The following is a 72,089-nucleotide window of genomic DNA, read 5'->3' as shown; positions in this document are numbered from 1 at the left end:
GGTAATATTTTATGGGGCACTTCACGGACCATATTTTGTAATCCACAATTTGCTACATCCATTGGCTTCCTTGTTATCTAACATGCCAGTTACTTTGTCAAAGAAGTCATCAATTGGTTGAACACAATTTCTCAAAGACGTGGACTGCCCTTACAGCGCGACTTTCCTCCACACTCTCCATCTCATGGAGACTGGAAACCAAAGATCCTATAGCGGAACAAGATAGTCTACTCGAGGAAAAAGCCGTAGTAGGGTCATGGGTAATCTTCAGCACCATTTCCGTAACCGGATTCCGTCTCCGCTGTAGTATCTTTGCCTCAGTCATGGCTTCTTCATGCACAAATTATCTTTTTTTTCCTCAGCTGCAGGTAATCATATTGATATTTCTGCCTAGTTCTCCTTTTCAAATTTGAACATACAAAATATTGGTAGAAGCTCCAGAAAATCCTGCACCCCCTCAAGCCATCCTCCCCCCCACCCCCCCTGTGCGTTATGTGTGTTAGTTGTCTGTGCATTGTGTGTGGGAGGGAAGGAGAGAAGGGAGGGAGGGAGAGAAGGGAGGAAGGAGAGAAGGGAGCGAGGGAAGTAGAGAAAGAAGGGAGGGTGGGAAGGCAAAAGAGAGAGAGGAAGGAGGGAAGGAAGGAGAGAAGGGAGGGAGGGAAGAAGGGAACGGAGGGATAGATGGGGAGGAGAGAAGGGAGGGAGAGGGCTGGCGGCAGGAGTGGATGCCGGGGTCTGGGCGGACGGGTGTGAGGCCGAGGTTTGTAAACATTGTTCCAACCCACGGCCCGGCCCTCCCTGAGTTGTTCACAGCTTCTTCCCGGGGAGCGAGAGGGGTGGAGCCGGGGCTGTGTGCGTGAAGCACGGCGACTGGAGGGGCGAGTGCGCTGCCCCGGGATCGTGAAGGAACGACCCCTCTCCCCTTCTCCATACCCCCTCATACCCCCTCCCCGTCTATCCCTTTTTTCCCCCTCCACCCCTCTACTCTCTCCCCACCCCTCTCTCCCCCCTCACCCGGGGTAGATCTACCTAAGCCAAGAGTAGATTACTCTGGCGCTGGGCCCCCTTAGTCACGGGGCCCAATCGGCTTAAGGCCGGCCCTGCCCCCATTCCCCCCCCCCCCCTTCCCTCCGACACAGACACTGAGCGATCGACGGCCCCCCTTTTTTTGTTAAACATCTATTTCCTTCGGGTGTTTTTTTAAATTACCAACACCTTACCATTCCCGTACTGTTTCAATAGCTGCCATGACCCGTTTGATGTCATCCTTTGCCCTGCTCCTGGTCGCGGCCCGCACCGATCTGCCGGACATGCTGTGTGTGTTTGTGTGTTTTTCTGTGTGTGTTTGTTTGGCGGAGTCTGAGTGGAGAAGCGCCGGCACCAAGAGTGAGCGAACGCGCGGACAGATGGACGAAAGCAACGATCGTAGAGCGGAATAGATGACATTTCGAGTTGAGACCCTTCTTCAGACTGTCAGGGGAAAGTGGAGCAAGAGATATAGACAGTACTGAGGACAAATGAATGGAAGATATGCCTATATCTCCCATTTCCCTTTCCCTTGACTGTCAGTCTGAAGAAGGGTCTCGCCCTTGAATTGAGTAGCGCAGGATAAAGCTGCGAATTCACGCACAGGATGGAAACTGGAAACTGAAAATTAGGGTAACACCGTCCCCCTGCATACCCCCCCCCCCATTTCCATCAGATGGATCGATGGATGGATGGATCAATGGATGGATGGATGGATGGATGGATGGATGGATGGATGGATGGATGGATGGATGGATGGATGGATAGATGGATAAATTGATAGATAGATGTGTGAGGTGATGCATTTTGGAAAGTCAGATAGTGTTAGGACAAGTACAGAAAATGGTAGGGCTCTAAGGAATGAAGAAAAGAAGAAATATAAAGTAATCAATTTATACTACGCAAGTGTACAGAGATCCAAATCAGAATTAAACTATTAAGGCAGAGATAGATAGCTTCATGATTAGTTTGGGTGCCAGGGATTCTGGGGAGAAGGCAGGAGAATGGGATTGGGAGGGAAAGATATATCAGCCATGATTGAATGGGCCGAATGGTGTAAATATTTTCTCTAATATTTTACATGAAAATCTGAGATATCCTACTCATTACCTTAATGCCTTCCCATGTTCTGTAGACATCCTAACTTTAATAAATCAGTAACTGAAATTCATTCCCTGTCATGTCCTTAATTGAGCCTTATCTAATTTATTAAAATATTAGCTTTTTGGTAAACAGAATGTAAAGCAAAATTTTGTAAAATGCAAACATCAGGGAAAATGCACTGTAGACATTTTGGTGTGATTTATTCCTAAAGATAGAGCATACTTATTATTTATTATAACACCACATAGCTCAGTAGATCAAAGCAATAAATTCTAGAGTCAATAATGCAATGCTGAAAATTCATAAACCGAATTAGAAACCACATTTGGTGTATTATGTTCAGTTTTAGTACCCGGCTGTAGGGGAAATGTTGTTAAGCTGGAAAGAGTGCAGAGAAGATTTACAAGGATGTTGACAGGACTTGAGGCCCTGTGCTATGAGAAGTTGGGCAGGCTTGGACTTTATTCCTTGGAGCGCAGGAAGATAAGTATATCGTTTTGAGGTGTATACGATTATGACGGGAATATATAGGGTAGATGCACAATCTTTTACCCAGGGTCGGCAAATCAAAAACTAGAGGACATAGGTTTAAGATGAGAGGGAAAAGAATTAATAGGAACCTGAGGGGCAACTTTCTCACACAGATGGTGATAGGTATATGGAAAAAGCTGCCAGAGGAGGTAATTGAGGCTGGTTTAACAACATTAAAATATATTTGAATAGGTACATAGATAGGAAGGGTTTAGAAGGATATGGGCTAAATGTGGGCAGATGGGACTAATGTACGTGGGGCATCAAGATTGGCATGGCAAGTTGGGCCAAAGGGCCTATTTCCATGCTGTATGACTATGACTCGATGAATGTTACAAGTCTATGAATTTCTGGTGCAATTACACATTTTACTTTCAACATTCCATTTCTGAAAATGAACTATGTAGCATGTTTAGCTACAGGGGTGAATTCCTTTTTAGTAGAGCTGGCTGATCACTTTAAATTCTTGGTCGAAAAATCCAGCTGATCCTATTATGAGCTGTGAAACGCTTATGGTCTATTTATAGTGACATGATGGTATAATTAGTTTGTCACATTGACTTAATTAGTCATTTATATATATGGAAATGTGTAGTAACACATAAAGTAACACATTCAGAATTTGTAAGGCAATCACGACCACAAACAAGGAGGCTGACTATTAATGGGGATTTGTTTGGAGATGTGGAGGTTTCGAGTGAGCATGTGAAACAGAAACTTGGCTGTTTGCAGCACTGCATAGTGAGAGTGCTTTGTAACGAAATGGTCTCTAGCATTTAATGTGAAATAAATCAACTGGTGAAAATGAAAGTAAAATCTGTAATAATCTGGGGAACCAAGATAATCCAGGCAGCAAAGTACTCAGCATCTGTTGCCTCCTCATCTCCTTACTCCTATTCTTCATCTTTTGTCCCCCATCCTACTCCAACAAACCTCTGAAGAACATCTGTGCTCTGAGATATTTTCCTCTCACAAGTCCAGACCCATTATCGATGTTATGCAGATCAGAGCGTGCTACAATCTCCCTTGAGCCTCTGACTGTTGTATGATTAAGGCATCTTGGAACTATCCTGATACTTAAAGCACATTGGCAGCAAACTAAATGCTGGCTCGATGGCTCATGTGGATCCATTGCTGTTCATCATTTCACCGGTGTCAGAGAAGAAGTGGTTATCCAAGCCAATAACTTTGCCTCAAGGTGCACAGACATTTTGAAGGATGAGCTGTTGCAGGTAATCATCATGACCAGAGTTTAAGACTTTTGTTTGCACCTCTCTTCAATTTAATGGGATGTGAGCACACTCGTAACTCCAGTATTTACTGCCCATCCTTTGGGGAGTTAATGATGGTTTTACTTCGGAGTCACGTGAGTGACTACGTGAAGAACCCCGCCAGGATGCATGCGTGTCATATCGCTACACGCATTGCAACGAGTCACAGCAGGGGGAACGACGTTCCCTTAGCGGCAAAATTTGAAAGCCGGGAACAGCAGGTAAGGAGACTCTGCATTCCAGAATTTGAAAGTCGGGAACAGCAGGTAAGAAGACTCTGCGTTCCTTCCACTTACCTTTTAGGTGGAGACATGGACCGGATCCACGAAGGCTGCTGGAAAGCTGGCAGGGGGAACCGCGGAGTTGTGGGCAGCCGGCAGTAACCGCCAAAGGCACGCTAATCTCCCGTAAAGGGAACAGCTGTGCCCGACTTCGCTCCCGACTTCGCTCCCGCGCCAGCCCCGACCGGTCGGGAGAGGTAAGCAACTAACAGAGTCGTTGACTCCTGAGCGACCAGTGCCCGTGTGCATGGGGGTCGGTTTGAGAGGCTTTAGGAGCAGCCGCGAGCGGCTGGTGCCCGTGTGCATGGGGGTCGGTTTGAGCGGCTGGGAGCGGGAAACAAAGCAGCCACGAGCGACCAGTGCCCGTGTGCATGGGGGTCGGTTGGAGCGGCTGCAGGAGGAACAAAGCAGCTGCGAGCGGCCGGTGCCCGTGCGCACGGGAGCCTGTTTGAGTGGCTGGGATCGGGGAGCAAAGCAGCCGCGAGCGACCAGTGCCCGTGTGCATGGGGGTCGGTTTGAGCAGCTTCAGGAGAAACAAAGCAGCCGCGAGCGACCAGTGCCCGTGAGCACGGGAGCCGGTTGGAGCGGCTGCAGGATGGGTCAACAGCAGCCGGGAGTGGCCTATGCCCGATAGCATAAGAGCCAGTTGGAACGGCTGCTGGAGGAAATACCCCAAAGTGGCAGGAGATGGAGGCTAGCCACAGTGGGCAGTTAGTAAGCCCCACAGCAGTACCTCGTGTAGGGCTGCACAGTGTTTCTCCCTCATCAGAGGGGAACACCGAGGGTCAATCCTGGGCTGACTGCAGGAGCTGGAGCAGGAGCGGCTTCAGGAGCAGCCGCGACGGCCAGTGCCCGTGAGCATTGGAGCCGGGTGGAGTGGCTGCAGAAACTGGAGCAGGAGCGGCCTCAGGAGTAGCGGCTTCAGGAGCAGCCGCGACGGCCAGTGACCATGTGCATTGGAGCCGGTTGGGTGCCCGAGAGCATCGGAGCCAGCTGGAGCGGCTGTTGGAGCAGGTAAGTGGCAGGCTCCGGGAGATGGAGACTAGTCACAGGGGGCAGCTAGTAAGTCCTACAGCAGTACCTCTTGTAGGGCTGCACAGTGTTCTCCCTCATCAGAGGGGAGTATAGGGGGTCCATTCTGGGCTGAACCTGAACAGGGGTGCAGAACATACCCCTAGTGCACATGGGGTGCAGAAAACTATTGGAAGACACTTACCATCAGGGAACTGCAAAACACTGAATGTTCCCAGTATCAACCAGTGTATTTGAAAACATGGCAGGGCAGGGACTTGAAACGAAAGAAAGTTCCAAAAGTCCTAACAGCGGGTATTACGGGTTTCACCCGCACAATAAACAAAAAAGACATGACACTAGATCACCAGGATGCACTGGCCTTATTTTGCTAACTACCAATACGAGTAAACAGCATTAGGAAGAAGGTACCATCCAACCGGCTTTAGACCCTAATTTGCAGGCCTCTGTAAACCTGGAACCTCCATACCACCAATATTAAAATTTGGAGGCAACTAATCTAAACAGGTAAAGACCTTGACATAGAGGGAAACCCTGGGGCTCATTAAAGCAACGTCTAAAAACTACTTCCTGGGGAATGCGCTAACCCTCAACACAGACCCAACTACAGATCCAGACATCGGCACCTCAACGTCCACGGAGGATGCCGAAAAAGTAACAAATCTACTAATAGTAACCATGGAGGAAGAAGTATAGGGTTATACCATAGAATTATTCAAAACATAATCCTCCAGTTCAGCATGTACCGAACTGAATGTTCATGCTTACAGGCAAAGAAATAATCAAAAGCGCATACTGAACTACAGTGCCCAAATAAAAAAAGGAGTAATGGAGGACATCCAACATGAATCACAGGAATTCGTGTCCAAAAATCTTTATCATAAAGTAGATGGTGGTTGCCACGTCATCATAGATTTGATTAATTTGAATACTTTCGTACTTTATATTCATTAATAGATGGGAATCTTTGTTACTGCAAAGGTATTGATTCTAGGTTACTACATGGCAAGCATCGTATTAAAAAATGCTTACTATACAGTACCCATTAGAGGTGACCACAGATGTATTTAACACAATGGATCATCTGCGGTTTCACTCTTAACTTAGCTCACATGTCAGTGACTTTGCCGTAAGAAAAGGTTACAGCCTTAATGGAGGCTTGCAGCTAAACTAAACCATCCATCAGACTGGTAGTAGAATAATTGGCATTATAGTGGCTGTGTTCCAGCCACATAAATCGGACCTTTACATTATCAAATTACTGAGCGCAAACATGCGTGCACTCAAAAATTATGAGGGTCATTCTGACAGACCTAAGAAGCTACCAACAGAGGCCACAATGGTACTAAAAATGGTACTAAAAATGGTAGAAACATAACATTAGGCATTGTTCCTATCCAAACATTAACAGCTACCCGTCTATGGAACTACATACTGATGGGCACTTGGATGGGATGCTACCAATTCCATCTCCAGCTGTGGGGGAGATGGAATGCACAGGAGGCATCATTACATACTCTGGGCATAAATACCTGGGAAAGTTGAGTGCATTCCATGGCTTTAAGCCATATTGTTCTGGGTTATATCACCAGTATGTTAGACTACTAATTGACTACACCACGGTGGTAGCATATGTCAACGATATGGGTGGAAACATATCGACATCATGTGACTATCTGGCCAACACAATTTGGCAATAGTGTATCCAGAAAGATATTAGGATATCAGCTACCAACTTACTAGGTAAACTGAATGTAGTGGCAGACAACAGGTCACGCTAAGTCTATGAAAACACTGTATGGATGTTGGATAAAACATGTATTGCTGGAATTACAGCACGGTATGGAACACCAGATAACGACCTATTCACATCGATGCTCTCACCAGTTATCGAATTAGGTTCTTGGGAACCAGAACCTGGGGCAGTGGTTACAGATGCATTTTCGCTGCATTGGAGGGGGGGGGTAATTTATGCATTCCCTCCTTCTGCCTCATCAGTCGGGTATTTAGGAATAAACAGTAGACTCCGCGTCTGGTAATTTGATAGTACCCGATTGGCCTACTCAACCATCGGTCCCGGTGATATCGACATGGTTTTAGAACCATGCATCACCATCCATCATAGACCTAATTTACTGGTTCTTCCCGCAACAAGGGGAGTTATCGATGTCATAATTATATAAACCTATTAATTTATAGAGTTGAAAGCACCTCTACTACACCTGGGACTGACGGACCGAACAGTGGAATTATTTCAGCGGGCCACAGACAGTCCACCAAAAATCAGTACTTGGTGTCATCAAGAAATGGGAAGTACTGTCACACCAATAACATCACCCACAGTTCTATGAACATCCCGTCTGTTCTGGAATTCCTGGCAAGCCTCCATTACGATGATAGGCTCAGTCATAGTGCCATCAACTGCGCCAGAAGTGCTCTGTCAACTTACCTGGCGCAAGGAACAGAGCGGCATTCTGTTGGGACACACCCTGGTAACCAAACTCATGAGGGGCATTTTAATATTAATCCCCCAAGAACCAGGTACTCCCAAATATAGGATGTGAGCATTGTACTGACCATGTTAAGAAACTGGTCTCCAGCTACAGCTCTGTCCCTACAGAAACTGACAATGAAAACAGTCATGCTGATGGCCTTGGTTACAGCACTAAGGGTCCAGTCACTACAGAACAAAGGTTGGACAACATGATTATTTCATCTGGAAATTTAACTTTTCACATCAATGAAATAGTCAAACAGAACAGACTTGGGTCAGCAGGCCTAAAAACTTTAATCAGCTACAAACAGCCTCTCAAAACAGTGACAGTCCAGACTATCTCTAGATGGCTAAAACAGGTCCTAATAAAGGCTGGAGTAGACACTAGCATTTTTAAATCTCACTCCACCAGGGCTGCAGCTACATCGGCAGCTATGAAGTTGGACGCTCCTATGGACCAAATCCTCAAGACAGCAGGATGGTCAACGGAGGAAACTTTCCAACGACTTTATAACAATCCAGTCATTGAACCTGGAACATTTGCAGAAACAAATTTAAGTTCTGTAATATAATTTACCCCATAAATAGGGGCAATAATTGGTGTTAATATTTTTACCGTTGGGTTTCAATATCGTAATGATGTCTAATGATGTTAACTCTATTCTCCCCAAAATCAAGGCAGATGTGATGCATGGACTTGTTCCACAGCATGAAATCACAGAGCTTTAAAATCTTCACGTAGTCACTCACGTGACTCCGAAGTAAAATAGTAAGATTAAACGAGAACTTCCCAGTTTGAAGTTTGATCTTTATTTTATGAGGAGTAACGTTGAGGGAATACGTGCCCTCCGCTCCCACCCTTGATCATATCCTGAACTGGTATCTCTTCTCTACTCTTACTATGTTTAGTCATTACAGTTATCTGTGATTTCACACCGCTGCTTTGAAGAATGACACGCATGCGTCCTGGCGGGGTTCTTCACGTATTCCCTCAACGTTACTCCTCATAAAATAAAGATCAAACTTCAAACTGGTAAGTTCTCGTTTAATCTTACTATTCATCTTCAGACCTTTTGTTCCCACAATGTTGTTGCAAAGGGAATTCCATGATTTAAACCAAGCTGTGAAGAACCACTGTACAATTCTCAATCAGGATGAATGGTTACATTTATAGACGATGCCTCTCCTATCTTTGTCCAGCTTGCTGCCAAGTGTTGTGAGCTTTGGAAGGAGCCAAGACGGAGGCTGGCAATGCATTTCATAGTATGAAAACACTACATTGCATTGCAGCAACTGTGCAGTGATGGTGGACAAATCCCTGAGAATTTACACAGAAAATACTGGAAAATAAGAGACACAAAGTGCTGGTGTAACTCAATGGAGCACGTAGCATTTCTGGAGAACATGGATAGGCGATATCTCAGGTGGGAACCCTTTTCAGACTGATTGTAATAGAGGGTGGAAAGCTGGAAGGGAGATGGGGATGGGATAAAACCTCTGGCGTGATAAGTGGATACAAGGGAAGGGGATTATGATTGGCACATACGTGGAAGCGGAAGGGAGGAAAGGGGAAGATAGGAAATAATGTGCATCCACCTGGGGCACTGGACAGAGTGGAGGGGAGGGGGGTAAAAAAGGACATTATTTGTAGGTCGGCAACCTAAAATTGGAGAATTTAACGGGTTGTAAGCTACCAAAGTGGAATATGAGGCGCTATTCATCCAGTTTCCGTGTGGTTTCACAGAATGGTCAGCATGTAAAAGGAAAGGGAGATTATTAAGGGTTTGGGCACACTAGGGGCAGGAAACATGTTCCCGATGTTGGGGGAGTCCAGAACCAGGGGCCACTGTTTAAGAATAGTAAGCCATTTAGAACAGAGATGAGGAAACACTTTTTTACACAGAGAGTTGTGAGTGTGGAATTCTCTGCCTCAGAGGGTGGTGGAGGATGATTCTCTGGATACTTTCAAGAGAGAGCTAGATAGGGCTCTTAAAGACAGCGGAGTCAGGGTATATGGGCAGAAGGCAGAAGGCGATATGGGGAGAAGACAGAAACGGGCTACTGATTGGGGATGATCAGCCATGATCACATTGAATGGCGGTGCTGGATCGAAGGGCCGAATGGCCTACTCCTGCACCTATTGTCTATTGTCTGTTGTCTATTGTCTAACATAGCACTGTGGAAAATCTGAAATTAAAGAGAGTGTTTCAAATACTCAGCAGGTCTAATGCAACATGTGGAGAGAGAAAAGTGTGTGGTGTCACATCAGACTTGTCAATTCAAATATGACGTTATTCCGGTTGTTCCCTTTATCCTATATCTGGACGGCTTGATTGTAATCATGTACAGTCTTTCCGCTGACTGGATACCATGCAACAAAAAGCTCTTCACTGTTCCTCTGTACACGTGACAACAAACTAAACTAAAGCAAATAAATAGGCAAAGCTGGTTATCTGAAATTGTTGAAATCATTATTTAGCAAAGTGGATGGAAGTTGAGGTATTGTTCCTCAAGCTGTCTTGGTGGGCTGAGTATCAGTTAAAATGTTTGCATTGCCCTGAATGGTGTCGTTTTACAACCCGTTAAATGTTATTGGAATTTCACTCATTCAGGAATGTGGAGATTCCTGTATCTTGTAGAAGATCAGACATTGGGGGGTCAGGAGGTAAGTCACTCCTTGCAAAATCGGTATGAAGATACCTTTGTGCTTACATTCCTAATAGATGTTGATGGAGGGGAACACCTTCGAGTTGATGAACACTTCTGAGGGTATATTCATTGAGCTGTGAGTGCAGCCTCCAGTGAGTTTCAACCTGTGCCTGTGAAGCACCAGCCGCAACCACAAACCTGAGCTCCCATTATATTGTATGTCATCAGCTTGACAAGATTGACATTACTCCAGACCCAGACAACAAACAATAAGTTATTTGTCAAGTTCAAGAGAGTTTATTGTCATGTGTCCCAGATAGGACAATTAAATTCTTGCTTTGCTTTAGCACACCAGAACATAATAGGCACGAATATAGAACAGATCAGTGTGTCCATATACCATTGTATAAATATATACACACATGAATAAATAAACTGATAAAGTGCAAATAAACAGATAATGGGCTATTAATGTTCAGTGTTTTGAGCCGAGTTTAATAGCCTGATGTCTGTGGGGATGTAGCTATTCCTGAACCTGGTCGTTGCAGTCTTCAGGTTCCTGTACCTTCAACCTGAAGGTAGTGGGGAGATGAGTGTATGGCCCAGATGGTGTAGGTCCTTGATGCTGCTGCCAGCCTTTTTGAGGCAGCGACTGTGATAAATCCCCTCGATGGAAGGGAGGTCAGAGCCGATGATGGACCTGGCAGTGTTTACTACTTTTTGTGGTCTCTTCCGCTCCAGGGCGCTCAAGTTTCCGAACCAAGCCACGATGCAACCAGTCAGCATGCTCTCTACTGTGCACCTGTAGAGGTTAGAGCGAGTCCTCCTTGACATACCGACACTCTGTAATCTTCTCAGGAAGTAGAGGCACTGATGTGCTTTCTTTATAATTGCATCAGTGTTCTCGGACCAGGAAAGATCTTCAGAGATATGCACACCCAGGAATTTGAAGCACTTGACCCTTTCCACCATCGATCCGTTGATATAAACGGGACTGTAGGTCCCCATCCCACCCCTTCCAAAGTCCACAATCAGTTCCTTGGTTTTGCTGATGTTGAGGGCCAGGTTATTGTGCTGGCACCATTTGGTCAGTCGGTTCGATCTCTCTTCTGTACTCTGACTCGTCCCCATCAGTGATACGTCCCACAACAGTGGTATCATCAGCGAATATGATGATGGAGTTCGCATTATCATCGGCTACGCAGTCATGAGTATAGAGTTAGTACAGCAGCGGGCTAAGCATGCAGCCTTGAGGTGCTCTAGTGCTGATTGGTATCGAGGCATGTTTTCAACAGGGAGAAAAAAAGAACCTGTAAATGTCTTCAGTAAATCGCTGGAACAACTCAAAGGCAAAATAAAACACAAAGGCCAGTGGCGATCTTTACAGTCCCTGATCATGTATAGTCAGCTGGTAGACACAAAATGCTGGAGAAACTCAGCGAGTCAGGAAAAATCTCTGTAGAGAAGGAATGGGTGATGTTTCGGGTCAAGACCCTTCTTCAGACTGATATTTGATCACATGCCATTTGGCATGAATGTTGAACCCCTTGACGTCAACATACGTCTACTTCATCCAATGAACCTTTGTACTGGAGATGACCATCTGCAAGCTGTATTTCTCTATTTCTGTATTTCTGTATTTCTCTGTTACTGACCTTTCATTGTTGGAGCATGCGTTCTTCAAACCGTAGTTTTTCTGTGAGTGCAATTGCAGATTCTATTTCAATTTACTTTAGTTTAGTTTATTGTCACATGTACCGAAGTGCAGTGAAAAGCTTTTGTTGCATGCTAACCAGTCAGCAGAAAGACAAAACATGATTACAATCGAGCCATTTATAACGTATGGATACATGATAAGGGAATAACATTTAGTGCAAGGTAAAGCCAGCAGTCCGTTCGAAGATAGTGCAAGGGGTACCAATGAGGTAGATAGGAGTTCAGCACTGCTCTCTGGTTGTGGTACTGACCTACTATCTACCTCATTGGTGGCCCTTAACTCTCCTTGATCTATCAACACCAGTACCTGACCATTTAGATCTTTATCTGAGGTCCAGAATGAGCAGTGTATATCCTAATGTGATATTCAGTCCTCAAATAGAAAGTTGCCAGAGTTTTGAAGAAGCTTTCAAAGTGTGTGGCGTAAACCATCATATGTAGACTTTGCCTTCCTTGGTGAATTCCCATTCATCAGCAGAACCTGTGGACCCAAAGGTAAGGTGCAAACAATGTAATTAAGTAAACCCTAATTAGCAACACACCTCTCCTGAGGAACTAAGCACTTTGGAACAGGGCTAAATGTATCTCAATGTAGTGAACATCATACTACATCACTTAATAATTCATTCCAGAGAGCTAAGGTCTGTATAAAGACTCCTGAACAAATAGATGTTCTGGTACTCTTGCCAGGAGAGAGTAAATGTGCATTCAGTGATTTGCTTAAAATCAGCTGAAACTCAAATAAGAGCAATAGAAATTGTGCGAAGACAACATTCATTTCTGATAACCAGCTGCAAGAATACCAGGTGTCTAGTGGCTCCAAGCATTCAGTTGCACTGAATTCAGTGGGACCAGTTGAGCAAAGGTGAGTGCAATAGGTTGCATTCCTGGAAAACAAAAAGTGCTGGAGTAACTCAGATGGTCAGGAAGTATCCCTGAAGAACATGGATATTATGTTTTGGGTCGAGACCCTTCTTTAGACATTGCAGGGGGGAGGGAGGAGAAAGTTCAAAGAAAGGAGGGGAAGGACAAAGCCCCTCATAGGTGAACACGGACAAGGGAGGGGAGGGGGGGTTGATGGGCGGATGGTCGATCTATTTAGTGCTGATGCCCAAATGCAATGTTTTTCCCTTCAAGTATTCTTTATATGCTCATAAGATTCATGACAAATTGAAATAAAACTTTCATAAATTATTACATGAGGGGAAGCAGTTCAGCACTAACCTGTTAATTTAAAAATACATTTAAGATTCCACAGGTAACTTTCCACAGATTAATTTCACAATTGACTGAGAGCTCTCGGCATTCTCTTAGACTGTTGAAAAGCTGTGATCACTCATTTGTGCATACAGTTTGTGAGTTATGGTCTTTGTAAAAGAGCAGCAATATCTCACCATCACAAGTAAGACATTCCCAATTTAACTAATGGAAGTAGATTTCAGATGCTGCCAGCTATATAAAACCGTTCTGACACATTGCCAGATGTTCCTGATTTCCCATGCTACATCCATTCAGTTTAGCTGTGCATTCCCATATGCAGGCTGGGACAGAAGCAGATGTGATTTTTAATCCCTCTTTAGCAAGAAGCTTTTATCCAGCTGTAAGGGTATTAAACGGTGAATTCACTTCCCTGGAAATATCAGCTTGTTAAGGAGGTTTGGCGTCATGTACTCTTTGCAAAGCAAATCATTCTTGTAGGTTTTAAACACTTGCACACTGATATATAACAAATCTAAATGCTAAAGCAATACTTAAAATTATAGCTATTATCAGACTTGACACAACTTTGCTAATATTCGCACTATTTACTTAAAGCCTTTCAGTGCACTTTTATTTTACTGCTCTCCTACGTGAGCACGCAGTCATCCAGGTCATTAGTTGAAATTCTAATTATATTTCAGCGACTTCAATCAATCAATGCCATTCAGTTGTACTACTGAACTTTATGGCACTAACTAAATCATTTATCAAGGATAGCTAGAGGATAAATGTCTACTTACCTAAATGGGTTTCTCAATGGTCTGCCATTTTCTTTGTATATTTCTTCATGTTTGTAATTCAAAATAGTCTATCACAGCAAAACTAGTTTTGTGTCTGCATATCATTCACGTGCACAAATGCAGTTTCTGTTTCTGTATTGTTGTTACTTCTTCAAGGAAAGGTGATCTCATCTCATGGTATATATTATTACCACTGTTTAACTTTTCAGAAAGTATCAACATTTTATATTTTGTACTGAGGGTCTTCCCAACTGATTTTATATGATTTCCTTAGATTTTGTCATGATCAACCCTCTCTTATTGTTGGATTAGGGAAGCCAAAAATGCACTAGGCACTGGAATGTTACCCTTGTGATAATAACTGGACTCAAGTGAACAGTCAAGCGTCATATATACTGTCGCTGCCTTGAAACTCAGCAACAACTTGCATCTATATATATAGCACCTACCACACTACAGTAGAACTGAAATCATCCGCTATCTAACAATTCAGAAATCCTGGATGAATATAGTTTTATGATACATCATCCTCAACTATCTCACAAGAACATAATCATGAAAACATGACCCATGTCAAAGAATGTGTCGGAAGGAGCTGCAGGTGCTGGTTTGGACTAAAGATAGACACAAAGTGCTGGAGTAACTCAGCGGGTCAGGCAGAATCTCTGGAGAAAAAAGGAAATTTTACCTGTCCCTTTCCTCCCACTGATGTCAAATAATGTTATCTTAAAACGGAAATCAAACTTTAATCAAATATTTGAACATCAGTGTGTGTCAAAGTGGTGACGGTAGCACAGCAAAGTAGAGTCAAAGATATTTTCTCAATAAAATTAATTATGAAGGCCAATAATAAATGTTGATTATTTTGCCTCTTTATAAGTCCCTGCAATCAAGAGACAAGTTAACAAGTTATATATTGTATGAATATATTAAAACAAACCCACTGATTCCAATATTCATTTCTATCCATGATTTAAATATGAATAATAAAAAGCAGAGCTTACCCTACTGAAACAATTTCCAAATTACTACAATGCTTTTTGCACTTACTTATGGGATCCCTTTACAGCATTACGATTTCCTTTTAAAATATAGTGCTTGCAAAAGCTATGAACTGTTGCAAGTTGGAATTATCTGATCATTGCCAAATAGAAAATATGAAGTACCAACAAGGATGTGATTGGGATTAGGCTGTGGTTGGGATAAAATGTCAGCATGGAGAAATAATTACATCTTCCAAAAGTACAAAGTGAAAGGGTATGCCTTTCCTTAACTATTTATTTGCTATCATTTTATAGGTGATTAGGCAGTACCAAATTATTTTATTGATTAAACATCTCACTGAAACCATCTTTCAATAATTTATACTATGGGAATTCAAATCAAGTTCATACATCCTGCAATATTAATTGACTTTAGCAGGGCAAGATACATCACCGGAATAACAGACCAATAAGTGCAAGACCTGATTGTTCTCCCTGGTCTGACCAACATAACTGAAGTTATCCAAAGCTCTCAGCAACACCATAGCTCAACCCTGTGCTTATTAATTTACATTGACCATCAGTTAAGCAATGCATTGATCCTACTTTTTAAATCCCTCTACATCCATGCTCCTCTCTGCCTCTAACCCTTCCACCCTTTGAGATTTTGCCTCTCCTCATGGGCTATCTTTCCCAAATTTAAATGATTCTCCATCAGCTGCAGAGATTTGAATCTCATTCTCTCAACCTCCTTGTCTTGTTGCCTCACGTTCTTTCTGTGAAATGCTCCCTGGGCCAGGCTGTTAATAATCCCTCCCAACAAGGGCTGAACGTTTGCAGAACTTAAAGCTGAAGAGTAATGAACATTCTGAAGAATCAAAACACCAAATAATATCAGAGAATAAATGATGAAAGAAAAAAAACATTATCTTTTTGTGTTGTTTTGGAAGCTTGACATATTTACATCGTGGAATTCTTTGTGTCTGATAGTCGGGGACCCATCTCACTGACTACCTGGACTCAGCACTAGTTCACACATCCTTTTCCTGCATGTGACAGGTGAGACTAGCTATCATCACCTCAGTGCCCAGTGAGATGGAGTGATGTAGAGCTCAGAAGGTACACAAAAAAGCTGGAGAAACTCAGCGGGTGCAGCAGCATCTATGGAGCGAAGGAAATAGGCAACGTTTCGCACCGAAACCCTTCTTCAGACTGATGTAGAGCTCACTCTGACTGACAATGGCTGCCTCTCCAAAAGTCTCTATCCCTTCCTTTTTTAATGTTTTTTTAGTGTGTGTGTGTTAAATGTATGTTTAAGTGTTCTTTAGATTGTTTTATGTGGGGGGTTGGGGGAAAGTTGTTTTAATCTCTTTCCTCGACGGAGATGTGATTGTTTCTGTATCTCCTGACCGCACTGCAGCCTAACATCAAGGAGTTGGCGGGCTTTTGCTGGAGACTGACTTTGGGAGCTCCAACCGCAGGAGCCTGCGGACTTAACATCGTGGAGTGGGCGATCCCTGTCGCGGATCGATTTTGGAGCACCGACTTTGGAGCCTGCGGACTTCACCATCGTGGAGCTCGCGGTCCCTGGTCAGAAACCGACTTTGGGAGCTCCAATCTGCAGGAGCTTCGATCGCCCCGACGCGAGAGCTTCGACCCTCCAGGCGTGAGAGCTTCGACCCTCCAACGCGGGAGCTACGACTGCCCCGACGCGGGAGCTACGATCATCCCGACGCGAGAGCTTCGACCCTCCAGGCGCGAGAGCTTCGACCACCCTGACGCGAGAGCTTCGACCCCCCAGGCGCGAGTGCTTCGACCCTCCAGGCGCGAGAGCTTCGACCACCCCAACGCGGGAGCTACGATCGCCCCGACGCGAGAGCTTCGATCGCCCTGATGCGGGAGCTTCGATCGCCCTGATGCGGGAGCTTCGACTGTCGGCTGTGGGAGCTTTGATCGCCCCGACTGCGGATGTTTGACTGCCTCATCCGCGGGAGAATAAAGAGGAGAAGATTAGACTTTCCATCACAGTGAGGAATGTGTTTGTGTTAACTTTTATGTAGTTGTGTGTCTTGTTGCTTTTTTAAGTATGGCTGTATGGTAATTCTAGTTTCACTATACCTTAATTGGTACATGTGACAATAAACTGACCTCTGAACCTTTGAATAGCATACTCTGAGATTCTGCCCCTGCACTCCTTGTCAGCATTTGACAAAATGCAGGATTTCAAAGACTTTCTAACAGTTTATAAATGTCCCTGATAGCTGTACATATCAAATAATTTTAAGATTGAATACAAATGTAAAGAAGAGGACTGCCATTAACACTAAAAAATGTTAGAAAATAGAAATAAAGTAAAATAGGTAAATAACTACTCTTTTCAATCAATTGGCAACTTCTACTTTTTTGCCACATATGTGCAGTATTCCAAGACATCCAAAGATGTGAATGACCATCAGACATCTCTTCCTAATTAGTATACTTAAAACTTTTATAATCTACAAAGGTAATAGGAGAATTAACCTTATGGCACAGAGGGTGTTGTTGTGCAAAAGATTTACAGGGTTCGTTGGCGGGGTGAAGTGATGGGGGAACAGAACAGTCATTGTGGTAGGGGACTTTATTGCAAAGTAATTGCCTCTGAATTCTCCAAATGCAGCCTCACTTGTACCTGTGCATCTGCAACATAATGTCCCAACTTCTATACTCAATACCTTGATGTCTAATCAGTAAAACAACTTACCCTCATCTTTCACTAACACCACTATCGTACCTGAACCATGTGTACCCTAAAATGTTAAGCTGCCAAACATGTCCCTCCATGAGCCAGGTTTCTATAACGTATCAATCGCAAGTACCTGTTTCCATGCCTTTACATCATCTACCTCACTTATCAGACATCTCACATTGAAATAAATGCAATTGAATCCAGCAGTCCCTCCTTGTTCCTTGTTGAGCTTCTGCCTGCCCTCTCCTGTCTACTGAATCTACTTTCATGACCTTCCATACAGACCCAGCCACTCACCTGTCTCACTCCCGCATTGGATCCCATCCTCCTGCCAATCTAGTTGAAATCCACCCGAGTGACACTAATAAACCTGTCCACCAATATATTGGTTCTCTTCCAACCCTGGATCCCCCATTGCTTGCCAGCTCCTGCTTGTCGCCCCTTTCCCTCACCTTATTCTATCAGCTATTTCACCTCTACTCGTTTCGGGCCAAAACCCTTCTTAAATACCCATCTTACACTTGATTGATACAATGTTTAAGAAAGAACTGCAGATACCCCTTGATTGATACATGATTTGTAATACCCCAATGTCCTGACAATCTGCTTGAGCAACCAAAGACTGCAGAAAGATGTGCACTATGCACAATGGTATTTGGTTGGTTTGAAATAACCTTTCAAATATCTAATCAAATTGACATTTTTTTAAATTCAGCATTTCTGTTATTTTTAGTTGGCACATTTGAAAGTTTAACATGTCACACCTGAATTAATACCTCAAATTAAATATCCCTGCAAAATTAGCTTATCACAAGATGCAAGCACGTATACTCTAAATTAATGTAATGGGCCTTAATACACCAATTATGTGTTACTAAAAATGTCTCGCAAAACCAGTGACACAAAATCAGAGATAAATATCTAATATTTGTTACAAATGCTCCATTTCATAATGTCATAACTTCAAAATATTTGATTTAATTTGGCTAATTTGAAATACATAAAGACATACTTGACAGCACAAGGCTATTTTAGAGATGTTTATACTGTGCCATGGATCATTTCATTAGCACTTTGAGTTCATGAATTTTAAATTGTAAAATTCAGCAGAGGCAATGTTGAAGTAAAAGTATCTGAAATACACACTTGAAAACAATTCTGTTGTACCTTCAAGGGATTTAGAGGGGCTCATGTTGTCAACCTCCCCGTGGTGAGCCCTGTCAACTGACCTTAGTCAGGCAAATGACAACAAACAGAATCAGCAGCAGTGTCGCAGCTTGGCGCCAACCCGGATCATGCGCCATTTTTAAGGCGGACACCTACGGATGTCGAACCGGATGGCATCACCCTGCTGCAGATTTCTGCTGACTCAAACGCAAGAAGAAGATGGGATTTAGAAGGCATTATGTTGTAGTCCAGCATGAAGAAGAAATAAATCTGCGATTGTCTTCCTAGGAATATGCATAACATTTATACCTAGTGGTTCATTTGAGAAAGGTATCCGGTTTCCTTTTATTGAATGCGTTTGGCTTACTGTGTTTGTGGTTCACAATCAAACCAATCAAAGATGCCAATGCAACCTATAAAGGTAACTAATTGTTTTATTCATCAAGTTGATAACTGCAGAGTGGAGGGTTTGGAAGGGTGGTGGAAGAATATTTGGTAATAATTTTGAAGTGATAGCTAGATATGAATATATGAACATACCTGTGGAATTAAAGGAAACGTTGATGCAACTAAATGGATTATTCTTTCATAAATCAGACTATTATCTAAATGGTGGCCGACTAGGAAAAGGGGAGATGCAGCGAGACCTGGGTGTCATGGTACACCAGTCATTGAAAGTGGGCATGCAGGTGCAGCAGGCAGTGAAGAAAGCGAATGGTATGTTAGCTTTCATAGCAAAAGTATTTGAGTATAGGAGCAGGGAGGTTCTACTGCAGTTGTACAGGGTCTTGGTGAGACCACACCTGGAGTATTGCGTACAGTTTTGGTCTCCAAATCTGAGGAAGGACATTATTGCCATAGAGGGAGTGCAGAGAAGGTTCACCAGACTGATTCCTGGGATGTCAGGACTGTCTTATGAAGAAAGACTGGATAGACTTGGTTTATACTCTCTAGAATTTAGGAGATTGAGAGGGGAATCTTATAGAAACTTACAAAATTCTTAAGGGGTTGGACAGGCTAGATGCAGGAAGATTGCTCCCGATGTTGGGGAAGTCCAGGACAAGGGGTCACAGCTTAAGGATAAGGGGGAAATCCTTTAAAACCGAGATGAGAAGAACTTTTTTCACACAGAGAGTGGTGAATCTCTGGAACTCCCTGCCACAGAGGGTAGTCGAGGCCAGTTCATTGGCTATATTTAAGAGGGAGTTAGATGTGGCCCTTGTGGCTAAGGGGATCAGAGGGTATGGAGAGAAGGCAGGTACGGGATACTGAGTTGGATGATCAGCCATGATCATATTGAATGGCGGTGCAGGCTCGAAGGGCCGAATGGCCTACTCCTGCACCTAGTTTCTATGTTTCTATGTTTCTATGTTTCTATAAAGATAGCACCGAATCGATGGAATGAGCAGCCATGATTCAAAGAATTAGCATCAATGTCTTTAATCTAAGACAGTGAACTAAATGTTCATGAAGATTTCAATTCTGATTGTCATCTCAAGACTCCTGTTAAAAATGAATGGGGATTAAATGAAGACTGGAATTATTCTGCTTCTCTTTGCATCGATGGACTTCTGAAATTCACTATTTAGGCTCACTCAAAGAGAACAACTATTTTGCCAAGGCACCAAAATAATGAAGCTCATAGCATGGACAAGCAATTTGGAGCGTAGAAATAAGTAAATCTGCAAAAAAAATGACAGAACAATTTAAACCCAAAATTGCATCTGAAAATAATATACTGATTTGAAAGTTTTATATATAAAGAATTATAATGTTATAAATATAATAAAAATGATTTTTTTTTTTCTGCATCTAGGATTCCTTCACACAATGTTTTCCTGGAAAGCAAAGTGCCAATTTTTCCTGAAAAGCAAAAAAACAAAAAATGCTGAAAATATAGCAAGCTGGGAAGCATTTAAATCCAAGATTCAGAAAGACTGCCTTTATTCTAGATAAATGAACATAATGGACAGAATTTCAATCCAGGTATATCTTATGGAACTAAGAAGTTCTGCAATTAATTTCTCAAACAGACTGAAAAAACAGGTAACTGCTGATGCTGGTTAACAAAAAAAGGACAGAAATGCTGGGTCAAGATTAGTTTAATTTATTATTGTCAAGTGTACCGAGGTACAGTGAAAAGCATTTGTTTGCAAGCAGTATAGCTCAAGCAGTATACATGTTGAAGAAGGAACTACAGATGCTGGAAAATCGAAGGTAGACAAAATTGCTGGAGAAACTCAGCTCCTTCACTCCATAGATGCTGCCTCACCCCCTGAGTTTCTACAGCACTTTTGTCTACCTCAAGAACATGGATAGGTGATTTCAGGATCAATCACGACCCTTTGCCAAGGTACCAGAGATGTTGCCTGATCCACTGAGTTACTCCAGCAATGTGTGTCCTTTTTTTCAGACAGACTGTGAGATGAGTGGAGATGCTGAAGAATCTGCTCATTCAAACACAAACAAGATGCACTTGAAATTTAACCATCTGTGTTCACCTCTAAACCCCTGTGGTGTGAATATTAACAACAATTACAATTGTCCAAGGTAAAAGTCCAGGTAAATCCTGAATCGGTGCCTCCCCACCGGAGACCGCAGCTTCAGGTTGGTGTAGGCCGCAGGCCGGAGGTCGAAGATTTAAAGTTCCCGCCGCGCCACAGCTAGAAGCACCGCAGACCGCAGGGCCGGCGGTCAGAGCTCCCCTTCAGGGGACCCCGGCGAGGGACCCCGCTCCTGATGGTAAGTCCACGCCGCGCTCGCGGTAGAAGTTGGTGGTCGGAGTTCTTCTCCTCCCGGGTCCCCAACAAGTGATCCCAGGCCCAGGATGCCGCACGGGCTGGAGCTTTGCAGACTTCGGCTTCAGGCTGCCGTGAGCCAGCACACGGAGAGCTCCCCCCGGCGAGCGCCAGCAGCTGAAGCCCCGGACGCGTCTCCGGGAAAGGCCGCACCGATTCTCGATGTTAGGCCACGGGAGAGGCGACATGGAAAAAGTTGCCTCTCCGTGGAGGAGGTGACCAAAGCGGTTTCCCCCTTACCCCCCCCCACATCAACCCCCACACAAGACACACAGAGAAACACCAAAACCATACATTAAAACACACTAAAAAAACAAAAACAAAAACAAAAACAAAAACAAAAAACAAAAAAAACACAAAAAAATAAAATAGAAAAAAACTAACACGCTGCTGGCAGGGCTGCCGGCTTGCAGCATCCACCACCGACACGCCCCCACTATCTTTGAGAATGGTGATCATCATGATGCTTTCAAGGGAGAGCTAGATAGGGCTTTTAAAAATAGTGGAGTCAGGGGATATGGAGAGAAGGCAGGAACGGGGTACTGATTGGGGATGATCAGCCATGATCACATTGAATGGCGGTGCTGGCTCGAAGGGCTGAATTGCCAACTCCTGCACCTATTGTCTATTGTCTATTGTCTATCAGTAGCGTCATAAGAGTAAAATCCCTTTATCAACTTTTCAGAATACTGATAAGTTCAGGTATTTCCCATCAAAAGATATTTTGTTGTGATGATAGTTGAACATAATTCATGGATGTACAGCAGGCAAATTAAGATGGAGATAGTACAATCAAATTACCATGGTTGTGAATTTTATATTGTAGAACAATGAAGGTATAGGGCAAAGTTTAGCTCCTTGATTTGGCATAGCAGACGAAGATATGGGGTCAGGATCCTCTAATTAATCCTCAAGTTAATGATGCACAAGATCAAATAAAGTTAAAGAATTAGTATATTTAAAATTAAAGAACAGATTGCACAGTGAACAGTGGATCGGAGTGATCATCTCTTTAAATTGCGAAGGTCTCCTTCCATTGATCACTGGAGTAAATTGTAATCTGAGGGTGGCACGGTGGCGCAGTTGTAGAGTCGCTGCCTTACAGTGTCAGAGACACTGACTACAGACGAAAGTGACTACAGGTGCTGCCGGTATGAAGTTTGTATGTTCTCCCCATGACCGCATTGTGTTTTCTCCGGGTCAACAGTTTCCTTCTACATTCCAAAGACGTACAGGTTTGTGGCCTAATTGATTTCACTAAAATTGTAAATTGTCCCTAGTATGTAGGATAGTGCTAGTGTATGGGGATCACTGGTCGGCGAGGGCTCGGTGGGCCGAAGGGCCTGTTTCTGCACTGTATCTCTAAACTAAACTGAGTCAGAATCCATCTGAGTGGAATTCAGTGTTACATTTAAGGGGGAAAGCAATGTAAGGACATGAGGTAACTTAATGTGCAGTAGTTTTCATTTTGTTAAATCATATATTATTTTGTAGTTTCATATAAAATCTTATGTCATATTAATTGTAGTGTGTGAATTTATTTTGTTCATGGCATTTCTTCAACTTTGATAGCCTTTTACAAGGGTTCTAGGTTGTGCTGTTCTGTGAGCCTTGACTAGCTTAACACCATCCAGATGGCTCAAAAGAACCCCAGAGGATAGGTGTAAGAGTCAATTACTACCACATTTGGAATGGAATCAATAAGGTAGTTTTTCAAGTAAAGACATTTAAATGGAAATGAATAAATTGCAAATTAGTAACATAAAAATAATCAAAGAAATGCAATCATTCCACATGGATTACAATTTAAATTCTACCCTTGATGTTTCAGATTCTCTCGGGATTACTGCTAACTCCACTGTACAAACCCTCAACAATCATTGTTCTTAATGCTTCCTGATATATGTGCTACTTGTCCATTGCTGCCACGTGCAAGAACTCAAACTCTCTCTTAAGCAGCATTGAATTTCAGAACCTTTCTCCTTTTCTCTTTGTCAGCAGAAATCATATGCTATACTCATGTTACATGCAGTTTCTGTATAGAGTGTACAGACAAATGGTACTCACAGGCCTCTCTGCAGGTGTGTAAGCTCGATATATACATACTTTCACTCATCTCTCTTCAGCCAACTCCATTGCATATCCTTTATCTTTCTGCTTTCTGCATCCTACTTCTCCTTAAATACTTCTATGCTCTTTGCTCCATTTACTTTTATTATGTAATGAGCTCCAGAATTTAAGCACTGGATCAAATTTTTTTCCCCCAAATTGCTTGTGAGATTTATTAGTAAGAATCACATCTCTGGACTCATTCTGTTCTCTCCTATTAGTCGAGGGATTTTCATTATTTAAAGCCTTCCACAATCTTTAAGAAGTCACCCTCAAGTCTTCCTTAATATAAGCTTCTCTCCAAGCCTGTTTTCTAATGAGCAACTTATACTTTTAGTACTAGCCTGCATTATGTTTCCCCCATATCCTCTTTAAAATATCGTGAACAAATCTGCCTATGTCCAAATGTTAGAAACGGAGACACAAGAGAATGCAGATGCTGGAATCTTGAACAAAAATAAAGTGCTGGAGGAACTCTGTGGATCAGGGGGTATCAGTGGAGGGAATGGACAGACACCATTTCAAGTTGGGATCCTTCCTAAGACTGCTGAAGAAGTGCGATGAAGAAGATGAAGAAGGGTTCTGACCTGAAACATTGCCTATTTATTCCCTGCACAGGTATTGCCTGACCCGTTGTGTTCCTCCAGCACTTTGTGTTTATCCAGATTCCAGCATCTGCAGTTCATTTTGTCTCCTCCAGCACTGTTTTCCAATAACTTCTATACTGTAGACGACTAATGAATGAAAAGAGTTAAAAAACACACTAAAATATATATGGCTATTACAGTCAATAATATTTTGAGATCTTTTAAATTCCAAATTTAAAAGTTTTACTCTACTGATTGAAACTATTGTTAGACATACATGATTTCAAACCTTAGAACGTGTTTTCTCACTGTCCTCGATTTCAAAAACAAGAAGTTTGATATTCCATCTACCTCTTAGTTAAATAATATAAAATAATGTTTCTGGTTGCTTTACTTGAAGCCGATGACTTTGATGTTTAGATCAAAATATATGTATGTATTTTTTCAAGGTTTCATGCATTTGAATTGAAGATCAAAAGAGAGTTAGCAATGAACAACTTATCACAAAATTAATTCCTTGAAATAATAAAATGCTAAAATAAGCTTGTTGATACATTAGACATAAAATAGCTGAATGATAATAATCCCAGGAATCAGATGTATCCTTTCATCTATATGTATATATATTTTTGAATTGCAATGTAACGTCTTAAAAATATTTAGTAGCCTCAGGGATGCCTAACAGTACTATCCCAAATTTGAAAGTTGGACTTAATTGATTTTTTAGATCTAATCTAATAGGGGAAGAATGGATTTTAGAAATTGCTATTTTTATTGGAACATGTCATTATAAATATGTCATATCTGCTTAGATTTTTTACAATAATATTGGAATAGTCTATGTTTATTGATGAAGTTAAACAAAGAAACTCTGATCTATGGTTCATTCATTGGAAGTCACTTTAAATGTCTGTCGGTCTTGGCAAGAAAGATTATTGGATCCTTCCTCTCTGGCAAATATAATTCAAAATGTACTCAAATCTGCAATGATGAGTTTCAACCAAACGTCACAGAAAGCAGCTGAGAATTCCTACTCCGACATATGAAAACCACTTTGATCTGTGATGAAAGAGGTTACTCTCAGACAAGCTGCAGATTTGCGCATAAAATGTAAAAGAGACCCATGTTATCCTTTTTGGGAAATGGTGAACCTTTACTTGTTATTGTGGCACCAAATTGTTCTGTATTGCTCCAATTGTAAATGATCTTTTGAGGTCAGGGTTGATTGTTGTTGATGGTGACGTCAAAGATGAAATGTTGAAAATGTACAATTTTGGTGGATGTAAGAACGACAACCAAGTTTTTGTGAACTTATTTATTCCAGAAATAACTCTTTGGTTTACAGGTGCTCACAAACACGTCTGACCACAATGGTGGTCAGCAACACAACTGTGGCACGAAAGCGAAACCGCGCGAAAACAGCAGCCCCTCCCGAGTCACGTGACCGTGGCTTCTGAACGCCCGGTTGGATACGTGCGTGCGCCAGCAGGCGCTGCTACATGCCACCCCCCCCACCAGAATCCGCGGTACGGAAATGCACGGGTAACCAGACGGTTCGACCGGAATGTGTAGTCCGAGGTCGCGGGGCGAGCGTAACAGAAGGGGTCGGCAAAACAGAACCAGAGGGATGCGACAAACGCAAACGAGGGACGGGCATCACAGAGGTGAAACATAACCGGGTGTAATAGGTGCAGAGGGTGCCAAAACGGCCGGCGGACGCACTCTACGCTGTGAGTGGCCTCAGCCACCAGGCTATCCTCGACGACGTGGGCTGGCTTAAGGTGGCTAACAGAGACAAACTCCTCCCTGCCACCCATCTCCAATGTGAACGTCGAGGTACCAGTCTCTAGTACCCTGTACGGACCTTCATACACCCGCTGTAACGGCGAGCGGTGAGCATCACCATGAAGGAAAACATAAGAACAATCCCGTAACATCGTAGGCACATGCACCACGGACGACCCGTGTCGGGAAGTGGGACCCTGGACCAACGCGCGCGCTCGCTCGCAAAGGTCAGCTAGCACCGCCGAAGCCGGCACCTCCTGATTGCGGGTTGTGGGCAGAAAATCCCAAGGTACCCGCAAAACAGAGCCATAAACCAGCTCGGCCGAGGAGGTGTCAAGGTCTTCCCGTGGTTCTGATGCCTAGGAGAACCCAGGGCAACTGGTCAACCCAATCGAGGACGGTGAGCTGGGCCTTCAATGCCAACTTAAGGTGTCTGTGGAACCACTCGACTAAACCGGTCGACTCCGGATGATACGCAGTGGTCTGGTGCAGTTTTGCGCCATACAGCTGCTCCATCCCACACCACAGGGAGGACGTGAACTGGCCCCACAATCGGTAGTAATATCTGCAGGGACCCCGAAACAAGCGATCCAATTGGAGACAATAGCGCATGCACAAGCCTCAGCGGAGGTATCAGTCAACGGTATTGGCTCTGTCCACCTGGTGAACCTATCTATGATGGTTAGCAAGTGAGTAGCCCCACACGAACACGGCAAGGGACCCACCAGGTCGACATGGATGTGCAGGAACCTGCCGTCGAGAACAGCGAAATCCTGTACGGGCGGACGCACATGCCTCTGCACCTTGGAAGTCTGACAGGGGATACAAGCGCGGGCCCATGCTGTGACCTGCATTCGTAACCCGTGCCAGGTGAACTTGGACGCGACCAGGGCAGAGGTGGCACGAATGGACGGGTGAGCTAGGCTGTGGGTGTCCAAAATCGGACGCTTCCAGGCAATCGGGACAATCGGGCGGGCTTTACCCGTTGAGACATCGCAAAGGGCCCACACGCCGGCGGTGCCGCAAGACACCTCAGCGAACTTGAGGACCGATTCAGCATTGCGGTAATCCCCCATGCCGGCATCGGCCCGTTGGGCAGCAGCCAGCTCCACGTAATCCAAACCTAGGTTTAAAGCGGAAACCTCCAGGGCTGCCGGAAGGGACGGCACGTCAGCTACAATGTTCAGCTTCCCCGCCACATGCCGAATGTCAGGCGTGAACTCGGATATGTAGGCGAGGTGCCGCTGTTGCCTGACAGACCAGGGGTCGGACACCTTATTCAAAGCGAATGTGAGTGGCCCTCCAGGAAATAACGGAAATGGCGGATCGCTAGGTAAAGCGCGAGGAGCTCCCGATCGAAAGCGCTGTACTTGATCTCCAGGGCCCGCAGCTGCCTGCTGAAAAACGCCAGCAGCAGCCAACGGTTACCTATCCGCTGCTCGAGGACAGCACCCACCGCGACGTCAGATGCACCCACGGTGAGGGCCGATGCCCTAGGGTGCACCAGCATGGTGGCATTGGCCAACGCGGTCTTAGCCCCCCTCGAAAGCTATCCCAGCCTCCTTGGACCAAACCAGGTCCTTAGGCTTGCCTGCTAAACACTGGAACAACGGCCGCATGATGGCGGCTGCCGACGGGACAAATTGGTGGTAGAAATTGATCATTCCAATGAATTCCTGCAGGCCCTTGATGGATAGTGGCCTCGGGATGCGACGGATTGCGTCAACCTTCTCAGGCAGCGGCTGGGCGCCATGGCAGGTAATGGTGTGATCTAAACAGGAGATGGAGCACAATCCGAACTGGCACTTCGCAAGGTTGATCACCAACCCGTGCTTACGCAGCCATTCGAAGAGCAGGCGGAGGTGTTTAATGTGTTCAGCCTGTGAGCTGCTGGCCACCAGAATATAATCGAGATAGATTAATATGAACGGCAAACCCCGCCAGACCTGATCGATTAACCTATGGAACGCTTGAGCGGCGCTCTTCAGGCCAAAAGACATTCATAGCCATTCGAAAAGGCCGAAAGGGGTGATGGTGGCCATCTTAAGGACGTCGTCGGGATGGACCGGAATCTGATTATATCCGCGGACAAGGTCGACCTTCGAGAAGAAGGCGGCACCCTCCAAATGAGCTGAGAATTCTTGGATGTTCGGGACTGGGTACCAATCTGCCGTGGTTATGGCGTTTATATGCCTGTAATCACCGCAAGGTCTCCATCCTCCCCAGATGCTTTGGGCACCATATGGAGAGGGGATGCCCAAGGGCTATCTGAACGCCCGACAATCCCCATCTCCTCCATAAGCTGGGACTCGTCTCGTGCGATGCACAGTTTATCGGGCGGGAGGCAGCGCACGCGGGAGTGAACCGGTGGGCCCTCGGTGGGAATGTGGTGGACCATGCCGTGACGGGGCGCGGCCCTGACAAACCGGAGCATGAGCAACCCTGGGAATTCAGTGAGAAGGGCTGCGAAAGGTTGCTGGATCTCAGCTACCTCGTCGAGTTGCTGTTGGGGCGTGAATGGATTGCGCGGCTTGGCAGGGCACAGGTCCAACACTGGAACCATTCGCCCGCTTCGCACATCGACTAGCAGGGAGAACGCGCGCAAGAAATCCGCCCCCAATATCGGCTGGGCGACATCAGCAATGGTGAACTTCCACCTATACGGGTGGGAGTCAAAATTTATGTCCAGGGTCCGCGTACCGTAAGTGCGAATTTCACTCGACTTGACGGCCGAGAGGATGGGTCCTACCTTATCGACGCGGGTATCTCGGGCAGTCGGTGGCAGGATGCTGGCTATGGCACCAGAATCGACCAGGAAACCGTGGTCAGAGTGGCTATCACGGACATAGAGGCATTTGTTTGGGACGTAGAGGCAATCGGCCAAGGCATTTCCCTGAAACGAATAGAGGCTTCGGCATCTTCGGGCTTCCACGCCGTAACGGAGATGGTAGTAGCACCAATGTTGTCGGCTGTACACCTCTGGCAGTGCCGATGCTTCTTCCTCCCAATGTCGTCACGGTTGCACTGTGGCAGGGGAGCGGGTGAAAGCACAAACGTCCCGCCATCTGTGAGTCCACAACTCATCAGCTGTCTCTTCGAGGTGCTGGGGATCGTTGAAATCAGCCCCAGCGAGCATCAGGTGAACTTCGTCGGGCATCTGCTCCAAGTACGCCTGTTCGAAGAGCAGACATGGGCGGTACCCGTCCATCAGGGCCAGAATCTTTGCCATGATGGTGGATGGCCGCCGGTTGCCGACACTGTCCATGTGCAGGATCTTCGCCGCCCTGTCTCGACGGCTGAGACCGAAGGTATGGAGCAGCAGGTCCTTCAAACCTTCGTATTTTGTGATCGGCGGTGGGTCTCTGATGTAAGGCAACAGCCTCGAGGCACAATGCTGTGGCAGAGATCCTACCACATGAAAGTACATTGTGTCGCCTGCAATAATGTGGTGCAGATGGAACTCTGCCTCAACTTGGGCGAACCACACCTGAGGTTGGTCTGGCCAAAATGAAGGTAATTTGAAACCCGGTGAGCCCTGCCTCGTGCCGGCTGATTCTGTGGGAATGTAGTCCTCCTGCATGATCTTCTTTGTCTAACGACGGCTATCACGTCGGGGTCACCAATTTGGCGGATGTAAGAACGGCAACCAAGTTTTAGTGAACTTATTTATTCCAGAAATAACACTTTGGTTTACAGGTCCTCACAAACATGTCTGACCACAACGATGGTCAGCTACACAACTGTGGCGTGAAAGTGAAATTGCGCAAAAACAGCAGTCCCTCCCGAGGCACGTGACCGCAGCTCCCGAACGCAGGGTTCAATACCTGCGTGCGCCAGCAGGCGTCGCTACACCATCACAGTTGTTTGAAATGCCTGCATTACAGCATCAATTGGCAGTGATTAATGGTCAAGGTACAGTCAGCATAACTGCATGGGACTGACAAGCATATTCTATAGGGATAGAGCATCTCAGCCTAATCAACTGTAACTCCCCTGTCGCAACCAACCAATACCAATTATCCTATGGCAACGCTTCAGTGCAAATAGTAAGTCATAGAAACATAGAAAATAGGTGCAGGAGTAGGCCATTCGGCCCTTCGAGCCTGCACCGCCATTCAATATGATCATGGCTGATCATCCAACTCAGTATCCTGTACTGCCTTCTCTCCATACCCCCTGATCCGTTTAGCCACAAGGGCCACATCTAACTCTCTCTTAAATATAGCCAATGAACTGGCCTCAACCACCTTCTGTGGCAGAAATTTCCAGAGATTCACCACTCTCTGTGTGAAAAATGTTTTCCTCATTTCGGTCCTAAAAGATTTCCCCCTTATCCTTAAACTGTGACCCCTTGTTCTGGACTTCCCCAACATCGGGAAATATCTTCCTGCATCTAGCCTGTCCAACCCCTTAAGAATTTTGTAAGTTTCTATAAGATCCCCCCTCAATCTTCTAAATTCTAGCGAGTACAAACCGAGTCTATCCAGTCTTTCTTCATATGAAAGTCCTGACATCCCAGGAATCAGTCTGGTGAATCTTCTCTGTACTCCCTATATGGCAAGAATGTCTTTCCTCAGATTAGGAGACCAAAACTGTACGCAATACTCCAGGTGTGGTCTCACCAAGACCCTGTACAACTGCAGTAGAACCTCCCTACTCCTATACTCAAATCCTTTTGCTATGAATGCTAACATACCATTCGCCTTCTTCACTGCCTGCTGCACCTGCATGCCTACTTTTAATGACTGGTGTACCATGACACCCAGGTCTCGTTGCATCTCCCCCCTTCCTAATCGGCCACCATTCAGATAATAGTCTACTTTCCTGTTTTTGCCATCAAAGTGGATAACCTCACATTTATCCACATTATACTGCATCTGCCATGCATTTGCCCACTCACCCAGCCTATCCAAGTCATCTTGCATCCTCCTAGCATCCTCCACACAGCTAACACTGCCCCCCAGCTTCCTGTCATCCGCAAATTTGGAGATGTTGCATTCAATTCCCTCATCCAAATCATTAATATATATCGTAAATAGCTGGGGTCCCAGCACTGAGCCTTGCGGTACCCCACTAGTCACTGCCTGTCATTGTGAAAAGGACCCGTTTACTCCTACTGTTTGCTTCCTGTCTGCCAGCCAGTTCTCTATCCACATCAATACTGAACCCCCAATACCATGTGCTTTAAGTTTGTATATTAATCTCTTATGTGGGACCTTGTCGAAAGCCTTCTGAAAGTCGATATAACACATCCACTGGTTCTCCCTTATCCACTCTACTAGTTACATCCTCGAAAAATTCTATAAGATTCGTCAGACATGATTTACCTTTCATAAATCCATGCTGACTTTGTCCAATGATTTCACCACTTTCCAAATGTGCTGCTATCCCATCTTTAATAACTGATTCTAGCAGTTTCCCCACTACCGACGTTAGACTAACTGATTTGTAATTCCCCCTTTTCTCTCTCCCTCCCTTTTTAAAAAGTGGGGTTACATTAGCTACCCTCCAATCCTCAGGAACTACTCCAGAATCTAAAGATTTTTGAAAAATTATCACTAATGCATCCACTATTTCTGGGGCTACTTCCTTAAGTACTCTGGGATGCAGCCTATCTGGCCCTGGGGATTTATCGGCCTTTAATCCATTCAATTTACCTAACACCACTTCCTGGCTAACCTGGATTTCACTCAGTTCCTCCATCTCATTTGACCCCCGGTCCCCTGCTATTTCCGGCAGATTATTTATGCCTTCCTTAGTGAAGTCAGAACCAAAGTAGTTATTCAATTGGTCTGCCATGTCCTTGTTCCCCATGATCAATTCACCTGTTTCTGACTGCAAGGGGCCTACATTTGTTTTAACTAATCTTTTTCTCTTCACAAGTCATGATGTTTCTCTTCATAATTAATTTAAGAACTATTAAATCATTATATGATGCAAGCAGCAGCATTCCAAATGGATGTTAGCATTGAGATTCACTCTTTGTCAGGCTCGAGACTGATCACTGTGGCATTTTATGATAAGACTCCAGGTTTCTCATGATAGCTTGGGATCTTAGGATTAGATGGCAGCGTGATTTTATTCACTATACAATGAGGTCAGGCTGGGGGGAGTGCCCTCTGCCACGGGTACCATGTAATACCGTGCTCCCTGCTCCATGGTCGATAGTCAGCGACTAAACCATCTCCCCCACCTGGTTTGCCAGGTGAGGAGGGGACTGTGGAACCCCAGCAGGACCAAAAACAAGATCTGTCAAAGGGCGGATGAGCTTCTAGCAAGTCAAAGGCCATCCATGCTTCAGTAGAAGTTGTGATCACAGTCGTACATACCATTGTAAGGAATGAAATGTTCCAGTTGGAATCCAGCACTACTGCGTCGCTAATGTTTTCAAGGATGATGATGATGATACAATTCCATCCCCCTTCTTTTCAGTATGGAGTTGAAATTGATGTGGAGCAAAGCCATATTTACAGCAGATCAAATCAGTTTCTAACGGGTGTGTTGTTAAATTACTTGGCACTGTGACATGGTGTGCTCTTGAATTGCTATGCAAACAGAGCGAACAGCAACAATTTTATTTAATCCACTAAAAATATGAAGAAAAGTATTATCGTTGTTTAGAGCCTACAGATATAGTCAGGTTGAAAAATGAGCATAAATGTTATTAATAATAAAAATAATGTCAAATATATCGTGTGAGCAAGTGTTTATAATTTCCTCCAGAACTGTCACCACAGTAGTTTTAGAGTTTAGTTTAGAGATGCAGCGTGGAAAAAGGCCCTTCGGCTCACCGGGTCCGCACCAACCAGCGATCCCCGCACATTAACACCATCCTACACACACTAGGGACAATTTTTACATTTACCATGCCAAATAACCTACAAACCTGAACATCTTTGGAGTGTGGGAGGAAACCGAAGATCTCGGAGAAAACCCACGCGGTCACGGGGAGAATGTACAAACTCCGTACAGACAGCACCCTTAATCGTGATCTAACCCGGGTCTCCGGCGTATTCATTGTTAGGCAGCAACTCTTTAAATAATTATGGTATGTGGTGAAAATATTTTTTTTGCGATTGTCAAAAGATTAATTATAGTACAGGAGATCCAATATTTTGATAAGGGATGTCAAATCCCATGGATTTGTTCCTAGCGCTTTTATTCGGAAGAGGCTAGCCCGTGACAGCAGTGCTCCAGTGATTGAATATTTTTTTTGTGATTGCAGTGGTAAATTGCAGCAAGGCTGCATATTCTAGTAGGTTCATCACACGCAGCACAGTCAATCAGTTTAAAGGAAATCTGATGCAAATTATTATCTGGCAACTACAATTTAAAATGACACCTGTGCATCGGTTTTCCTGTACATTTTTTTGTTGGGGCTTATTGCATTCTGTTTAAACTTGACTCTCAAAAGGCATTTATTTGCTGCTGTCAGTGCAGATTGACATTTAAAGACATGTATTTGAGTCATTTTCTGTAGAGTTCAGTTTGCAGTGTTAATCTGTCCAATCTAGCTGAAATAGAAAGAAGCATCGAAGAGCGTTAAATTGCACTCCGCAATAAATCCGCTAACAAGATGAAGTAAAATTCCATGGAAGGTTAAAATTAATTATATTTGTCACTGTTACTTTTTAAATATATTAGTGAAGCTGCAAGATAAACTGGCTGAGAAGGTAGAATTGTTGAAAACAAACAGAAGAAAAATCAATGGGAAAATACAGACAGTGAATGGAATTGAAAAGGGAAAAAAAGAGAAAATTCAGTTCCCATGGCTTGAGTCAACCAGACTTCATACTCAAGAATAGAAGACTTGCTGCACTTTTCTTCAGTTCCCAAGACACACAGATGTAGGCATTTGCTCACATTTTAGGCTTATCTGAAGAGCAGGTAAGTCTTTACAGACAGCTGCCTGGTAATTTCCTGCCAGCATCATTTGACTGTGACGGATGGCCTCCATGACTATATACTTGCACAAAATCACGTTTCCTGCTGGCTCATTTCTATACTTTCTTGTATTTGACATTTCCACCCTGGGAAAAAAATTCTGACTGTCAACACTATCTATGTTTCTCATGATTTTATACGCTTCTATCAGGTCACCCCTCAGGCTCCGATACTTCAGAGAAAACAATCCAAGTTTGTCCAAGGTACACAAAATTGCTGGGTACAGCAGCATCTATGGAGCGAAGGAAATAGGCGACGTTTCGGGCCGAAACCCTTCTTCAAACCCTCCTTTGAACAAGTTTGTCCAAGCTCTCTTTGGAGCTAATAAACTCTAATCCAAGCAGCATTCTGACAAACCTCTTCTGCACACTCTTCAAATCCTCTACATCCTTCCTATAATGGGGTGACTTGAACTGCAAACAATGCTCCAAATGTGGCTTAACCATATCCTATTGGTAGTAATAAACATTTATGCAGAATTTAAAAAAATGTATTTTAGTCAAAGACTGACAAATTGCTTTGTCAAAGAATGTTGAGGGTTGCCTTTTACTGCAAATTGAAGGGTATTACTTCTTATTGCTTTCTTTACTTTGCAATAATATATTTAGTCCGCTAACTAACACTGGCTTAGTCAAGAGTGCGGTAACGCAGCAGATGGGAAGTTGGGGAACACAGGAAGAATTAGTTAGGATAAGATGGAGGGTGCAGTTCTATTGGCACTTTGAAAAAGTAAAAGTTAATGTATTTGGGGTGGCATCATCACTGCCGCTAATTTTCATGGCGCTGTATTGAATATGAAGTTTGGTGGGATGAAGGTGAAGACAAGGGGGCTTTCAGCATAATGGTGAGAGGGAAGAAAAGGAAAGAGAGCAATAAACTGAGGAATTATCAAGTCAGGTTTTAAAAGTTTAAAAACTACTTGGTCTTTATTTTATATGACCAACATTTTAACAGGACAATCGATCAGCACAGAGGTTCTATCTTTGCTGGTGGGTTATTCTTTATCACCATCACACACTAAGAAAAATCAACCAGGGATGTCCATATTTCACCTGTGTATGATTTGATATATGGATTTGTTTTATAATCTTTTTGAGGTCTGTCATGACAGTGTACAATCAAATGTATGTAGCAAGGTTTAGAGTCTGTAATTCTTTACAGCATTTCATCAGTTTTAAAACACCATTGTTGGTTCATCATATTCCTATTTCAACTTTGTTTGGTTTCCCTGTGTACTGTCACAACAACATTTTATAGCTTTAAGGTGAGATTGGCAAAATTAAGGAGATGTGTGGGGCACAATTTTTACACTATGATTGGAGGGTGCCTGGGGCACTCTGCCTGGAGTAATAGTGGAGACAGTTACAAAAGTGGCATTTAAGAATCTTTTAGATAGGCACATGGATATACAGGGAATTGAGAGATATAATGGATGGGATTTATATAGCGCCTTTTTAATACTCAAGGCGCTTAATATGGATCACGTACAGATAGTGGAGATTTGATTAACCTGGCCTCATGTTTAACCTGGCATGTATCAGGTCAGGTCGGGGGGGGGAGTTCCTCCCGCCACAGGTACCATGTAATCCCGTGCTGGTCAGATACTCGGCGATTAAACCGTCTCGCCCACCTGGTGTGCCAGGTGAGGAGGGGATTCTGGACCCCCTGCAGGACCCAAAACAAGACCTGTGAAAGGGCCATCCACACTTCAGTAGAAGTTGTGATCACTGTCGTACATAGCATTGTAACGAATAATGATAAAGCACACACACCAAAATCCGATACTTACAGCGGCGGAAGTCCGCAGGAACTGGAGGACAAAGATGCGTGGTGCGTCCGGCACCGTTCCCGTTGGCAACCAGCACCACTGCGTCGCTAGTGTTTTCAATGATGATGAATGATGAAAGGCTTCATGTTCATTGCTGTACTGTTCTATGTAACAGTGTAATTGAGAATCAAATCTCATCATATTTCTCTGAAGCAAAGAAATTATGCTCAATTCATTTTGTTTTTGACTGTCTTTAATCTGTTTCAAGATCTGCCTTGATCTCAAAATGTAACACATTTTTAGACCTAGTCTGAATTGAAACAACCTTTATGATTTGGACATTTATGAATAACAAAACTTTTATGCTTGGATGTAACATTGGTTTGTAATGTTGAATTGGCTTGGAAAACAAAACCCAGGAAGGAAACAATAAAATGGCAGTTTGTAAAGTGAGATAAAATTAAAATTTTAAAAAGTGTTTTTTTAGAATGCCTGTGATAATGATCAGATAATGTTTATTTTTTGATATGTTGAGTGTTGGATAAATATGGGACTGAATCCATATAGTACCAAGTAGTCCCGATGAGAGGGTGTCCAATAAATAGTTGGGGGGGTTAAACAGATTGAGAAGTATGGATCAAGTTAAAGGAAATGAGAGCGCAGGAGAGGTTACTGAAGTCTCCAGATAAGAAACATGACAAAACATTTTGGCAAGGGATAAGAGTTTAATGTCAGGCTATATGGGGACTGATTTGAGAAGAGGGGCGATGAATAAAAAAATGGTGTTACATTTGAATGTGTACAGTTTACAAAACTAGGTGAATGGGGTTGTAGCGTGGTTAGAAACTGGTGGGTACAACATTGTGGGCATCACAGAGTCATGACTAAAAGAGGATCTGAGCTGGGAGCTGAACTCCCAAGGATACACACCCCCTCGAAAAGACAGGTAGGTGGGGTTTTAAAAGATTTTTAGGCACATAGATATGCATTGATTGGCGGGATATGGATCATGTGCAGGCAGAGGAGATTAGTTTAACTTGAAACCATTTTCAGCACAGACATTGCAGGCTGATGGGGACCTGTTTGTGTGCTGAACAGTTCTTTATATTCTATTTATTTATTTATTTATTTATTTATTTATACATTTTATTAGAAGTAAGTACAATACAGTGGTGCCTTTTTACAGGTGCCAAATATATGTTAACATAAGACATTCTCTGTACAACTTCATTTTTTATTTTTTTTTAAAGAGAGAAATAAGAAAGTTCTATATATTCAATGTTCTAATTGTTGTAAGATAAACCATTTTCTATGCTCTGCTTTTTACTTTATTAGGTGGTTCCCCAGCAATTTAATTGACGGGTACATGTATTAAGCTTATTGTTAGGGTTACATAATAAAAAGGACAGAAGCACAATAGACGTAACTACAATCAGTCTTACTACCTCATAGACTCATAGAGGGATACAGTGTGAATACAGGCCCTTAGGCCCAACTTTTCCACACCAATCCCACATGCCCGTATTTGGTCCATATCCCTCCAAACCTGTCCTATTTATGTACCTGTCTAATTGTTTCTTAAATGTTGGGATAGTCTCTGACTCAACTACCTCCTCTGGCAGCTTGTTCCATACACCCACCACCCTTTGTGTGAAAACGCTACCACTCAGATTCCTTTTAAATCATGTCCCTTTCACCTTAAACCTATGTCCTCTGGTCCTCGATTCACCTACTCTGGGCAAGAGACTCTGCATCTACCCAATCAAATCCTCTTTACATACTTTCCATAATCTCTTCTGCTATTAGGTTGCACACTTAGTTTTCACTTCATTCTTGATAAAACTTGGCATCATGTTCAGCATGGACATATGTTCATGGGCTGCACAGTTCTATGTCCTATGGTTGAGGTATATAAAATAATGAGGGGCATTGTTTGGATACACCCAATAAACATTTTCCCATATCAAAGTTAAGGACATAGATTTTGGGGAAGGGGAAGAGGTTTAGAGGGAAATTGAGGGAAACAATTTTCACCCAGAGATTGATGGATACATGTCATACACTACCTAAGAGGGCAGTGGCAGTAACATCATTAAGACATGTCATGGAGAGCTCTTGAAATGCCTAGGCATAGATAACTCTTGGCCAAGTGCTAGATCATGAGCTTAATAGAAATGTATGCTCACTGGTCAGTGTGATTGTGATGGGCTGAACGACCTATGTCCCTACTGCATGAATCTATGACTCAATGACTGAGATACTAGAATGAATATCCATTAGAGCAAATTGACTAGCCGAATGAATATCCATCACAGGGAAGGATGGAATGACTAAAACCCCAGTGATAAAGAAACAGCTGTAAAGAGATGAATTCCAGTATTAAGAGAAGACAACCTATGCAGGGTGTTAAAAGCAGGATTGAAGATCTACATATGAGCACATTGGATTCAATCAGGCAATGAGATGAGCTTCTCTTGAAGTCATTTGGATTATTTAGAGATCATGTCGGATACAAGTTCAAACGGGCAAAGGGAAGAACAACACTTGTATGGCAACAATCAAGTGCTCAATCTATCTCAAAACATTCCTCAACCAATAACATATTATTGTTGTTCCTGCCCAACTGTAATTGATGTTAGCATTCTCTTCTTCTGATACAACCAATGGACCTCTCATATCCATCTGGTGGAAAAGAAAGAGCTTGGGTTTAAAGTTTCACCTTTACTGTGCGGTTACCTGCATTTCACAAATTCAGTTGTAGAATAATTACTGAGAGCAATTTGGATACCACAGAGTATTCCACAAGTGGAGCAGAAGGAGTTTGATGAACAAGTGGAAGGGTAGCTGGTGAGGTGGTGTGCTCCATTACATGCAAGTTTTCTGTGTGTTCCCAGTGCATGCCTCCAGGTCTTCAATATCATCATGAAAGGCACTGTTCATTGTAGCATTGGAAGAAAACCCCAAAAGTGAGAGGGGACCTCGTATTTCTTCAAATCCTCAAACCCTTTCCTGTCAGCCTGGTCATTTTTTTTCCAGGGGTGGAACAGTTGTTCAGCAAACAAAACTGCAACACCAGAGATCCAGATTCTAGTCTTAATCAGTGTTGTCCATTTGAAGCTTTCACATTCTCGTATGAGTTTCCCTCAGCTGCTCTGATTTCCTTCCACATCCCCAAAATGTGCAGATTGGTAGATTTATTGGTTATTGCAAATTGTGTGTAGGTGAGTGGTAGAAGCTGGGGTGGGGGAGAGTTAATGGGAATTAGGGGGAACGAAAAATGGGAACAATGTAGCATTAGTGTAATGTGCATGGTTGATAGACATCACAAACTGTGGTCCAAAGGGCCTGTTTCCGTGTTGCATTTCTCTACGACTCTATCTCAAAATATAGATTGTCTATTTCAGAACTCTAATGTTCAGCTTGCATTTGACATAACCAGTCCCATATAGTCAGCTGGGTATGAATAAGACCTCAATGAGGTTTATGGTCTTGGAGAGGACACTGATACTTGCCAAATTGGCCTCTTCAGCCACCTCAGAACCCTAAAAAAAAGAGTGAAAGTAAGTTTAATTTTATCCCTTGGGGCTGCTAAAGAAGCATACTATTACAACCATGAGTTGTTAATTGGACAATTATAATCATGCCTAAAATCATACACAGAAATAACAAGCTTTCTCTGTTTGTACATTTATAATAAACAATGTACAAATAATACAACGTAGTTCACAGGTAGACAAAAATGCTGGAGAAATTCAGCGGGTGAGGCACCATCTATGGATCGAAGGAAATAGGCAACATTTAGGGTCGAGACCTTTCTTCAGACTGAGGTGGGGGTGGGGGGGTGCGGGAAGAAGAAAGGAAGAGGCGGAGACACTGGGCTGTGGGAGAGCTGGGAAGGGGAGGGGAAAGAAGCCACCTCCAATGGGATACCACCACTGGCACCACCTCCAACGGGATCCCACCACTGGCCAAATCTTCCCATCTCCTCCTCTTTCGACTTTCCACAAAGACCGTTCACTCCGTAACTCCTTGGTCAATTTGTCCCTTCCCAACCAAACCACCCCCTCTCCTGGAACTTTCCCTTGCAACCGCAGGAAATGCTACACTGTCGCTTTACCCCCCCCCCCACCCCCTTGACTCCAGCCAAGGACCCAAGCAGTCTTTCCAGGTGCAGCAGAGGTTCACCTGCATCTCCTCATCAATTGCATCCACTGCTCTAGGTGTCAGCTGCTCTACATCGGTGAGACCAAGGGTAGGCTTGGCGATCGCTTCGCCCAACACCTCCACTCGGTTCGCAATATCCAACCTGATCTCCCGGTGGCTCAGCACTTCAACTCCCCTTCCCATTCTGAATCTGACCTATCTGTCCTGGGCCTCCTCCATGGTCAGAGTGAGGCCCACCATTAATTGGAGGAGCAGCACCTCATATTTTGCTTGGGTAGTTTGCACCCCAGCGATATGAACATTGACTTCTCCAATTTTAAGTAGTCCCTGCTTTCTCCTTCTTTCCCCTCCCCTTCCCAGCTCTCCCACAGCCCACTGTCTCTGCCTCTTCCTTTCTTCTTCCCGCCCACCCCCCACATCAGTCTGAAGAAGGGCCTCTACCCAAAACGTCGCCTATTTCCTTCGCTCCATAGATGCTGCCTCACCGGCTGAGTTTCTCCAGCATTTTTGTCTACCTTCGATTTTCCAGCATCTGCAGTTCCTTCTTAAACAACACATAGTTCACAGGATCTGATTATCTTTGATAATGCTTTTAATGTCTTGCGAGTGGCGAACTCTCATACTCCACTTTCTTGCTATGTCGCTCAGCCTGAGAGTATTTTTGAGTTAAGGGGGACTGATAGCATAGCCTATCGATGTTCACAAAACTCACAATTCATATGTTTAGTTGTGGCTGTAGTTACCTTTTTTGTCATCTCTGATGGTATTGCACTTGGTGTCTGTAGTACAATAAGTAGTTGACCATATGTGTTTCCTGTTTCTTAAATATTGTTTTCATATGCAAAGAAAGATATGACTTTTAAATCAAAACTGCTTAAATAGCTCTTTATCTGAAGAACCATGACACAGAGTTTCTGGTTAGGATTAAGCAAATTCCTTTTAGATACGCAACCATGATGTGTCGTCTACAACATCATTAAAGCTAGCACTTTGACAATCTGGTTTACCAACAAAATGTGGGGAATGAGGTGGAAGGTTCTGGAGGAAACAGGGTACAATAAAACACAAATAAAAGTCTTGGATGTTGGATGTGACTGGAGCACCAATTTGCTGGAGGAACTCAACAGGTCAGGCATCATCTGCGGAGGGAAATAGACAGTCAACATTTTCAATTTTGAAATAGTTTCAGGATGTTAGCCAGTATTGATTGTGACACAGGTACTGCCTGCCTCCCTACTGCTGTTTTCAGTGTAGATGAAGGGTCTCAATTCAAAATGTCATGCCATTTCTCTCCACAGAATACGCCTGACCCGCTTAGGTTCATCCAGCAGATTGTTTGATGTATTTGGATAGTTTTTCAAGATGCCAAATGCACTACATAATTGCATTGCTGTTGTAGGATATACCAGCACTGCACCTTGAGCCTGTATTCTCAGAGTGCTGAGACAACAAGCTTAAGGTCTGGGTGCTTATCACAAACATATTTTGCTTTGTACTTTTGTGAAGTGTTGGAGCTTACTGTATATAATTATTTTACTGGATGGCTGAGCATTTGTCAAATGGCTGCTGGCCATCTGGTACTTTCATCATACTACTTAATGTTTTCCAGAGATTACCATCACAATGTGAGTAAATTTCATTGTAAGACAAACTTACAAGCTTACAAATCTAAATATGAGGCTGCAAAGTTATCTCTAAGCTTGCATTATGCACAGTATGTGCATTAGTAGTTCGAGAAAGCAGTACATCTGTTTGCTTCACAAAAAAAAAGGTTAATTGTTAATGTAATATGAAAATAGAGGGACTGAGTCATTACTTATTCAGCAGCCCTCTCAGAGTTCATAACCTTTTACTGAATGCAAGTTTGTTATGTTTTGAAATGCTCTACTATTAGGGGACTCGTACTAGCAGATAGAATGAGGATAATGGGTTAAAATTATTCAATTTCTTTGGAATCAAAATTTGCAGAGATACTACCAGCACCAAACTTAAAAAGCATTCGAAATTAGAGGGATGGGGGCATGAAGGGAGCATTTGTAAGCGTGTAGCGATTGGAGGGGGACAAATAAATGTATTATAGAGTTATGATTTTCTGTAGTTCCCACTATAAATTTAAATTCTAAATAATCAAAACACTGCCAAAGCCACTCTGCAATCTAGAGTAAAATAATGGATACCTTCACAACAGATTGCAAATAACACACAGATGAACAAGTACTCAGAAATCTGTATTTCTGCTCATGCCAGTTGTGCTCTGACACGTAAAAAATACCTCAAAACTCCCAGCAGAGTACTTCCCTTCCATTCAGAGGCTCTTCTGCAACAATTTACATCAAAATATATTCCCGTGAGTTCCACAGATTTCTGCATCTTAAATACACAGGCTATACAATTCAAATGAATCCAGAGATTGTTCGTGGTTAGGAAGCATCCAAAACACTAGCATCCATTCTGTTGTTGCCCTGAGTCTCTATCAAATTTCCATAAACCTTGCAGTTCATTTGAATGCCAATCCTGGAAACTGTAATCCCTTTGTTACAATCAGGATAGCACGCTCCTCTGTCTCCCTTCTGAATGCTTCATTGTTAAAGTCTTCGCTGATGTTGCCAGGAAGCACTAGAGGTGATCTCAGTAATTGGAATGGTCTGTGACAACAATTAGTAATCTATTCATTAATTATGACATCTAATGCACAGAAAATGACAGTTATGCACAGAGATTTTTGTTGTCTTGCCAGTGCTAATTGGTCCTTAAAGAAATGCCAACTGGAAACTTGCATAACACAGACACTGTCATCCTGCTTTCAGTTCTTTCACAGTTTGTATCTAATTAGCCTTTAGTTCCACGTGGTCACTGAGATCAAATCCAGATTAATAAGCAGAATCATACATTGCCACTCTGCAGATCACAAATGGAAAAACAAACTATATTAAGGGAAACTACCACTAATTTCCATCACATGATTTGGCATAGTGATTGGGTTAAATGACCAATAATCCAAAAATAGTTTAATGTTGATCAGAATGTTTTTATAAAAAAGGTCTTAAAAATAAACATTCTGTTTCTGAGAATAGGTCATCTGCAATATTAACTATGTTTCTATCTTCACAGATGCTGTTTTTATTTCAGATTTTCAACATCCGCAACATTTTGCTTCTTCAGATTCTGGTTCAGATTCTGGTGCAGATTTCCAGTACTGCTTTTTTCCCCCGTTCTTGCTTCTTTCTGCTTTCATTCATCCCCTCCAGACAAATCATCTGTGATTAATAAATCTTTATTACTCTACCCTAACTGGCACTTACAGTACCACCGCCTCTGTTATTCAATCTCTCCTCCTCTCCCCTTTCTCCTATTACCTGCTTCTCACTATCTTCCCCCTTTTCTCTGCAGCTTATTATTTAATTTCTAACATTTTCCAGATATGATGAGAGCTCAGCTTGAAATAATATCTATGTGTCTTTTCATGCAGATGCTGTCTGACATACAGTATTAAGCACCTTTAGTATTATTTGTTTTTGTTTCATATTTCCAGCACCCATAGTTTATTTTTATGATGTTACAAAGGGTTCATTGTTAGTTTTACTGCAACATAAAAAAACACACCACTTCAATAAATTATTTAGATAAAGAAACTTGTCATTCTACCCAGCTTGGATTATACCTCATTCCAGCCCCCACATAAAACATCATCGTCTCTGAAGTAAACTCTGTGGCAACTTGCAAGCTGCTAAGTTCAAGAAGAAAGCTCACCATAATTTTTCATTGACAGGTAGAGATGGGCAATCATTGACAGCAGCTCCCATTTCACAAGATTAAATTTTAATGCCTTTTTAAAGTTTAAAATTTTAAAATGTGTTGGCATGTTTCAACTCATCCAACATAAGGTGAATATTGAAAAGCAATAAGTTATGTTTCTTTGAGCCAAAACATTTGCAGAAAACAAAAACATGAATCAAACCTGGCAATCTACTTTGGAATAAAAAGTGAAATAGCAAAATTTACTTTTGTTTACCAAATGTCTTCTTTCCCTTTTTACTCATGTGTTCTTATATTTCTTAACATTACGATAAAGAGATTCAATAGCAGCTTATCAGCTGCCTGCAATATCATTATATACGTTAATACTCATTGGTGATATTCCATTATTAGTTGGTTTATGGCTTGCGTATAGTCTAACCACTGCAATCCCTATTTATACCATAAAAACTAATCAGGATCAGGAAGGCTTGCTTAAGCATCCTGCCGATTCCTCTGTCTGTTGGTGCTGTGACATATATAATACATTCCGTAAAAATCTATTTGAACTAATTAAGAATGAGAACATTGAAACAGGAGTGGGCTCGGTCAATATTATTCTGACATTTACTCAGATTATAAAGATTGTAAAATGATTTAATTAATCTATATCATGAATGCGGATAATCTATTTTCTCTGAAAACCATAATCCTGAAGGGGAGAGGAGGCATAATAAAATTTGAGCGCAAACAATTTGGAGTCCAAGTTGTCAAAAAGCAATCAATGCATAATAAGTCATTTTGTTCGTAATTATTTATTTTCTTTCTAAATCTGAAAATATATCACAATCTATTCCAATAACACAAAGTGCATGCTCAACAGACTTCAAATAGGTTACTACCAGCATGATATTTTATATCTACTGCAACCACATAGAATGATTCTTCTTTTCAATTGAAACAACACTAGGTAAAGTATCCTCTTTGTAGTTTCTGAACATATTAGTGTTCTGTATAAGCAGGCACAAAGTCATTAAAAAAAAAATGTTTTGTATTTGAGCATCATTTTTTTCTCTTTATTTCTGTTGCCCCTCAGATATTTCACCTCAGATATAGGGGTGGCACGGTGGCGAAGCAGTAGAGTTGCTGCCTTACAGTGCCAGAGACCCGAGTTCTATCCTGACTACGAGTGCTGTCTGTACAGAATTTGTACATTCTGGCTTCCTCCCACATTCCAAAGAAATGTTGGTTTAGGTAAGAATTGTGAATTGTCTCTGGTGCTTAGGGTAGTGCTAGTGAATGGGGATCGCTGGTCGGCACAGACTCAGCAGGCCAAAGGGCCTGTTTCCACACTGTATTTCTAAACTAAATGAAACAAATTTTTCACAATTCTGCATCAATGCATTCTAAGGTCATTACAAAACTATGTCAAGCTCAAAAAAGTTTTCTCTGTTCAGTTTCTTATTGTTATTTCAAAGATAATATGGGCATATATTTTACCCAACCAAAGATAGGAAAATAGGATTCATTCAAAATCCTGTTTTTACCAACCATCTCTGCCCTAATGGCGGACTGCAGGAGTGGGGCGCCGTTGTGTATGGCTGCTCTCCCTGCAGTCCGCCCTTTCACCCTTTTTTATTTTTATTTTTTTTCCTGTTAAAAAAATAAAATGTTAGTTGGAGGTCTTTTATGTGGTGGGTGGGGGAGGGGAAGGGGGAAACTTTATTCCCTAGTCCCTACCTGGTCGGAGAGGCGGCTTCCCTCCGAGCTGCTTCTTCGCACCTTCCTCGCGGCCTACCATCAAGCTTAGAGCGGCATTTCCTGTCGGGACCGGCCGGGACTGCAGCTTCAGTGGCGGCACAGCGCTGGGACACCATCATGGAGCGGGCGATGCCTTACCGGGTCGCCGTGCGGTAAGCTCCGGAGCGCTGTGACCACCGACTCCAACATCGAGGAGCTGTGGGGCGTCCAGCCGCGAGTGGGTGGCACTGGATTTGGAACACCGCGGAGCCTGGGATCGAGATCGCCAGGGTCGGAGCTCCAAGTGGAGCTGAGGACTTCGGGTGCCGCAGTCTCCGGGGAGGAAGCGGCCGCTCCAGACTTTCCAAGCCGCTGAGGAATGTCCACCCGACGCCGGGGTTCCAGCTTCCCGGCAAGAGGGCCTGAAAACATCGGACTGGCTGCAAGGCCACAAATGGGCCCGACCTCGGTTGGTCACAGAGGAAGAGGACTAAACTTTCTGGTGCCTTTCCCCACAGTGGAAATTTTGATTCTGTTGTGGGGGGACGTTTGTGTTGAATTCTATACTGTGTTGTGTCAATTTTTCTTTTTATAATCTTTTTCTATGGATGTACGGAACCTTATTATTTATTTTATGTTAAGCACTTTGGTTTCAACGTGAGTTGATTTAAAATGTGCTATATAAATAAAACTTACTTACTTACTTTCTCCGAAATTTCACTTATCCAGGGGTAATAGACAGGGTTGCGCATTATCACCCTTGCTATTTGCCCTTGCGATAGAGCCCTTAGCGGAAAGTTTAATACATCCGAACATTCACGGTTATAATACTAAACATTCCAATAATAAAATATCATTATATGCAGATGATGTATTATTATACATCACAAACTCTCAAGTTGGTATACCAAATATATTAAATCTAATAGAGGAATTCGGCTCTTTCTCAGGAGATAGAATAAACTGGAATAAAAGTAAAATCATGGCGATAAAACCCCAAGAGTCGACACACCTTTTAAAATTCCTTTTTAGAACTGCTACAGAAAAATTTAAATACCTGGGTATCCAAGTAACCAGAAAATATAATTCTTTATTCAATGCAAACTTCCTGCCTTTAGTTACTAAATTAAACACGCTTATTCAATTCTGTAAAATACTTCCGATGTCTCTAATAGGCAGAATAAATGCCATAAAAATGATTTTCCTCCCACAAATTCTCTATTTATTTCAATCAATACTGATATATTTACCAAAAATGTAAAAAAAAAACTTGATTCCCGGATTACAAATTTTATTTGGGATTATAAATCACATAGGATTCATAAACGACATCTATGCAAACCCAAAGAAATCGGTGGATTGGCGCACCCCAATTTCTTATACTATTATTGGGCAGCAAATATAAAAAATGTAATTCAGTGGCTGGATAATTCATGTCAACAGGTAGATTGGTTAGATATGGAGAGAGAGGATTGCTCGCCTTTTAATATAGGCGCGATCCATCTCTCTACAATAAAGCTGAAGAACACAATATACAAGAAAAACACGATTATTCATAGCACTTTACGAATTTGGATACAAGTAAAATTTACTGTTAAACTAAGAAATCTATCTCTTCTTTCTCCAATAGCTAATAACCCGTCGTTCAAACCATCTATTATAGATAAAACATTTATTTATTGGGAAAGACTAGGAATTAAAAAGGTTGGAGATTTGTATGAAATGGGAAACCTCTTATCATTCCAGAAATTACAGTTGAAATACAATCTGAAAGGTAATCAATATTTTAGATATCTTCAAATTCGAAATTATTTGAAAACATATACCCACGAATACCAAACTCTGTTGCCAGATATATTAGATGAAGGTATGAATAAAAATGCAGAGTCAAATAATTTAATATCATACTTGTACAATATCCTTCTAAATATAGAAATTCTATCGTCAGATGTAATTAGAAGAGAGTGGGAACGGGAATTAAGCTTAAAAATTCCCAAAGACAGATGAGACAAATATCTCCTATATTTACATAATTGTTCGATTAATGTAAGACATACTCTAATCCAATTTAAAATATGACAGACTATATTACTCAAAAACTAAATTGAACAAAATGTTTCCAAATGTATCTCCTATCTGCGACAAATGTCTATCTCAAGAAGCAACTATAACACACTCCTTTGCCTCTTGCATAAAACTCCAACTCTTAAAATGTGGCTGACAAGCATGTCTGAGACGCTACATCTTGAAGATATGAGACTCGTCTTAGCAGGAAAATCTGAGCAATTTTTAAAGATATGGTCTCCTTTCATTGATTCATTACAAGCACAGTATGGTGCAACACAACTTCATAATTAAACCAATTTACAGACAGGGTGATGGGTGTGGTGAGAAATGAAGTAGGTATATCAACATGATTTGGTCTTTTTTTTATTTATTATTGTTTTTCGTTTTTGTCATTTTATTTATTTTTTATTTTTTACCTATTCACTCTGTGACTACACTCTTTGGTAGTTTAGGGGTTTACACATTCACTTGCTCTTTCACTTTCTCTCTTTCTTGCTCTTTTTCTCTTTTTCTACATTTTTGTCAAAATTAAAATGGAAGATGTACAATAAATGTGTTTTGTCATATGCCGCGGTTTATACTACTGTACACTGCTTCTAATAAAAATATTGATTTAAAAAAAAATCCTGTTTTTGCTGCATATTCCAGCATCTGTAGTTTTTGTACTCTTATTTGCAATTTCAATTCTTTGTGTCCTTTTTTTGTGCTTGCAGCTGATTTTTACCTCAAATGCAAATACTTATCTTTGTCCTATTTCACTTAGTAAGCTAACCTGATGAAAATGAATCAATTTTGGATTTTCAAATTTTCATGACAACCTTTTAGAGATGATTGTCAACCCTACTTTTTCTCAAAAAAACTGTGCTTCCTGGTTTCTCAAAAGTCCATTTGTACTTTTGAGATAATAGTCCTTGTTTACCCTAATTTTGCCACATCATAAAATAAAAGCAGCAAATCAAGTAACGCCCAGGAGGTGAAACAGCATCTATGGCAAGGACAGTGTAGTGGCCATTTGGCTTATTTTGTGTGTCATTAATTATGGCATGTGTCTTTAAATTTTAGACTGCCCGTTATTATGTGGGTGGGATTTATGACGCATTTTAGGGCGTGTTTCTTGCGCAGAAACTTAGTTTTTAGTTTTAGCTTGGGACTTGCATGAGGAAGGCATACTCTTTGACCATGCGAAGTGTAATGGAGACACGAGGAGTTTTCTAAGCTTTAAAGTGATATGCTGGAGTTAGATAAAATTAAAGTGTACGAGTCGGAGTATAAGGTTGGATGTACCTTATTGTTTTTCTTCGACAATAAAGAAACTATTAATCAAAAGATTTTGTAATGAAGATTTGTCTGTGAAGAAGCTCTGAAGGTCTCACAGAGAGCTCACATGCGTATTACGACATTCTCCTTAATCATGTAGTCCACTTGGTGACTAGAGGGAGTAATCTCTTGAACAATATAAAAATCTGCTGCTACAAAAAGCAATGTAAATGTTTCCATTCCACGACCTAACATTGGAACTGTTTAGTTTAGAGATACAGCACATAAACAGGGCCTTCGGCCCACTGAGTCCGCACCGATCATCGATCCCCGCACATTAACACTATCCTACACACACTAGGGACAATTTACACTCATACCAAGCCATTTAACCTGTACATCTTTGGAGTGTGGGAGGAAACCAAAGATCTCTGAGAAAACCCATGCAGGCCACGGGGAGAACATACATACTCCGTACAGACAGCACCCGTAGTCGGGACTAAACTCGAGTTTCTGGCGCTGCAATCACTGTAAGGCAGCAACTCTACCGCTGCGCCACCATGATGCCATGAAGAGTAAGAGAAAATGCTTGGCAGATTGCTGGAAGAAATGACAAAGGCTGGAGAAGTGAAAACAATTGTTTTAAGTTGCAGAAACCATGTGGGTTGTGGAATGGATAGGACAAATAAATTATTTCAGACAGAGTGCACCCTAGTTCCCCAAAGTTTATTCAACCGTCTTATTAATAGATTGAGCAAAAAACAAAGTACTGAGGAACTCATCAAGTCAGGCGGCTTATCTGGAGGGAAGGGACAGATGATGTCATGGGTCAGGACCATTCTTCAGACTGATGGATTATGGCGGAGCAAGCTGGAAGAGAGAGGGGTTGTGGGTTAAAGCCTGGCAAAGCGATAGGTTGATACTTGTGATGAAGAGTGTGTTGCAGATTGGTGGAGGGAGTGACAAATGCTGGAGATGAAAAGAAGACAAAGGGTGTCAGATAAAGAAAGAAGAGGAGGAATGAAATGTAAAGCCAGTGGGAGGATTATTTGTGGATGGGAATTGGGGGAGGGGAAAGAGAGAGGATAAAAGGGAAATATAGGATTCAGGGGTGGGAGATGAGCGTATAAGAAGTAGGGCGGATAAGAAGTAGGATAAATATGGTGCTTGGAGATGGAAGAGACATGGGATACTGGGGTATTACTTTAAATTGAAGAATTCAATGTTCATGCCATTAGGTTGTAAGCTATGCAGAATATGAGGTGCTGTTCTTCCATTTTGCACGTGGCTTCAATCTGGCAATGGAGGAGGCCAAGGTGAGACAGCTTGGTATGAAAATGCGAATGGAAGTTAAAATGATTAGCATCCAAGAGCTCCAGCAGTCCTTAGCAGACATAGCTCAAGTGTTTGGCAAAATTGTAATTTAGTCTACACTTGTTTTTGCCGATGTAAAGGATGTCACATCCAGGGTACCGAATGCAATATAGATAAATTACCGAGAGTGGTTAGGGAGAGAAAGAAAACAAATAATAAGGTATGGAGTAAATAAGAAATAAAGATCCACTCCTTTGCTGAAGAATTAAATCAGAAATCTGGCATTTATTACCTCTGGATCTATCTTATTGTATGCCTTCATCCTTGATAATTCGTATTAGATCATTCATAAATATTCTGAATTCAAGATAAAGCTAAGTTAATGAAAACTGTCCTTAGAATTTAACCCTTAAGCTTTGAGTTCATTCTGATAGAAGTACACCTCATTTATGCAAGGTCAACACGTTCTTCTTGAGAATGCATTCAATACACTAACCGGATCCATCCACATTTTTGTACAGCTAAAGCATAGCTTTTTTATTGAAACCTTTTTTTTAAAACAAAATATCAACTTTCCGTTAAGCTTTCTGATTGAATTTTGATTATAAAACCTTGAAAAATCATCAACTTCACCCACCAGATGTTCTTTAGCCAATGGCCACATCTTCCTTTGATCAGCTATCTCAGCCAAACCAGGAGAAGGGACCAAGGACATTTATTATTTGATTTGTCTTGGTCTTCATTACTAGGGATAACAGAGACATTTAATACATCTGTATTAATCAAAATATTTACCTCTTAGTTACTTTCTAATTATAATGAAATAATTTTCATTGATATGTAACTTATCTCATCCTTGCGACGCACAGTGTTATTTTATATTAGATGCGTTTTTCTTCCCAAAACATTATCAAACATTAACTCCCGAGAATCGATTAACTGTAATGGCAAGAAGGGTGAGGGATTGGAGAGTGGTGATATTGAATTGTCCCTTTTTAATCTCATTTTCTCTGCTATTTTGCCATCATTTTCAAAGAATCTTAATTTGGTTCCTTTCCAATGAATAATACATAAATGGTTTATAACTAAAAAATATCCAGATTCTCCTATTTTTCACTAGAGACTGTGGGAGTTGTTTCAAAATGAATGTTCTGCTGATCAAAGACTCTCAGTGATAGGATGTGATTTACAACTAAACTAAGTTATCCTGGGTTACTTCCAGATTGCATCGAGAATAACACACAGAGAAGGTACACACATTTGTCAGAATGCAGTAGATGTCATCAATGTGGCAAAGAACACACTATTGATAGGTTTGCCTCTCTATCAAATTCCAGATATGGATTTGATCCTCCAACCTCTTTATTTTTGACAAACATTCTGATTATCGCAATTCATTAATTAGAAGACACATACAATATTTGAATAAATCTGTGATAAGTAATATGGAATATTTTTATAGCACTGATCTCTTTGAATCAGTGAATGCTCCCCGGTCTTTTTGTTTTGTTCCAACATTCTATTTTTTTTTGTGTTTAATTTAGAGATACAGTGCGGAAACAGGCCCTTCGGCCCACCGTGTCCGCACCGACCAGCGATCCCGAACATTAACACCATCCTACACACTTGGGACAATTTACACATTAACCAAGCCAATTAACCTATATACCTGTAGATCTTTGGAGTGTGGGAGGAAACCAAAGATCTCGGAATAAACCCACACGGTCACGGGGAGAACGTACAAACTGGGTACAGACAGCAACTGTAGTCGGGATCGAACCCAGATGTCCAGTGCTGCAAGCGCTGTCAGGTAGCAACTCTACTGCTGCGCCACCTCTGTGCGGAGCCACAGGAGATGGGCAAGGTCCTATATTAGTATTTCTCCTCTGTATTTACCGAGGAGAAAGACAGTAGGATGGAGGAAATTGGGGCAGTTACTTGAAGTGTCTTGAAGTGAAGTAATCAGGGTTACTGTCGAAGAAGTACCGAAGGCACTGTTGTGTTTGAAGGTAGACAAATATTTAGGGCTGAACTGATATATCCGTGAACATTGTGGGAAACTAGAGAGGAAATTGCGAGAGCCCTGGTTGAAATTTTCGAGTCGTCCTTAAATACAGGAGAGGTGCCGGAAGAATGGAGGGTGACAAATGTTGTGCTGCTTTTCAAGAAGGGCTGCAGGGAAAATACTGGGAACTATCGGCTGGTGGCCTTAACATCTGTAGTTGGTATGTTGCTGGAGAGTATTCTGAGGGATAGGATATATAGGTATTTGGATGGACAAGGGCTGATTAGAGAGAGTCAGCATGGTTTTGTACATGGGAGGTCGTGTCTCACAAATCCGATTGATTTTTTTGAAGACGTGACCAAAAAGGTTGATTAGTGCAGAGCTGTAGAGGTTGTGCACATGGACTTCTGTAAGGCGTTTGAAAAGGTTCTGCATGGTAGGCTGCTCTGGAAGGTTAGATCGCATGGGATCCAAAGAGAGAGAGCTGAATGGATAGCAAATTGGCTCCATGGAAGGAAGCAGAGGGTAATAGTGAAAGGTTGCTTCCCAGAGTGGATGCCTGTGACTAGTGGTTTGTCTCAGGGTTCAGTGCTGGGCCCATTACTGTTTGTCATCTACATCAATGATTTGGATGAGAACATAGAGGGCAAGATTAGCAAGTTTGCTGATGATACAAAAGTTGGTGGTTTTTCCAGATAGTGTAGATGGTTGTGAACGATTGCAGCAGGATCTGGATCGATTGGCCTGGTGGGCAGAGGAATGGTTGATAGAATTTAATATAGAGAAGTGAGAGGTGTTGCAATTTGGGATGTCGAACAAGGGCAGGACCTACGCAGTAAATGGTAGGCCCCTGGAGCATGTGCGGACGTGGCGCCGACGGACGAGAGGCCGAAGCAAAGAAGTGGAAGCCAAATAACCAAATGGAAATGAAGTCAAAACGCCAACTAACCGAAAGGGTGGGACGCCTAAAAGCAAACTAACCGAAAGGGCGGGACAACTAAAAACCAACCAACCGAAAGGCTGCGTCGTCTAAAAACAAACTCACCGAATGGCCGCTCTGTCGAAACACCACCTACCCGAAAGGCTGCGACGCATACAAGCCAAGAAACTGAATGCCGCTCAACAGAAAAGTCAAATAACGGACGTGACGTTGCCAGGGGGCGGGACTTGTCAGTGATTGGTCCAGACCCCCGCGTCCATCACATCACTGGCCGGTGGAGACGGGAAGGTGGGAGTCATTTCCCCACACAAGCCATAGGTGACTGGGCACTCTGAACCTGAGCACTAAATTGTAAGCGGCAGAAGGTGCTCATCCCTCGGGACAGCCCCCACTCTCCCACAAACACGTCTGCCCTCCGCCTCATCTCCCTCATGGGGCCACAGTGTGATGGGCTGTGGGTCGGGTGGAGCAGAGGTGTGGGACAGGCTGGTTCCTCCACCCACCCAGAGTCACTGACAACGGTGTACCGCCATCGGACCCCAATCCCCACACCAGGGTGATCCCCCCCCCCCTGACCCCCACACACTGATACCCTGACACCCACACCGGGTGATTCCCTCCCACCCCTGCCGCGGGGACAGACAGTTCGGGCATAGTAAATCGCTTTTAAAACATTGGGTGGGGGACATACATTCCCTGGCGGGACGATGACAAGAGTGCATGACAATAACAATTTTATCTCCTCCCACTCTACCCCGCCCCACCCCCCCCTGACAACAAGAAGCACGTTTTATTTATTACCGTCTGGTTGCCTGCGTAACGCACACGAGCTCCCACGCACAACACACCAGATAATCTGTAAACTGTTTTAACCAAAGATAGACACAAACAGCTGAAGTAACTCAGTGGAACAGGCAGCATCTCTGGAGAGAAGGAATGGGTGGCGTTTCATGTTGAGACCATTCTTCAGTCCTGAAGACTGAGTCTGAAGAGTCTCGACCCGAAACGCCACCCATTCATTCTCTCCAGAGATGATGCCTGTCCCACTGAGTCACTCCAGTATTTTGTGTCTATCTTTGGTGTGATAGTTGTCTCATTTTATCGGCTTCATTTATTGCGCGCATGGAAGAGATGCTTTACATGCAGCTTGCATCTATTCAACCAAGTGTGCTCTTAATGAAATCTCACATCTTTGCGAGGGAGGGATGGAATGGATGTAACCACCGGCTAAAGCAAAGGCATAGTTAGGACAGGGAAATAATACCACCACTTAATTAACCAGGTTCCCGAATGTAAGAACTATTTATACATGTAACATTTTTCCCCACAGTCGAGGGGGGGGGGAGGTGAATCACCCGGTGTGGGTGTCAGGGTCCGGGGGTGGAACATGCTGGCAAGGGTGGTGGTGTACAACAGGGGCATTTAAGAGGCTTTTAGAGAGACACATAGAATTACAGGAGTTGAGGGATATACTGTAGTCATTGTTGCCTTTATTTCCACCACCACCTTTGCCAGCATGTTCCAGGCATATTAATTTAATTTGGTACCACATTCAGCATGTATATTGTGTGCCTGTTCCTTGCTTTATGCTCTATTGTTTATGTTCTGTGTTCTATATTCTATGTTTTAATTGTAACACAAATACAATTCTCTGTGTTTTTATGTTTTCTTGATTGGATGTTTCTCCATCGATTTCACTGACAGATACATAACAAAAATCACAGACGTACAATAGACATGATCACAATCACTCTTACTACCTCTTTACATAGTTTCCATAATCTTTTTTGCTATTAGGTTGCATTCTTAGTTTTCGCTAAGTTCTTGATAAAACTTCACAATGAAATAGAAGTGTCTCTATGGACTTCAGAGAGCTTCCTGAGCAAGATTAGCGAGGTCAAACTGACTTTTATAAAAGTGAAGGGCAGATTTAGAAGAGAGAAAACCTACTTTCTGCTCACTAATTTCTATTTGCCTTGTATGAGAAACTAAATTGGTGGAGAGTCTGGGGTGCTGGCTGGTCTCAGTCTTTATTATATCCCTTTCCAACAAATCAAATTGCCTTGTATAAAGCTGTTTTAAAAGTAATGAATCCCAGGTGATAGAGTGTATGAACAGAATTGAATGCAGTGGCCGAGATCTGCAGATTATATTGATTCTGTTACAAACGTCTTCCTGACTGACTGCCACCCAAATTATCAGAATCTACAGCTTGAAAGCTTAGTTCTTCAAAGATGTGACTGAGGTCTTAAACACACTTCTTGTGTAATAACCAGCTTAGTGTACCAAATACAAGTCTAATGCTTAAAGTGCAAAGAAATTGCATTAAAGTATAGTAAGAATGCAATTTAATTTAACCGTCTTTTTTTTCAATTTGCTGGTCTCTAGTGCATTATTGTCAATAATAGATGTTGGACATTTAGTAAGAGAAACACAAGCTTGACAATAAATAACTAGCCCCTTTTGAGAGCTTCATTTGAATAGGTACTGATTAATTATTTTTAGAATGCCTATTTCTAATATTTTCAATATAAAATGTGGTGGCTTCAGAATTCCTATAGTACTTTAACTCGGCAGTCTCTGCAACTACATCTGAAAATATAGCAACTAATCACGATGCCTGAAGCTCCCAATAACAGCAAATGAAATGATTGACAACATTTTTTTTTGTGCCTTTGGACCAAGAATACACCATCAGAATACCATTTTAAGTGTGGACATGCCATGTTTCACGTAATGTTCAGATCACTGCAGAACCTGACCATTCAATTTATCTCAAAGCAAAACTCTTTTCCTCAGCTTACATAATGTGGAATCAAACATAATAGATGAAATAAACAACTCTTAATGCAGTTTTGTGCAGCTCTCAGTTATGCTGGCTTTGAGCAGAATTAAGCAACTGAGAAATTAATAAAACATTTAACTCACAGCTCGATCTGCAGTTGTTTTAGAACAGCAATATAGAAAATGATAATCTGCACAGTTGCACAAGGAAGAAACTAAAGGCTTAAAATACAAGGCACTGTGTTTGTTCTGTTGCACTGTGTGATACTTTATGATAGGGCTGTGCTGGAATAATAGTGGCTTCCAGGGACTGACCACTAAATGTGGAAAACATATTTAAGTGAAGATATGACTTCTTCAGTGTTTGCTCCATCAAATCAAGGCCATTAGTTTCTCATGAAGTAGGTGTGTACGATCTCTAAAATAGTACTTATTTAGGGTTGGTGAGCTTCTATATTTTTACAACAATCAAAATAACTTCTAATTATGCAGGCACCAGCTTTATAATCAAATGTCCAAATGTTCCTCAGAGGGATGATTACAAAAGTAAATTAACATCAGTTCACATTCAAGATAGAACATTACAGCACAGTAACGGGCCCGTCCGCTCACAATGTTCTCATCTGCGTGATCCATATTCTTCTATTCTCAGCACTTCCATGTGCCTATTGAAAAGGCTATTAAACTCCACTTTTGTATCTGCCTCCACCACCACATGGAGTTTAATGCGTTCTAGGCCCCCACTACTTTTTGAGTAAAAAACAAGCCCCGCACATCTCCACTAAACTTTCCCCTATCACCTCATGCCTTCTGATGTTGGACATCCTGGGAAAAAACGTTCTGACTGTCTACCATATCTATGTCCGTTATTAAAAGTTTTTCAGGAGAGAGAAGCTTGAATGAGTAGTCTTAAGTAAGAAAAAAAAGGGAGAGAAGCAGAGATGTTTGAGGATGGTTTGCTGGGAGTATAGGCATTGGAAATTGCAGCGGAGGTAGTTGAGAAGCGTAGGAAGGAACTTCAGATGCTAGTTTAAACTGAAGATAGACACAAAATGCTGGAGTAACTCAGCGGGACAGGAAGCATCTCTCGAGAGAAGGAATGTGTGATTATTCGTGTTGAGATCCTTATTCTTCAGAAGATGCTGCCTGATCCGCTGAGTTACTCCAGCGTTTTGTGTCTATCTTCAAGATAGATCAGAACCCTGGATTGGAAGGAATGGAGGAGCACTGATATCTCAAACACAGCTGTACTGTAGACAATTCAACAGACGGTGATGGAAAAAGCCATTGAGGTATTAAGCCAAGTAGATGTGAATTAAAAAATGGAAGCATTTCTTAACCAAGAAAAGCTAGGTTATAAAGAAAAGGAGGGATGAGTGAATCTTTGGGTCAGTCATTCCATCGACTGTTATTGGGATCTTCAGGTGCAGTGATGGGTGCTACATTTACATCTGCAAGTTAACAGCTGGAGATAAGGGTGTTAGATTGTCTCAAGTTTATCGAATAGAGAATCAGAGAAGTAAGTGGAATGTTTATTTTAAATGTTAAAATTGCACATTTTATTAGTACTTTTGATGATTGATCAACATAACAATTAGGGCGGTTTTCTTAAACACAGTAATCATTGTGGAATAATGCAGAATTTGTTTTGTGGAACATCTCTTACCCACACGTGAATCTGCTCTAAACCTGAATAATAACCTTCTGTAAAAATAATTCCTGGGCAGGACAGATCCTGCTTATTGTTAATCCAAGCAAAATGCATTGGCAAATGGTCATTCAATTGTGCAGGCAGAATGGCTGTTAAAGATATCAAATAGTAAGATTAAATGAGAACTTACCAGTTTGAAGTTTGATCTTTATTTTATGAGGAGTTACGATGAGGGATTACGTGAAGAAGGCCGTCAACCCGCATGCACGTCAACCTTTAAAGCAGCGGTGTGAAAGCACAGATTACACCAGTTGAACTGAGAAATAGTAAGATACGAGAGACTAGAAATACTAGCTGATCTTTTATGAGGGTTTGGGAGTGGAGGGCACGTAATCCCTCATCGTAACTCCTCATAAAATAAAGATCAACTTCAAACTGGTAAGTTCTCGTTTAATTTTACTATTTCACTTCGGAGACACGTGAGTGACTACGTGAAGATTTTGAAGCTCTGTGCTTTCATGCCGTGGACTCAAGTCCAAGCCACGCACTGCATAGATTGACCAAGGATAAGAGGTAAATGCATTGAGACACGACAATTTTTGAGAACATGCTGAAGCTTTTTAATGGGCAAATCATAATAAATAGCAGATCCTCTTATCCAGGGAAACTACTAAACAGAACTTAAAATGGTTTCGGCAAAGGCCCTTGGTCTGGTGACTGGTTTATGATAGAACGCCTGAAAAGTACGTTCTCCTGACCATCCTGCTGTTGCTAGGATCTGGTCCAGCGGGACGTCCATTGTCCTAGCTACTGTTGTAGATGCTGCCCTGGTGGAGTGAGATTTAAAATAATCAGTATCAACTCCTGCATATATCAGCACCTGTTTCAGCCACCTGGAAATGGTCTGAACCGAAACCTTGTTATGAGGTTTCTTAAAACTAATAAACAATGCCTGTTCCGAACCCCTGAGACTATTAGTGACCTTAATATATAGTCGTAGGTGTGTTACCACACAGAGCTGAATGTCCAAGGGGTAAGCTGCAAAAAGGAGCTTGAGGCCGGAAGTACCAGGTCTGCTTTGCTTAACTAGGTCATATACGAAAAATGTGATACTGTAGGCAGACATGACCATACTATCCAATCGCAGCTTGTGTAATGACTGGGCCCGCTGAGCTGACACCAGAGGCATGAGCATCACTACTTTATACGTGAGCTGGGTTAGGGATAAGGATGTTGCCGGTGCCCACCGGCGAAGCCGAGTTAAAACTATGCCCAAATTTCCGTATATCTGGGCCTAGGAATTTTCATGTTGAAGCCGCCCTTCATGAACATAGACACTAGCGGGTGTATCCCCACAGATTGGTGTCCTGATCGTGGTCCCAGATATGCTGATAGTGCACTTCTGGCACAGTTAAAAGCACTATAACTCAACCTGTCTTTAAAGAACAACTTAGAGAGAAACTGCAACACATCGGTAATGTGTGCTGAGTCATAAGATATATTGGACAGTGAGCAGTACTCTTCCCATTTCCTAATATGAGAAATATATTGTATCTTCCTACTGTCTCTCCAGGCTGCAGTGAGTACATCCAATGTGCGTTCAGTCAATCCGAGCCCCAGAAAAGGTCTTCTCAAACTCTGTAAATCAATAATTAATTTGGTCATGGAGAGGATTGCAAGGTAAAAAGCAGACTACTGCCTTTAGAGATGGCCATGAAAGGCTAATCATTCCCAGTATAGCCCATGGCTGTGTCGACCAATCTGGTAACACCAGGAGGTTGCGACAGCCTGTGTTCTATTTAGCGAACATAGATAGTTGAGGCGGTATGACGGAAAGCATAAAACACATCCTTGCCCAATGTAGCGGGTAATACATCCACCGCCATTGTCTGTGAGCCTTGTACACGTGACGTACTTAGATAATTGACGATTTGTCTGCACGCAGACAAGGCGATATCCGGTGTTCATACCAGTCGATGATGTTCATAGAACATGTAGTAACTTTTTATTCTGTGCATTACTGATTTATCATATCGCGACGTTCAACACCATATCGTGTCTGTTATACCAGTGAAAATTGATTTAAATTTTTTTTTTAAATAGCCAACAATAGAATATGGCCTAAATTTCCCAGGTGCTGCCGTGGGCTCACTCGGAGACCCACGTTGATACAACTCCGATCGAAGGAGTGTGTCATGGTGGAGCACCCTCTCCATGAGGTGCTCCATCCGGGCTATGCGTCCGCCGATGCTACCCATAGTGGGAGTTGCACCCTCCTGGCCTGACTCATCTGAGTCTATTGGCCTTACAGACTTCTGCTTGGCTTTCCCCACCCTTGGGGTAGCCATGGTGCTCTGCAGAGTCACCAAGTCTGCAGTCGCTGGTATTAGCATCAGCAACTGGTGTGGTGTAGTTGGTGGGCCCCAGCTACCCACGGTCCCGCGGTCTTCTGCAGCGGGTCTCGCTCCGGTTCTCCTAGTTTTCATTTTGTCCATATTATTTCGTTCTGGAACTTTGTGGCGATACTGCAAACAAGTTATAACGACACAACAACCTCAGAAAAAGCTTTAGAACTTACCTGCGGGTCTTTTAACTTACCGGTGGCAGGAGAACGCGCCTGTCAACCAGTTGTGGCGCCATGCATGGACGTATTGACGCACATGCAGGTTGACAGCCTTCTTCACGTAGTCACTCACGTGACTCCGAAGTGAAATTGAAGTCTTAAACAGCCACAGCATTCAGGAACTGATAATAATGAATGACACTATTAAAAAATATTTTTTTTTAATTAAACATTAGAAAGCAGTCACATATAATTATATACATTGAAATGATCTCAAATCAATAACATATATTACAATTTCTCTTTCTACTCAGCACATATTCTGGGAAACTGTGGTAAGTTTGTTCTCTGCAATTTGATTGATGTCCAATTGAAATAACAATTGAACCAACAGAAGTAATCAGCTGTATCAAGCTCAGGGGACTTCTACATTTGCACATAGTTGTCCTGAACTACCAAGGAGTTGGTGCAGGGTGAAAGCCGACAGCTTCAAGAGGAAATGTCAGCTATTTTTACGGAAATTTTAGACTGCAACATTGTTATTTTTTTTAATCAATTTGTGCATGTATTCAAAGATTATTTGCAGAATTGTTTTTTATCAGGTTGAGGTGCAGTAGATCATTGAAACCGACAGCCATTACTCCTTGTCTTTCAGCAGATTGTTCCTTTCATTTCTAATAAGAACTGAATTCAACAAATGACATAAATTACAGCAAGGACAAGCATAACACAATCCTTGTTACAGTTCAAAGGTATTTTGCATGCCTGAGTGAAAGGTGTTGCTGTAATCTAAGTGAGGATGACTATAAAATAAATGTAGTGACCTTCATTGAAAATAAGTTAGCAGATGTGTTATAAATGTAATTGTTTAAATGATTTAGATATATATCCCCAGCAGGCGTCCTTCAAATTCACCTTGCAGTGCTGAGAACTAGCAAATTCAATAATGACTTTTGTTTCCTTGAAATATCATTAAAGTTGACAAGATGAAATTCTCAGTAATTAAAAGCTGAAATAATTAAAAGACCATTGCTAATGAATTAATTTGTGATTAGTTTCTTTTCTTTTAATGTTTGCACTTCTGCACATTGCTGACACTATTTAAAATAAAATAAAAATGTTTATCAAGAAGAAATATAGTGGTGTATTTTCCTCCAGGTAAAAATTTGAACAAAATAAATCTGTCATAAACTGGTACCCATTCAGGTAAATGCATTAATGAACTTTACTGCTGTTCAAAGTCTTGCTTATAGCTTGCAAGAGGTGCAATGAAATTAACCCAAATAATTGATTGTTAAAAAGATGGAAGAGCTGGTTAAAAGCCAACTTAACTTAGCAGGATGATAATGACGGAAGATTTGTTTGAAAAAAAATATTACCGACCCTCAGCTTGTGAATTCATCACACTCGTGAAAGAAAAGATTTGTATCTTCAATCACAGCACCATTTGGAAGTACGAACATAGTCTTGTGGCAACCAACCACAAATGATGATGTTCTATAAATACAAACTGGTGCAATGATTCACATCACGTATTCATAACTTTATGGCAATTATAATTTCATCCAGAGATTCACGAGGTGTCAGAGGAACATTAACTGTAGCACAAAGTCCCCCTGAAGAGGACTTATTGCACTGTTACCTACCCCAACTCACACCAGTCAAAAAAAATACTACCAAATTTAAAAATATATATATATTGACCGATTTTTGTTGTGGAATGGCAAGAAAGGAAATAAAAACAAGATGGATAAAGTGAGTTTTGATACTGATCAGACATATATACTTGAATTACAGATGTGGCTCAAGGAAATGAGTAGCTTATGCCCGTGTTGTAATGTTCCCGGACACAGCAAAGTCAGGTTTATTATGAGTGTCCTCTTCAGGCGAGAGACTGTTGACAAGGAAAGCCTGTACTGCACAGACACCAGTACTGAAGGCCACCACTGCCCTCAACTGTCAGACACTAGCACGGGGCATGGCAGGAATCATTATATGATTATCTATCTATCTATCTATCTATCTATCTATCTATCTATCTATCTATCTATCTATCTATCTATCTATCTATCTATCTATCTATCTATCTATCTATCTATCTATCTATCTATCTATCTATCTATCTGTCTGTCTGTCTGTCTGTCTGTCTGTCTGTCTGTCTATCTGTCTATCTGTCTATCTGTCTGATCTTGACCGCTTTTGACTTACTGTGATGTGATTTCCGAGAGAATGCCGCCATTTACGGCCGTCACTTTTGGCCACCTCGCTCAGAGCCCCCCTCCGCCAGACTGGACTGGAGGATTTTTCCCATCGATGAAAAATCAGAGAGATATTAATGTTTTTAAATGTTTTGCCATTCTCTCTACTGCCCCCGAGGAAGCGAGAGGTTCATGGCTCTCTGAGCTGCGAATAACACTGAACGCACGTCTACATCCACGGTGAGTCTCTGGGATGTGGTTTTCAGCAAATGTGTTTGTTGTTTGCAAAGTGTTTTTGCCCAATTGGGTTGGCTTTTTAAAGGGCTTTTAACAAACGTGTTTTGTTGGCTTGTAAAGTGTTTTTGTCCTATTGGCTTGGCTTTTAAAGGGCTTGCTTGTAACAGTTTTTGGATGGATAAAGCATGAATAAACATTTTATTAGATCAGGACTGTGTTTAATTTCAAAATTGGTGCTCATTCTGTGATTTTCGCTTAGTTGCAAGATGGCACCGATGACTTCATTTCCGGTTAGCGGCATGTTGCACTGAGTGAGTCATTTCCGGTTCGCGGCAAGAAGCGTGAGGGTGACGTCAAGATGGCGCCGAGTGCAGGCGCCGTTGAATAATTCAGGAGAGCTGACTGCTCTGTCTCTGGTGAGTGTGTTTGTTGGATGTTATTTAAAGCACGTTTTTGCTTCAGCACCAGCAGCCTCTACAGGAGGATTTAAACATCTGTTTTACACACTGTATATTCAACATGTTCTGAAGTTACTTGGAATTTTAGTATTGGGTGAGTGTGTGTGAGTGAATGAGTCTGTGTGTGTGCATGTGTGTGTGTGTGAATGAGTCTATGTGTGTGTGTGTGAATGAGTCTGTGTGTGTGTGAATTAGTCTGTGTGTGTGTGTGTGTATGTGTGTGTGTGTGAATGAGTCTGTGTGTGTGAATGTGTGTGTGTGTGTGAATGAGTCTATGTGTGTGTGTGTGAATGAGTCTGTGTGTGTGTGAATGAGTCTGTGTGTGTGTGTGTGAATGTGTCTGTGTGTGTGTGTGTGAATGAATCTGTGTGTGTGAATGAGTCTCTGTGTGTGTGTGTGTGAATGAGTCTGTGTGTGTGTGTGAATGAGCTGTGTGTGTGTGTGTGTGAATGGGTCTGTGTGTGTGTGTGAATGAGTCTGTGTGTGTGTGTGTGTGAATGAGTCTGTGTGTGTGTGTGTGATTGAGTTTGCGTGTGTGTGAATGTGTGTGTGTGTGTGTGTGTGTGTGTGTGTGTGTGTGTGTGTGTGTGTGTGTGCGTGCGTGTGTGTGTGTGTGTGTGTGTGTGTGTGTGTGTGTGTGTGTGTGTGTGTGTGTGTGTGTGTGTGTGTGAATGAGTCTGTGTGTGTGTGTGAATGACAAGGAGCGGAGTGGGGGAGGGGTGAAGGGAGGAGGGGTGACTGAGTGAACTGCCAGCGTACCAGGTGTGAGTGACTGCACTGCCAGCCCACGAGCCGTGAGTAAATGAACTGCCAGCCCACCAGCCGTAAGTGACTGAACTGCCAGCCCAATAATGCATTCAGTCCATCCTCTCCCCCTTCTCTCTCACAGTCTGTCACCTGTTTTGGGCAGAATTTCTGGCAGTTTCTCAGCTGCCAGCCTGCCAGGTCCGAGTGACTGTACTGCCAGGCCTCAGTGACTGAGCTGCCAGCCCAAGATTCCATTCGGCCCACAATGCCTATATTATACTAGCCCTCTGAAAAACAGTACCTTTGGCCCACAACACCCATAGTAGCGCAACAGAAAGGCCCCCCCCCCCCCCACTGGCGAGCAATATTGGAATTGGTGGAGAGGTGGAATATTGCGTTGGGTGACCAGCCCTCCTGTACTTAACTAAAACGCTCATCTTGTCCTCTTCCGGTTTGTGTTGTTTTTACATTTGCGCAAAAATGGTACATGATAGCCCCCCCCCCCCCCAAACTGGTCACCACCTGAAGCCCTCCCCCGGCTGCAGGACTCCCCCCCCCCCGGAGGTGATAGGCCGTGGCAGGGGTAGGCAGCAGCATTGACAGCGGTAGGCCACTGCAGTGCTAGGCCACGGCTGCACTCCCCTCCCAGCCCTCGAAGGCCCCACCTGAGGCCGCTCCCCTCCCGCAGCTGCAGGATGTTTGCCCCCCCCCCTGACCCCGATAACCCATCCCCATCCCCGGGCTGCAGGATGCCCCTCCCCCAGCTGGACGTCTCTCGCCTCCCCCCACAAATGGCCCCCGACAGCCTAAGCCTGATGCTATCCCCTCCACGGCTGCAGGATGCACCTCCCACCGGCCCCTGACAGCCCCCCACCCACCGGCTCCATAATGCCCTGCCTGAAGCCGTCCCCCTCTCGCAGCTACAGGATGCTCGCTGCCCCCACCACACCGGCTCTCGACAGCCCGTGCCTGTTGCCGTCACCGTCCCTGGCTACAGGATGCTCCCGCCAGTCCCCGCCTGAAGCCGCCCCCAGATGCAGGACTCTTACCGCCACGCCCTGGCCCCCTCCTGAAGCTGTCTCGTCCCCAGTTGCAGGACACTCCCCCAGCCCCCGCCTGAAGCTGTCCGTGGCCCCAGCTGCAGGATGCTCCCCACCGGTCCCCACTTAAAGCCTGTGGGGAGCGGTGGCGTGAGGCCACGACAGCGACAGGCCACGGCAGAGGCAGGCCACGGTACGGGTAGGCAGGCGTAGGCCAGGGCAACGGTAGGCCAGGGATACGGTCGGCCATGGCAGCGGTTGGTCACGGCAGTGGGCCCCCCCATCCCGCCTGAAGCCGGCCCCAGATGCAGGACTCTTACCGCCACGCCCTGGCCCCCTCCTGAAGCTGTCTCGTCCCCAGTTGCAGGACACTCCCCCAGCCCCCGCCTGAAGCTGCCCGTGGCCCCAGCTGCAGGATGCTCCCCACTGGTCCCCACATAAAGCCTGTGGGGAGCGGTGGCGTGAGGCCACGACAGCGACAGGCCACGGCAGAGGTAGGCCACGACAGCGATAGGCAGCGGCAGCGGCAGCAGTAGGCCATGGCAGCAGTAGGCCACGGTACGGGTAGGCAGGCGCAGGCCAGGGCAACGCTAGGCCAGGGCTACGGTCGGCCATGGCAGCGGTTGGTCACGGCAGTGGGCCCCCCCTCCCACCGGCCCCCGACGGGCCCCGCCAGAAGCCGTCCCTGTATCCCGGCAACAGAATGCTCCTGCCGGCCCCCACCTGAAGCTGTCCCATCCCCAGCTGCAGGATGCTTCCCCCCCCTTCACTGGCCCCTGCCTAAACCGTTCCCAGCCCCCGCCTGAAACCCTTCCCCACCCCGGCTACAGAACGCTAGCTGCCGGCCCTGGCCTGAAGCCTTCCCCATCCCCAGCTGTAGTTCATTCGGCCCACAACAACCGTACTAGCCTAATAAAAGTCCATTCGGCCCATAATGTCCTACTAGCTCTCCAGAAACCAGTCCCTCTGGCCACAACACCTGTACTGGCCCAAGAAAAGTCACATTGACCCATAATATCCATACTAGCCCTCTGGAAACCAGTTCCTTCTGACCACAACACCAATACTAGCCCCCCAACCGGCTAAATGACGCTCCCCCCCCCCCCCCCCCCACCGGCCCTCGACAGCCTCCACCTGAAGCCGTACCCCACCCTCAGCTGCAGGACGCTCCCCCAACCAACTGGCACCCAACAGCCTCCGCCAGAAGCCGTCCCCCTGCACCGGCTACAGGACACTCTCCCCCCCCCCCCCTCCCCTCTGGCCCCGACAGCCCCGCCTGAAGCCATCTGCCTCCCTTGGCTGTAGGACGCTTTCGCCCCCTGTCCTTGACAGCCCCCTCCTGAAGCCGTCCCGTCCCCAGCTGCGGGATGCTCCCCACCATCCCAGCCTGAAGCCGGTGGGGAGCGGCAGCGTTAAGGCATGATAGCGGTAGGGGTAGGCAGCGGCAGTGACTGTGGTAGGCCACAGCAGTGGTAGGCCAGGGCAGCGCTCCCCCCCTCCCCCCCTCCCCTCCTCCCCTCCCTACCGGCTCCCTACCTGGATGGCCCCACCTGATGCCATCCCCCTCCCCGGCTGCAGGATGCTCTCCCCCTCCCTACCGGCCACCGACAGGCCCCACCTGAAGCCATTCCCCTCCCCGGCTGCAGGACGCTCTCCCCCTCCCGCACCGGCCCCTGAAAGCCCCCGCCTGAAGCCGTAACCCTCCTCCGGCTGCATAATGCAACAAGAAAGAATGGACAGAATAAATCTCATCTTTAACGTTTAAATTGTTGTTATGTTTTAAGAGTTATTCACATTTTAAGCTTTAGTAAATCCCTTTTCCACTTGCCGTGCCCATCAGTTGCGCCTGTGCAGTAATACCTGTGTGTTCTATATCACAATGGGAACCCAATGGGCGGGAATGGCTGCGCCACCAGAGAGCCGCGAAGAGTGGATGGGGGGTTTAAGGGGGAATGGAGTGAGTGCAGGATGCCTGTCCCCCACCCTCAATGGCTCTTGACAGCCCCTGCTTGAAGCCACCCCCCCGCCCTCCCCTGGCTGCAGGACACTCTTCCCACCCACCGGCCACCGACAGCCCCCTCCTGAAGCCGTCCCGCTCCCTCGCCTGTAGGATGCTCCCATCCCCACCAGCTCTTGATAGCTCCCGCCTGTAGCCATCCCCCTCCCCAGGCTGCAGAATGCTCTTCCCCACCCCCTCCCCCCCCCAGTGGCCCCCGACAGCTCCCCCCTGAAGCCATCCCCCTTCCCTGCTGCAGGATGTTCCCAATCCACTGGCCCCCGCCTGAAACCATGCCATAGCTGCAGGATGCACCCCACCAGTCCCTGCCTGAAGCAGGTGGGGAGCATACTGCAGCTGCGGACGGGACCGGCTTCAGGTGGGGACCGGTGGGGAGGGGGCGGTGAGCGTCCTGCATTTGGGGACAGGACGGCTTCAAGCGGGGCCCGCTGTGGGGGGGGGGGGGGCATGCTGCTGTGGGGGAGGAGGACGGCTTCAGGAGGGGCAGATGGGGGGTGGCATATCGTACAATGGTAGGCCACGGCAGCGCTTCCCCCCAGCAGCCCCCGACAGGCCCCGCCTGGAACCATCCCCCTCCCCCACCGGCCCCCGACAGGCTCCGTCTGGAACCATCCCCTCCCCCGGGTACAAAACATTCCCCCCTCCCCCACCGGCCCCCGACAGCCTCCTTGTGCAGCCGTCCCCCTGCCCCAGGTGCAGAACGCAACAAGAGACACAACACATGCACACCACCACTCTCACCCCACCCACCCCCCCCCACCTCGCCACACCCCCACACGCCCCCTCCCCCCGCATCATGCTCTCCCCCCTGCTATACCCCCCTACGCTCACACACACCCACTCCTCTCCCAACCTACACCCCATTTCTTTCCCTCCCGGACATGAAGAGGATGGGGAGGGAGTGCTGGGGGATGAGGGCAAATGAGCCGTGCCTGCACAGTTAGGGGCTATGTGTGAGTGATGGAATATTGCGTTGGGGGAACGGTTTGAGTTGAGGGAACGGGTGAGTTGTGGAATATTTTGTTGGGGGATGGATTGCATTGGGGGACCACGCCTCCCATGTGACTGGGACGCAACGGGTCCCACTTAGTCTAGTATGATATATAATCGCATACAAGTTCTTAGAAACCATCAATGCTGTTTCTGCTTCGATCATAATATTATCAAGATTTCTCTATGGATACATTGCTTTCATGCCCCAACTGATCTTACCTTCCAATAACTGATTGAAAAGGAAGATAAAGTTTAGTACACATTGAATTGTGGAATACAGAAGGTCTAGGGGTGGCACGCACACCCCATCCATATTAACGGGACGGTGGTGGAACGTGTTTCCAGCTTCAGGTTTCTGGGGGTCAACATCTCTGATGACCTCTCTTGGACCCACAATACCTCGACACTGGTCAAGAAGGCTCACCAGCGTCTCTTCTTCCTGAGGAGACTAAAGAATGTCCATCTGTCTCCTCAGATTCTGGTGAACTTCTACTGCTGCACCATCGAGAGCATCCTTACCAACTGTATCACAGTATGGTATGGCAACTGCTCTGTCTCCGACCGGAAAGCACTGCAGAGAGTGGTGAAAACTGCCCAACGCATCACCGGTTCCTTATTCCCCTCCATTGAGTCTGTCCAGAGCAAGCGATGTCTGCGAAGGGCGCGCAGCATCGTCAAGGACTGCTCTCACCCCAGCCACAGACTGTTTACCCTCCTCCCATCCGGGAGGCGCTACAGGTCTCTCCGTTGCCGGACCAGCAGGTTCAGGAACAGCTTCTTCCCTGCGGCTGTTACATTACTCAACTCTGCACCTTGGTGATTGCCAGTCACCCCCCCCCCCCCCCCCCCCCCCCCCCCCCTGGACACTCCTTCCCCCAGAAAAATTGCACTACTGCTACTTTATGTACATATATATATTTCACTGTTCCATTATTCTATGTTCGCTCCTCTGGGTGAGATCCTAACTGCATTTCGTTGTCTCTGTACTGTACACTGCACAATGACAATAAAGATTGAATCTGAATCTGAATAGCTATGTTGATAGTCTGTGCTGCAACATTAAATTATCCGCAGTAACAAAAAAAAAATCAGGTAATGAAAACACAAGAGTCTCTAGATGCTGGAAGTTGAACAGAAAAGTACATTGTTGGAGGAACTCAGCAGGTCATGTGGATCTGTGAAGCAAAATGATGAGATTAAGTTTTGCCTCACGCACAGAGATCACAAATGCTGAAATCTTCATAAATTCAAAAGTGATAGGAGCAGAATTAGGTCATTCAACCCATCAAGTCTACTCCACCATTCAATCACGGTTGATCTATCTTTCCCTCTCAACCCCATTCTCCTGCCTTCTCCCCATGACCCCTGACACCAATATAAATCAAGAATATATCAATCTCTGCCTTAAAAATATCCATTGATTTGACCTCCGCTGCCTTCTGTGGCAATAAATTTTACAGATTCACCACCCTCTGACTAAAGCCATTCCTTTGCATCTCCTTCCTAAAGGTACATCCTTTTATTCTGATGCTATGGCCTCTAGTCCTAGACTCTACCACTAGTGGAAACATCCTCTTCATATCCAATTCGGTAAGTTTCAAAGACATCCTCCTCAGCCTTCTAAACTCCAGCATTATACAGGCCCAGTGCCATCAAACACTCATCATATGTCATCTTGAGCAAAAGACAAACTGCTGGATCTCAGTCAACCTGAAGAAGGGTACTAACCTAACACATGACAACTGCTATGTTCAAAGCAATTTTGTGGAATTGATGGCATTGCAAGTACTTTGTCCAATTCGCAGTCTTTGTAACTGTATTCCCAGCCTCCTCTGGCAACGTATTCACCTTCCCCCAGCTTGGGCAGCTGGAGTTTTTTTATCTCTTATAGATTTTGTTCATAATAGCCATGCACAAGATGTCACAGCCTCCACTAACAGATATACTCCTCCAGGTTCCATTACTAAGACAGACAGACAAACAGACTGCTCAGTCAATAGCTTGGCTCAGATAAAAGAGGTGGTCCCTCAATGATTATCTTGGCTCCAGACTATCACCATCGGGTGTGTCATCCTGAGATTGCATTGAAGTTAAAGAGATATCTTTTGGGGCCTATCTCAGTAGTAATTAATCACATCCTGATAAATTTTTGATGTGTTGAGGTTTGTCTGGCAAAAAAACAATTGCCTTTATACCAACCAAAACAAAGATGGAGGAATTTAACGGGTCAGACAGCATCGGTGGATGGAATTGACAGACAAAGTTTTGGGTCGGGATGAGACCTTTCTTGAGACTGAAGAAACTTGATATCTCATCTGACCATTTCTTCCACAGATGCTTCATGACCTATTTCATTTATATGATATTTTATAATCTTGTAGTAAAGGAGGTTCTGAGAGCAAGTGATCATAACACAATTGAATTGGAGAATCAGTCTGATAGTTACTTAGATAAATCCAAACGGCGGGTCTTGTATCAGAACAAAACAAAATATTGAGTAAATAATTTGTTTATAATGGATAAGGTGATGAATCAGCAAAAAACATTCAACTATAAAATGTATAATTCACAACAAATGTACACTCTCATCAGAAAATAAATACGCAAATAAATATGCCTTAGAAAAAGAAGCAAAGGTTGTACTAGATTGAAGGAAGAGGCTTAAAGTGTGGCCAATAAGTGTGCAACACAATCACACTGTGAATTCAGCAAAAGATCAACAAATTGATAACGAAATAGCAGACTGCAACCAATTACTCCAACAATCCTCACCTCTCTCCCAGCTGCCAGCAGGCCCGGCCATCAACTCATCTGGATTCCAGGCCCAGTTTCAGATTGAGAGTCTGAAGAAGGGTCCCGATCCGAAACATCACCTATCCATGTTCTCCAGAGATGTTGCCTTTACTTCAACACTTTTGTGTATTAATCAGCACATGCAGTTATTTTTTCTACTACTTATATTCCCTTACTTGGTTATAACAGACAATTGGTGAAAACATACTGTAAAGGAGTGGAGTCTGACACACTGTAACCTTTACTGAGTCTTTAATCAAGGCACATGTTACACACGTCCCAGTACTGACTGCATCTAGTCTTCAGGCGTACTGGAACCAAAGGGAGGAACAAGGGGAGGATATCACAGTTATACTGATATGGCTGGGCGTGGTTAGTGGTGTTGAGGTAGCTACGTTATAGGTTGCATGCATAAACCATCTACATCCTTTCCCTTAGATATTTAAAATTGAAGTCATAACAGTGGCAGGGCGGTTATACAACACCTGCAAATCTAAACAAAATCACCGTAACGGTCAGGAGGTTTGACAATCCGACCCGAGCGAGTGCGCAAGGCACCCTCACCCTCCCCCCCCCCGAAAGAAGAGTAGGAGGAGTAGGAACAGCCGGGAAGGAGAAAGCCGGCGGAGACCCAGCCGGGAATGCGGAAGGAGACCCGACTGGCACAGGCGAGCCAGGGGAAGGAGACGGGGTAGAAGGAGTAGATGTCGGGGGAGAAAGAGGAGAGCGGGCAGGGGAGATGAACCCCGGAAAAGCAGACGGAGGAGACCGCGGCAAACGGACAGACCGGGGCATGCAGCGAGCGGAGGGGTAGTTAGTAGTGGAAGGCTCGAAACGCAACGGAGGAGCATAGGGGTCACAGGAGGAGGCTTAGGCTCTTTGACAGCCAACAAGTGCTGGCGACTACAGCGGTAGATAGTTCCTTCAAAGTCCACCAAGTAGGATCTTGGTGAATTGTCCACCCCCACCACGGTTGCTAGTCGGGAGAAACCGGTGGCAGTCTGCATGCGGACGACCTGGCCAGGCAGTAGTGGTGAGAGAGGGCGGCAGGACTTGTCGTGAGAGCGACGCTGAACTTCGTGTCTATGAGCAATCCGTTGCTGGACGGCAGCAGGCTGGAGGACCTTGGGCACTAGGGATTGCTGGGCGATCGGCATCAGTGGGCGAAGAACGCGGGACATCAGACGTTGGGCAGGGGATCACATGGTTGTGTCCCTGAAAATGTTACGAAGGTTTAACAGACCCTGGTAGAAGTCACCATTGGAGAGACGAGACTGCTCGAGCAAGTTCTTGGCACTGCGGACAGCACGTTCAGCCAGGCCATTGCTCTGCGGGTATTCAGGGCTGCTGGTGTAGTGAGTGAAGTTCCACTTCACAGCGAAAGCTTTAAATTCAGCACTGGTGAATTGACGGCCG

Source organism: Amblyraja radiata, chromosome 12 (genome assembly GCF_010909765.2).
Source record: "Amblyraja radiata isolate CabotCenter1 chromosome 12, sAmbRad1.1.pri, whole genome shotgun sequence".
NCBI classification, from domain to species: domain Eukaryota; kingdom Metazoa; phylum Chordata; class Chondrichthyes; order Rajiformes; family Rajidae; genus Amblyraja; species Amblyraja radiata.
Note: the sequence above shows the minus strand (reverse complement) of the source record.